Below are 62,216 nucleotides of genomic sequence, written 5' to 3' on the forward strand. Positions count from 1 at the left end.
CTTGTATTTAGTATTGTTCCCTTATCTCACTTTTTTGTAAATCGTTATATTTATAATGAATGATCCGCCTTGTCTAGTACTTTCACTATTTTGGGGACCAGTCTTACAGATTGTCATAGATATTATTATAGATGGGAATAAACAAGGTCATCTTCAAGAGGTGACTACTTTGTTAAACACTCAAGACTTGATAAACAAATTAAATCCTTTTCAAGAAATGGTGTAAAAATTTGGAATAAGTTACCTTGTGAAATTCGCCATCTATCCAAAAACAATTTTAAAATTAAAATCCACAATATCCTACTCCAAAGACTTTCAGAAGAAAATGACTATATTGATTTATCTGTCTTAATAACAAAATTATATTAGTACTTTGGCTTTTCATATTTACACTTTGTATTGGTTTGATTTTAGATGAAATTTTCTTATTTTAGTTGACTGTATACTCTGTACACTAGGTATTCGTATACCTTTTCGTTTGTAAAACACAATTGATTAACGTAGTTTTCTCTACTTGTTCTGTCTTGTATATACATCTAATCACTGCTCGTCTCGACTAGCTATTGCTACCTGCGAGCAGTGCAGATTGAAAAATGTATTATATAATGAAATTCTACAATAAACTTGAACTTGAACTTGAACTTTTCCCCTCAATGGACCTCTTTAGCTTGTATGTTTTGTTTTCCCATTTCAGACCATGTGATGTTTCTCTAGAGAACAGTATTTATTTTTTTCCAATGTCGTCTTATGAATGTGCTTATGTACTTAAGAAAAATAAAAGGCAAATTCCCTTGAGAACATCATGTTGTCTGTAATGGGAAAACAAGAGGTTCAAGCTAAAGATGACTATTTTCTCCCTAACTTTGCAATTCCAGTAAATTTTTGATGTCTTGTTTTTGTAGCCGCACTAAGTTGGCAGTGGTTGATGAAAACAATACCTGTCTTGTGTACAACATCAAGACAAATGAACTTTTGTTCCAGGTATACTGTCAATGCTCTTGAAATCAAGTCTTTATAATTTCTCATAATGCACTAGTTTGCATTGACTGTTTTTATGACAAGCTGAAATTGCATTTTTCAGGAGCCAAATGCCAACAGTGTGGCCTGGAACACACACTATGAGGTAATGTAATGGAGATAGTTTTTGCAGCAGTAGATATGTGATGGGTAGAAACAAATACACACCTGTGTACCCTCCTAAATTGTCCTCACACACTTTATAGTTGGTCTGTTAATGACATGCACAGTTAACACTTAATGAAGGGGTCACTAACTAGGACGCAAAATTAAATTTGCTCTCAACTGATGAAGGGCCAACACTCAAATCATCAGCTCGCAAATGTTTCTTACAGTCATTGGTTAATTTACCTAGTTTAACAACTTGTTTAGCAGTCCCTCGCACAAACTCGAAAACCTATGGAGATAGAGCATTTTCTGTGCCCGGGCCTGAAATATTGAACACTTGACCACTAGTTCTTAAAAACAGCAAACTCTGTAGATATTTTTAAATCCAATCTTAAGACTTTTTTGTTTAAAACATTTTATAGTGAATAGTGAATCTGAACTTATGTATATATTTATTTTACTAAATAATATCATTAGAATGCTGCTTGAGTGTATATAGTTTTATTTTATTTAAAAAGCATAGAGACCTTTTGTATTATCCGTTTTTAAGAATTAAATTATTAGTATTATTATTAGTATTAATGAAAGCAAATTTTAGAGTTTATTTACAGTCACCTTGGATTCACCCACTGGGGGCAGTTTCAGATAAACATAAAGTTTACCACTGATCATAGGTCATGAGACTATCTGTACAATGTAAATGTTGACTTCTTGGTAGACTTGTTGACCAAATTTTTGCCTTGCCTTTCTAATACTCAGTAATCAAGAGAAGTAGTTTCTGGGTATGTTTTTTTTGGTTCCTCTCAGGACATGTTGTGTTTTTCTGGTGGTGGAATGTTAAACATCAAAGCCAGTAACTTTCCAGTTCATCAACAGAAACTTCAGGTATGTTTTTGCTATAATTCTGGTGCATATTTAAGGTCAACACTGATTATTTAGGCAGTGACTAAAATTGACATCTGTTGATTTTGTGCCAACAAATAAATAACATAGGAGCATACTAACAGCTTTACTTTGGTCTTGCTCCTACTGTAGGAACGGCAAATAGGTAGCCTTTACATAATTGCATCTAACAGCTCTTTTTTCGGTAATCATTGTGAACAAGAGCTTCCCTGCACCAACTGTGTTCTGTCTTTTAACTGCCGGCCAACTGTCGACCAACACTTGGTTAACACTGTCATCCAACTGTCAACCAACACTTGGTTAACACTGTCACCCAACTGTCGACCAACACTTGGTTAACACTGTCATCCAACTGTCGACCAACACTTGGTTAACACTGTCATCCAACTGTCGACCAACACTTGGTTAACACTGTTATCCAACTGTCAACCAACACTTGGCTGACAGTCAAGAGACTGTTGGTGTGGGGAAACTCTTGTTCACAGTTACCTTTTTTCTATGATGCTGACCTTTACTGCTTAAGTATGTATTGTCCAATACTCATATCCATTGTTTTCCTTGGCATTTGATTACAAGTTTACTAGAAAATATTCATGTTATTAGTTTTTATTTTACTATGGACAATTTACAAAAAAATTGGACTGTCTAGCAAAAAAAATTCCATCTCCTGGCAATAATGGATTTAGAGGTGGCTGTAAGAATTAATCAGAATAATTTTTCTTTCCATCAGGGTTTTGTAGTTGGTTTTACAGGTTCTAAGATTTTCTGTCTTCATGTCTACACCATGTCTGCTGTGGAAGTGCCTCAGGTACAGCTTGGATTCCTTGGTTTTAAAAAGTGTGCCAAAACAAGGCAATACAGAAGTGTAAAAAACTAGTTAGTGCAGTATGGTACATGTACAACCATTTGTCCAACATGGATGCACAGCTGTTTAATGCCAAAGTGGGTACTATAATCCCTTCTGTGTTACCTCTTCAAATCCATCACTACCTACTCACCCAGGGGCCAGTTGCTCGAAGCCTGGTTAACGCTAACTGATGGTTAAGAGGTATCCAAACCTATAGGTTTCCATGGTATTTAATGCTTGATTAGCACTAACCATGCTTCAAGCAAGTCCCGGTCCAGGCTTCTAATGAAGTCCATGTCTCGGACTGATCAGACTTGGCACAATGCATGAAACATATCTGAAACATCTACATTTAACTGATGCAATTATTTCTCTTCTTCTCTTTAGTCTGCCCCTATGTATCAATATTTGGAGAAGAAGCTATACAAGTAAAGTGTACATTTTCCAAAATATAGATTAATGTAAACTGTATTTAGTAAACTATTTGTTAGTTGTTGTCCTTCAGTAGCATTTGGAGTAATGACTTGCAATCATTACTCCAAATGCTACTGAACGACAACAACTAGCGATTACCTAAAATTAGGCTTGGACCCAGCCGAATTTGTCCTTGTGAATAGCATCTCACATACCCACGGCCAGCTCCCGTTCTGGCCTTGTAGCTCAGTCGGTAGAGCAGCGGTGATCTAATCCGAAGGTCGTGGGTTCAAATCCCACCCTGGTCAGAGTTTTTCTCTCTGTCCTTGTGTGGGCCCAATTCCAATACTAGGGTTGATCCCTGATGGAATAATTGGGTACAAAAACTTCACAGTAGTGTTAGGCCTCATTTAAACTTGCAATCAGTAAACTATTCATTTAGTGTCAGGGGTTTATTTAATTAACACGCAATACAATTAACTTGTGTGGTATTTTTGTCTTTAGAGATGCTTATAAAGTGGCTTGCCTTGGAGTTACGGAGGGAGACTGGAGAGCACTGGCCATGGAGGCACTGGAGGTAATCTGAAAAAGTGATGAGAATGAAAGGCTTTTGCGATGATTTAGGACCCTCTAAAATCATGGTTGCCCAAATTAACCCTTTCAGCCCTGAGGGTTCCCCATTGACGAGTAAAATAATCTGGCGTTAGACAGAGTAAAATCTATAAGTGCCACTTCGCACTCTCAGGGCTGAAAGGGTTAAACGGGGACATAGTTTTTTTATGCTGTTAGCTTAACCCTTTCAGCCCTGAGGGGTTCCCCATTGACGAGTAAAATCGTCTAGCGTTAGACAGAGTAAAATCTATAAGTGCCACTTGGCACTCTCAGGGCTGAAAGGATTAATGATTACATCTGAAATTTCGCACTTTATAGTTTGCACTTGTCTGACATTTTTATGTTAAAAAGGGAACCGAGTATTGAGTTATTGCTTTTTATTCTTTTAAAGTACATTTTGACAAATTCCACAATTTTTTAAAATTGAAATTTCTTTGAATTTTTGCTTTGAAGATGTTTGAAACGTCATTTTCCATGAAAGGATTGGTGTAAGAATTGGGCCAAATTTTCACCATCTTCAAAATGGTGTACCTTTTTGCCAAATATCCTTGAAATTCACTGAAACTCACTGAAATTCTTAGTGCTAGGTCTTCAGTTGCAAGTAGCCACTTCACCTTCAATCATTTTGAACAACTGCATCACTAAATGCAGGTTGGGTGCCTGGGTTATGTCAGCCAGCCAGCCAGCCAGCCCCTCAATTGAGTGACACTCCCATTACTAGCAATCCCCACAACCCAGCCTTGAGTCCCCTATGCCTGGCATCGAGGTATCCATCACATTGATAACCAGTGGAAATGTGGAGGGGATTGGTGTGGGGGGGTGAATTGCCATGTGGTTAAGTGACTGAGTGAGCTTGCCCCTGTTGACAACTCTCGACCAGTCCAGACCACTATTGCTTGTTTTTGTTACTAAGTAACTTGTTGAACTGCATTAAACGATCAATCTCCGTTATAGCATTATTTGTTTAATAAGTTTTTTTCTCTCTTTTTCCCCTTGTTTTCAAAAGGGTTTGGATTTTGACACAGCTAAAAAGGTATTTTGTAATTTTGCCGGGCCAGATGGCAGCCCCACCCTAGAGAATTTTATTTTTGCCTCTTGCATGAACTTCTAACTGTAGTTTTTCAATGTCGATCTTGCATGTCCTCTAGACCACTTGTTTATTATAACTTGAGCTCTAACTTGTTGTTTGTTACTATTTTATAATTATTAAGGATCTTAACAGGTGGTAAAATGATGTGCCTCTGTTAATGATTCAAACATGCCTGACTACTAGAAAAGAAGATTCAAACTTGGGCCTTCTTAAAATTGGTTGAAAGCCATTATTATTGCTGAATGATGTTTAAACATAGACTAGAATGACAACATCAAAAACAACAAACGTTTTAATTTGCACTAAAATATTGTACAAAGAAAAGATAGACTGATTTGAAATGAAGCATATTGTGGCTTTACTGGGTAACCAGGGGTAGGAGAAGGCAGCCAGCCAGCTAAAAGAAGAGCCAGACAACAGAGGTTTCGACATAGCCTTGGACGAAGGATGAAGGCAATTCTGTAACCCTCCTCTAACCTAAAAATGGCTTGATTATGCTGCACATACAAGACTTAGATATTATCACTTGCTCTATAGGCCTTCATCAGAGTGCGTGATTTGAGGTATCTGGAGTTGATCCATAACATTGAGGTTAGTATATAAAATGTTGTTTGAAAAATAGTGTCAAACTTGTAGAAAGTAGGTGTTTAGAGTCTTTTGAATTCTTTATTTGCAGGAACGAAAAAAGCGAGGTGAAACTGACGAGCAAGCTTTCCTTGCAGATGTTTATGCTTATCAGGTCAGGGGTTTTCCATTTCGCTTATCAGTATTGAGTACGGCAATTTCTTTTATCTCTCAAAGACTATTTTACACTGTGATTAGCAGGCCATATTCTACAGTAGGGCCTGCTGTACAGTCCGCTAAATTTGAAATTTCGAGAAAACGTTCTCTAGCAAGTTTTTCATGTCGTTCCTGTTACCTAAACTTGTAAAACTGTTTGAATCTTGAAGCAACTATATCAAACAGCCGAGAAGATTTCGGTTTTCAGATTTTGACACGCCAATCTGTGTAGGTTGTGAACCTCCCGCTTGACTTCAACTAGTTTTATTTTCTACACAGCTAATCACCTCATAGATATAATAAACAACTTACCGTACTAACCTCATTTCCTTGGTCCTTACTGTAAAATTATGGAACTTAACTTTTCCTGTTGATTCATTCCACGCAGTTCTCGCATGGGCCATGAATCAACGGGAAAAAAACTCAATCCATAATTTTACAGTATGGTCTTCCAACTCAGTTAGTAAGAGTTATGTATTCGATCTATTCAAACAAATTTTGGAGAGCAAACTTTCAGTAAATGGGACGTACAATTCTGTCAATTAATCCCTTAGTTATTTAACTAAGGTATGAAAGTTTATTTTCCACTTTTAACAATTCTGAAACTGTTCATATATTGTACTTACCAACAGCCAATAGGAAGTGGCAAATGGGAGTTAAGTAATCTTGTTCACTACTAAGGACCAACAGTTAGGAGCATTGTTTTATGAGTGAGACAGAACAATGCTGCCTTTCCTCTTATGACAGAAAAGGAAAGGAAAGGAAAGGAACTTTATTTAAGTTCAACTTTATTTAAGGGACACTGTAAACTGAAATCAACAATGAAAGTAAATGGAGTCAAATGTTGGTTTTTGAGGAGAGGGGAGACCGGAGTACCCGGAGAAAACCTCTCGGTGCAGAGTAGAGAACCAACAAACTCAATCCACATATGACGCCGAGTCTGGGAATCGAACCCGGGCCACATTGGTGGGAGGCGAGTGCTCTCACCACTGCGCCATCCCTGCATCCTGACCCTCTCACCCACAGGTTCTCTCTTTGTTGTACAACTACTTGTCCCACACACTGTTCTAAAACAGTATACCCTAGTCTTGTTGTCTGGCCTGTGCTGTTAAAGTTACTGATAATGATTTGAGGTTATCCATGTAAGATCTCCTCAGATGAAGTTCTCAAGTGCTTAAGTGCAAAGTCCCAAATCTGTGTTGGTGGTTATAAAACACAGCCAATTTATGATTCAAGTTCATTCACTTTTTTGACTCTTCTGATCTGTTAGGGCAAATTTCATGATGCTGGTAAGCTGTACAAAAAGACTGGAAATGATGCAAAGGTATGAAAACAACTTGTGAAGTACTGAAGTTGAGAAGGACACATGAAACTTTCTCTTTTAAACTCTGTTTTTCGTGTCTACTTCTTCTCAGGCCATGGAGATGTTCACAGATCTCAGACAGTTTGAATATGCCAAGGTAATACCACCATTGTTTGACTTTTTAAGTTCAGTTGCTGTGCTTTTTCCTGCTGGTTTTGGAAGGATTTGAAGTAGAAGATGCTCTTCTCACACACATGCAACTGAGAAAATAAAGTAATTAGGTTTGGGGATGTGGAGCTTGACAGGTCATTTGGCTCTTCCTGGTTCAGTTTGTTTGTTGCTATCTAGATTGTCTGGCCTGTTTTTCAATTTAGCATCATCTATTTTTGGGAGTGGCTACAAGTTTCCATTTGCAAAGAAATTGTGGTCAGGTTTCAGTTTCTTTGCTCTAATTATGGAGACTGGAAATCAAATCAAGTCACTTGGGGTTATTGCGATTTAATTTATTATTATTATTATTATTATTATTATTGAGAGTGTCCTGCCGTACTGCAAAACCTCCATCAAATATTAAATTTTAATATTTCACGGAGTCCTAGCAGTACTGCAGGACGACTCTCAATAATGATAATAATAATTTCAATGGCAATAATTTCATTTACCCACCAGTCTCCTTTGACTTTCTAGATAGTGTACCTGCACACCAACAAATACATCCGTCTTTTTATGTTTTCCTATTTTGTCAATTTTGTTTTAGGATTTTATTGGTAGCAGTGACCCAAAGAATGTCAAACAACTGATTAAGAAGCAAGCAGAATGGTGTGAAACAACAAATGACTCCAAGGCAGCTGTGTAAGTACAACTAGGTGTGACTGTTTCCATGTGCAGACAACATTGTTCCCAGGGTCTTTCATCTAGCAATGCCTCAAAGGCCATTTGAATGAAATTCAGCGTGTGTTAAAAAGATCTTGTGATACTAGTGCCAAGTGACAGATCTGAATGCAAGTTTCATATTTCACTGTACCTTCTAGCTTTTTCGTTTTCTTCTCTCTCCTTCCTTTGGGACCCAGTAAGAGAATCTACCAAGACTCCCTTCTTAGCTCTGAGCAGCCTCGTCAACTCTCGAGGGTGTGTCTGAAGCAAAGCGGTGCTTTGTTTATAGTGGAAGTGCACTCAGCTATGAAGCTAGTTCACAGGCACCCCACTTTTAATAATTTGAAAGAAACATGGATAAGAACCCCAACTGGTGATATGCAACCAGTTGGCTATATTTTACAAAGCGTGGTAGAGTTGAATCCAGGACAACCGAAAACAAATCCAAACCAGAGGTTAGAACGGGATTTGAACCTGGGGAAACCACATGCAAACCCAACGCCCTAGCCACCGGACCACGCCGCCTCTCAGAGGCCGCGTTAAGACTCCCTGTTAAGTTAAGGCTTTTTTGTCTTTTTTCAGTGCAAAATCATGGCAAACTTCCAAACACCCAATTGCCCTTGTTCGTAGAATCATAAATAACATTATTTGAAAAAACGTTTTAGGGTTGCATGGATACTGTTTTAACTAAATTGCGTAGAGTGAAGTCCTCCTCGCTAGGGACCAGAAGTCCATGGCTGCCTTCCTGCCAAATCCCTTTCAGTTGCTCCCTCAGTGTTGTCTGATGACATTTGAGTGAAGTGAATTTGTTTTCTTTTTTTTTTTTTTTTTTCAGTGATATGTTCCTTGCTGCGGGCGAAAATCTCAAAGCGATTGAAATTATTGGGCAGAACGGCTGGGTAGAAAAGTGAGTTGATTGAGTTGTAATTAAGTTTATTTACTTGTAAGATCTGGTGCTTTAAACAGCTTTGTATGCAATTGAAAGCTTTGATGCCCTCTTTCTCTTGTCAGCCAAAAAAGGAGCGCACATTTGTTTCGAAATGTGTCAGTAGATCTTGCTTTGTGAAAAGATAAGCACTCTTCTTCTTAAAAAAGAAGAGCTGACTCATTGTGAAAATTAAGACATACCTTGTTTTAAACAGGCTATTGGAAGTTGGACGCAACCTCAACAAAGCAGAAGTTGAAGGACTGAAGCAATGCGCTTATTTCTTCAAACAACATGACCAGGTACGTGGGAACGATGCTTGCTTTGTCGTGAAATCCTATTGTGTGAGATATTACAACCGGCAGCTCTCCATCATGGGTCATCTCGATTTTTAACTATATACGTGTAGTTCTAGCCATATTGAATTATTTGTACTAGTATCGTTGACGTCACCTATTGTCATTAATGTGCCAGCAAGAGCCTCACTGGCTGTGAAAAAAAGGATCTTTTGTTCCTAAGGTTGGCATCTTTGAATAACAAAAACAATGTTTGTCAAAAGATATATTCCCTATTAAATTAGACAGTTTAACTCTGTCTTGCTATTCATACAGCATGGTTATGCCTCTGAGATGTACGTCAAGATTGGTGACATGAAAGCTCTTTTGGAACTGCACGTGGAATCCAAACATTGGGAGGAGGTAGGATGTTATTCCCCATCGTCATCGTCACCAGCATCATCAGCATAATCATCATCGTCCTCGTCCTCGTCATCATCATCATCATTACCATCATCGTCGTTGTCATCATCATCATCATCATCATCATTACCATCATCGTCATCGTCATCGTCATCGTCATCATCGTCATCATCATCATTACCATCATCGTCATCATCATCATCATTATCATCATTACCATCATCGTCATCGTCATCATCATTACCATCATCATCATTATCATCATCATCATCATCGTCGTCCTCGCCGTCGTCATCGTCATCATCATCATCCTTATTATCATCGTCGTCCTCGTCATTGTCATCGTCACATAATTGACTTCTAAGTTACGTTGATCACGGCACTGATATGCATTTCTTTCTTTTGTGTTCTTGATTTTTAGGCCTTTGAACTTGCTGAGAAACATCCCGAATTTAAGGTAAAAAATTTTGCGGGAAAGCTAAGTGATGACATCGTGTTTAAGGGTACATCAAGTAACATTTGTTTGCTGAATCGTCACTTCTGATTTTCCTTCAAAGGATGAAGTGTTTGTTCCCTATGCTAACTGGTTGGCGGAAAATGATCGATTTGATGAGGCCCAGGAAGGTGAGCTACGTTAGACACACTATTCTGAGGAATAATAATAATAAACCACTACTGACGATATTTTTTCCTGAATCTACTCCAAAACAATCTCTTTTTCACAGCTTTCCATAAAGCTGGGAAACGAGACCAAGCTGTCAAGGTGTTGGAACAACTGTGTCATAATGCTGTGGTAGAACACAGGTCAGTACCACTCATGTGATTGGCACGTTTTGTCTTGGCTTTTGTGGACACTGAGCTTTAAGCTTTAGAATCGTTTTTCTTCGTTGGACTACAGTTTTGGTCTTGAAAAAGGAAAAGCAAAAGCAAAAACTCATCCTTCACACACAACCTTTTTCAATGCCACTGGTTGGAAACGCGGCAAGCAGCACCTTGCACGCTGATACACTACACCATTAAACTTGAAGGAAATTTGTGTGAAATTGTTCCAAGGAAGATTTTGTATTGGTACTGAAATGAACTTCAGAATCGCTTACTACTTCCCGAGGTGCCCCCATTTTGAATAATTGTGACATGATATATGGGTCCTCAGAAAAGCACTGTAAAGTCTTATTCTTTTCTGAAGACTTTCCTGATGACATTTGTGTTTATGACTGTTTGTAGGTTTCATGATGCTGGATATTATTTTTGGAAGCTGTCAGTTCAGTGTCTGGATCTGGTCTCCACGGAAAATTCCAACGCTGAACCAGACTATGAAATGCTGGACAAATTCCATGAATATCAGGAGAAAGCAGAAATATACCATCTCTATCACTCCATTCAGAGATACACGGTGAGTAATGACCTTTGTTTTGTGGTGTCTACTTTTGATTTGTAGGTTGGTTCAGTACGCGTCCTTTTAAGTGCCTACTTGTTGGCATTTAGGGGTCGACTGGACGAGGAGAATGCTGGCTCAAAAGATGAGGAGGGCTCATTCATTTTGTCACTTGAAGGTCGAGGTCGAGGGCATTCAGTTGTCGTCCCTAGAATTTGCTGGCTTGGGAAAATGGCAACACTCTAAAAGAAAAACTACATAATGGGCAAGTTTATTGAGCAGGTCATGAAGTGGTAAATTGCAACAGAGATTCTGAAACTTGAACGAGCCATTTGTCCTTAAAAATCGCGCGCACTTGTAGACGCGACACTCTCAGTTGTGTACAAGAAACATGTTTTCTCTTTCATTCGCACTGCGTTTATCTCAGTAAAATCTTTGAGCCTATAGTCTATGGGAGAGCCCTCAAGTTATTTGTTGCGTGCTTCTTCAGCAATTTTTCATGCGAAAGATTGAAAGATGACCATGTTCTTTATTCTCGCAGGACGAACCGTTTACATCCCATCTGCCGGAGACGCTCTTTAACATCGCTCGCTACCTCCTACATATGTTGGTAAAGGACATTCCGCCTGGAGTATCACGAGTGTATCTTTTTCACTGGCTACTGCCAACTATGACAGTTAATAGTTTTCGACACAATACACAACACAACGGGAAAGAAAGTACTGGTTACGAGCTTTCCTTTGAATGGTCACATGTTTGAATTTCGTTCACAGACTCAAATTCAGAACCACCTTGCACAGCAGAAAGAAAGAAATGCTCGGTAGCTTTCATTTAAATGGGCACACTTAAAGATTCATCCGCAAACTCAAAAGATGGAACCACCTTGCGCAGCAAAATGAATTGAACTTTAAGAAAGTAACGTTCAGTCGTTTTCATTTGAACGCATGTTTTCCCTTGAAGTCTCCCCACCCCCCGGCACAGACTCAAAGGTCTCAACCACCTTGTTCGACATTAAAAAAGTGCATCATAGGAAGGTACTACTCATTAACTGTGTTATGAATCATCCCTTATTAAGATGTATTCGCAGTTTAACTTAACAGTTCCTAGTTCGACCTTATTTGCTCTTGCTAAGCAGAGCAAGAATCTTGGAGCCTATAAAATGGCGCGTACGGCTTACGACAAACTTCAGGTTTGTATTTGGTAAAAAGAGTATAGCATTTACTTCAGTAATGCAGTTTTAAAAGCTCGAGTTTTAAAACCGCACGCACATTGAATGCAGAAAGACAACTTACACTTGATTCTTTTGAGCGTAAGTTTTTATATAAAAAAAACTGGAGGTCACCTATTTACTCTTAAAATATGTGTCCATAAAATCTTTTGTCTTTGCTTTGTGAAACTAAGGTTGTTGGTCAATGTTTACTCATTACAGTTCTTTGTTAGCTTCATCTAAGTTGTCCCCATCAAATAGCTGACCCCAAGGCATGAGGTATTTTTGTTTAAATCAAGTATCGTCCATTGTGTACTGAGTTGAAAAGATGAACTTGTTTTCTTTTTCTTCTTTAATGCAGTCGTTAAAAATTCCTCAACGTTTCCAAGAATCGATTGACGTGGGAAGTGTTACCATTCGCTCAAAACCATTCCATGATAGCGAGGTAGGGTGGACAGGAACTCGGAAAATGATATTGATAAAATCTGCCTTATCTTCCAGTCATTGGTTCCCGGCTGACCTTTAATTAAGGCCCGATGGGGCCCTCATTGACGAGAGAAATCGTCTGGCGTTAGAGTAAAATCTATCATTCTCACTCTCAAGAGGGAATGGGTTAATGAGTGGGGTGGACCGAGATGTTATTCACCAACCAAGTAGACTGTACCGTCAAATCAGGAATAGACCCACTCCCCTTCTGACTCGGTCGTGAACAAAAGATGCTTGGATTTTATAGGCTTTCGAAGCCTATAAAATGGCAGGATTTGTTAGAAAAAGGAAAAAATGGCTGCAATGCGTTTCGAACAGGTGCAAAGATTCATTTTAGCGAAAAAAATATTTTGGGGTTATGGACACTTTAAGTACTAGGGAATGCATCTAGCTATGTTCAGTGTGGGTCTTTTGTCAAATTCAGGTTTCAGGTCTGGAAAGTGGTGGATTATTACTCGCAAGCTCGTAAAATTTCGCATGGTGCCATTGCCTCTCTTCTGTTGGGTCTTTGTACACAATAGCTTATTTTGCTAGTGTTAGTCCCCGTCCTTTGTTGGGGCAAAATTACAAACTCTTAATTCTAAATGAAGTGCCAAATTAGTAGTTAGCCCCTGTAAAGGACTGGAACTACGCAGGATTGACATTAAGTTTTCCGAGCATGCGCATTAGGCTTGAAGATCGCGATTTTTGCAATTGCGCATGCTCAAATCCAAAACACGTGATCGTTACACAAAGTCAAAGAAAGTGTTCTTGATTGTGCTGATGGAGATATGCGTAGTTGTGTCAGTGACAAGAGCTGGGGGGCGGGTGGAGGGAAGTACTTTAAGTGCGAGAGGGTCATTGAAAAGTCTTGGAGTTAAAAGTCGAGAAGAGAAACCTTGATTGGAGATCTTATGTTGGGTGGAAAGAGGGGTCCCTGTATTTTGTTACTCTGTTTAAGGTGATCTAGAGGAGTGGAGGGGTATGTCCATGCAAGATGGAAAATACGGCAACGGCAACTTGTTCCTTAGAAAATCCTACGTCATTCGTGGGCAAATCCAACCTGTATAGGAAGACATCGTTTCAAGTTGGGGGACTTCTCACGTGGACAATTTTGTTTTGTTTTAGGAATTGCTTCCTTTGTGCTACCGATGCTCCACTACAAACCCCCTTTTAAATAACAAAGGCAACCAGTGTATTAACTGCAGACAGCCCTTTGTATATTCGTTTTCGTCTTTCGGTAAGTGAAATATTCCACTAGTGCCCAGCGCGTCAATAACGGCCTGCAACTTGTACGGATTAAACGAAAGAAGAAAGTTGGAAAGTCTGGCTGATAGCATGCGCTCTCAGGGACTGGTCAAAAAGTATACAGGAAGAAGGGGGGGGGGGGGGGGGGAGTGGGCCGGAGCAATTGAAAATGTGGCAGATAAAAAACACATGACCCACAACTATTTGACCCACCCCTAAATGAAGGCTGAAACTTACATGACCCACCCCCTGATAAAATATCTTTTTTTGTTATACAATCAGTTATACCACATTTGTATATGAAGTTGTGGTGGTGTTGATTTACGGTGAGGTTTGTTTCTTAACCAGATACAAAAGCATTTACAACACAATACACAAATGAGTTTTTTGGCAATTTGTAAATTGATACACCATATGAGAAATGTATAATATAAAACAGTTCTTGGTGATAATCCAAGAATTATTTTAGTACTTTGTAATTGTAGTCTTGCAGAAGGAATAACACCGTAGTGAAAAGCACATTCATTTTTTACTAGATAATTTTTGTATTTGTTAACAAAAAGAGACAAAAGAGAGTTGGATTTTACGAACAAAAATAAAATTGAAACGTCGTTAAAGCTGCCATGCTTTAAATTTATTGTTAGCTATTTCAACAGAATCAAGCCCTCGATCATTAATTTATTTAACAATGTGCCTATTCCTGTGTAAAATAGGATGACCCACCCCTAATGGGTCGCTGACAATCGAACGAGCCACCCCTTGCTAAGGGCTCAAAAACTGATGACCCACCCTCTTTCTGCTCCGGTCCACCCCCCCCCCCCCCCCCATACTTTTTGACCAGTCCCTGACAAACATGGGAAGACGGCAAAACTGGATTAATGTTTTATGTGATTGTTTAGAAGCACAAGTCGTTCAAGACTCTATGAGTGATCCTATTGCTAAGCGCCAGTTTGTTGTAGCTGTGTCACTTGGACAGTAACTTCTAAACTGATTCAGGCATTTTGAATTGAAACACAGTTTATTTTCTTTTTCGGCAGAGGTGCTTCCGTTGGTTGAGTTTGTCTTAGAGGATGGCATCAGGTAGGACTCGTATTGATTTTCTTCAGAAACCCATAAGGGATGAAACGTGTAACGCACGTTCACAGCTTCCGAATATTCAGTGCGAACTGATTTGGAAACCCCTCGCTCTTGTTGTTCCAAATATGGTACTTATTAAATTGAATATTCAGAAGCTTGTTTCCCAGCACACAAGGGGCCGTTACACGTTTCAACCCTTATGGGTTTCTGATTTCTTATGGCGGGGCAAAGAAGAAGGGATTATAACGGAAACTGCTTTAAAAAAGATGCTGAGTAGCTAAAGCGGGAAACGAAATTGTAATTTTGCTGTGTAGCACTTATTGTAGATAGACTCAGTTATTATAGGGCACATTGAGTGTTTAATTATTTATCTTTCTTTCAAGTAAATATTCTTAAAACAACTTTTCATAATACATGCGGTAACTTGGACTGCAAGGCAACCCACTCCAGTGATAATAATGGGTGTTTCGTAATTTCTTCTTTTTTTTACGTTAGTGACGAAGAAGCTCTTAAACTTATCGAGAAAGACTCGACGAAGACCGGGGGCAGAAAGAAAAGTGGCTCAAACTGGCAGGAGAAAGATATGGGAAGTATCCTTTGCCCTAATTCAAGGTGTACAGCATTTGGACCAAATACATGCAAGGAGGCTCAGTAATGTGTTAAGCATCATGTTTCGTTTGTTAGAGAGCTTTACAACATAGATAGATTGCAAGCAGTTGCTTTATTCTCCTTATTCTCAGAATGCGCGACATCGCTTGAGGTGTGTAGCCGTAAGCCCTTAGAAGCGTGGGCATAATAGACCAATTTAGATATATTAAAATTCAGTCCTAAACAAAAGGCATCATCTCGAGGCTCTAGGAAATAAACTTATACAAATCCTTGTATTTATTCCCCAGAGCCTCGAGGTGATGCTTTTAGTTTGGGACTGAATTTTAATATATCGAAATTGGTCTATTTCTTGTTTTCATCCCACTTGAGATACCAACGGAAGAAAGAACGGCAGCAATCCTGGGGGTACATCTCACGCAGTTTCCAAACAGTGCTGTGTTTATAAAAGAAGTCTCTATCAATGGCTTTGCCCATTGATGTCTTTGCCTACCTGTCTGTCTTTGTCTGCTTGTGTTTGCGTCTGTGTCCTTCTCATTTTGGCCTTCTTTCTCTTTGTCTGTCTTCGCCAACATTGTCTATGTATTGTATGCCCCTGTTCATGTCTGTCTCTTTCTATACGTTGCTGTCTAAAACTGTCTGTGTGTCTGCCGTTGCCTGTATTACCTCTCTCTGTGTTTGTCGCTGTCCATGTCTGTGTACATTATTTATGTCAGTATCTCTCTGTAACCAGGACTCTGTTTATGTCAGCAGTTTCTGTGATGATGACTCCTTGTTTATGTTCATGTTTATATCTATGTGTCTGTCTTTGTCCCTGTGTTAGTCTGTCTGTTGCGTTCTCTTGCACGCTTCAGTCTTTCACGTTACGATACGATACGATACATACTTACTTGACCACTCTCCATAGGGGCTTTTCAGGACCAATGAAACGCAACCACGACAGAACAACAAGAACTGGCACCAACAACTGTTAAGAATCCCAACTGGCCGGAGGCAAGCCAGTTGGCTATTTACAAATGCAGCTGAGAAGTTCAACCAGGGACTACCAGGAACAAATTCAACCAGTGGTCAGAGCGGGTCTTGAACCCGGGGACTCCGGAAGTCAAGGCGAGCGCCCTAACCATTGGGTCACACTGCCTCTGCGTTATTCTTTCCGGCTGACTTTTGATAGATGAAAACGTTAGCGTTTTCTCTCTGGTTACCTGTTCTCTTGAATTCCCTCAACGAGCCTCTGTTGAGACGATACGGCGAGAATGGGTCTGTCTTGGCTCATTCAGGCCACTGTCACTGTTGAGAGGATTTTTTTTAATCATACACGTAGTACTTATCAAATATCTCCTTGACCGATGACCAGATTTCCAGACCCTGCAATTAACCGAGGAACCGCCCGAAGAGCAAGAAGATGATCCATTCACCGCAAAGCTGATGAGCTTTGAGGTTAGAAAAACATCTTAGAGCGAGTTTCAATCGAGTGTCGTAAAACCAAAACCAAAGTAATTACTTTGGCCAATCAAAAAGGACGGAGACAATCCAGTAAACCAATAAAAACTCGAAGTAATTACACGCAGCCGACACAAAGCGCGGGAAAATATGCACGCGCAAGCCACGATTCGTTTTGGTTTAACTTCTGATTGGTTGAAAAAATGGCGCGAGAACTTTGAACCAATCACTCAGTGAAGTAATGCAATACCAAAGCAATTCGCTAATTACTTTCGACACTCAATCGAAAACCGCTCTACCAAAGATATTCGATTAATAGATAGAGAAACTGAAGATTAATAAGTATGATTACAACAGGGTAAATTCCTCTTTCGCAAATTTTAATTGGCAAAGACGAACCTGTCAACATGCCAAGAGATGACGAAAGTTAATATATATGAAAGCCACATATATTTGTACTGCTGAGAGATGAATCAATTTAAGATGTCCATTAGAGCGGTTTTCAATTGAGTGTCGAAAGTAATTAGCTAATTACTTTGGTTTTGCATCTACTTCACTCAGTGATTGGTTCAAAGTTTTCGCGCCACTTTTTCAACCAATCAGAAGTGAAACCAAAACCAATTGTGGCTCGCGCGTGCACATTTTCCCGCCTTTTGTGTCGGCTACGTGTAATTACTTCGAGTTTTGATTGGTTTACTGGATTGTCTCCGTCCTTTTTGATTGGTTAAAGTAATTTCTATGGTTTTGGTTTTACGACACTCATTTCAAAACCGCTCTATCGCAGTTATTAATCAACGATACTTGAGCAGTAACGAAAGAAAAGCCTGAAGATTCAGGCTTGAACGGGATTCGATTCCAGAGTCCTGTGCGATACCGGTGCAGTGATCTGCCAGTTGAGCGATCAAGGCTTGAGTCCCGTCCCATCTTGAATTTTTCAGGCTTTCTTTCGATACTGCTGCTCAAGCAACGTTGATTAATAACTGCGATGATCAGTATGTTAACTTGATACCAAGTGCTGTTTGCTAAATCACACGCGGTGACTTTCAAGCCACACAAATTGGCGAATTTCCTACCCCCCTCCCCCTCCTCCTAAAAGAATAAGTGGACACACGATTGGCTTAGAGCGGTTTTGAAATGAGTGTCGTAAAACCAAAACCATAGTAATTACTTTAACCACTCAAAAAGGACGGAAACAATCCAGTAAACCAATCAAAACTCGAAGTAATTACACGTAGCCGACACAAAAGGCGGGAAAATGTGCACGCGAGCCACAATTGGTTTTGGTTTCACTTCTGATTGGTTGAAAAGTTGGCGCGTAAACTTTGAACCAATCACTGAGTGAAGTAGATGCAAAACCAAAGTAATTAGCTAATTACTTTCGACACTCAATTGAAAACCGCTCTAAAGATAAACTAGCGACTTGTATTGCTAAAATCTATTTCAAACAAATGTCAGAACTGAGAGGGACTCTGCTAATGCGTTACCTGCAGCCGGTTTGAAAAACTCTATTAAAAGCGTGGTTTTCACCAGCGAGGCAAGCACGAGCACAAGCATAACTAAGTAGCTTATGCAAGTGAAAACGAACAGAGCAAATTTCCTTGTGCTTATGCTGCGTTTCGAGCGGCGAACGCGAACGGAAGCATAAGCGCAAAGAGAAGGAAAGGGATGAATTTTGATCCTTGTGCTTAATCCCGAATCCATTTCCACGGTGAAATAAGCTCTCTTATGCTTCCGCTTGTGCTTGCGTCGCTAGTGAAAACCAAGGCTAAACGACACACACGGTAAAGTTGATTTACTAACAATGCACACTCAACCGTTGCCAACATCTTCCTTCGCGTTTATTTATTAACGATTTATTTTTTAAACAGGACAAACAGACTCATTGAGCCAAAAATGTGTCAGAAAAGGCACATCGAAATGCACCAATCTGGCGCTGTTCGGAGAGTTCGCAACCAATGACATCGTCGTGTGCCCGGCAGACGATCTATAACATTACGTCTCTCCCAACCAATCAGTAGATAACCTGAGTACTGACAATACATATGTCAATCTAATATTCTTGAACGTGACGGCGTTTTGCAAAATTGCACTTCTGCAGGCAATCGATCACGTTGCAAGATATTGACAATATATTTTTCCACGGCTACTTCTACTAACAGATGACGCCTTATGTCGTCCGATTAAACTCGCATCTAGGCTCGGGGTAACGTTTTTTGCCTCAAATTTTCACAATAATCCCATATGAATTTTTTCACAATTCTTTTTGAAGCCCATCAGATTTCCATTATGGTGCGTCACGTTTCTCAATATCCGCTTTTCACGGAAAAGTAAAGGGCAATTCGTCCTCATAAGATTGATTTTGTGCTGGCCGAAGCTTTAAGCTTTTGGATTTTCAAAGTTCCTTTGTTTTAATCATAAGAACAGAAGCAATTGAAAACTCCCTTCCTTTCAACTGTTCGCTTTCTACTTTTTCCCACGTCTTTTTAAACGTTCTTTTCAAAGCCTTATTTTAATAATTTGCATTTAAGCGCGTGTATGAGGCAAAGAATTGATTTACCCGCGATAATATCGTTTTTGTCGTCAAATAGCCATTTAAAAAGATTAGAACAAAAAAGGTTTTTGCGCTTAAAAACAATATCTGTCAAAAACACAGAAGACGAAGAGAAAACAGAAAGGATTAAAAACAGGAAAAGTCAAATGGATCTTCTCATTTGTTCTTTTTTCTTTCAATCACTTAAGAAAATGTAAATTATACGAATGTGCTAAATTTCTCTTAACGAAAGCGGAAGGTTTGTTTGTTTGTTTTGAGCCAACAACCGCGTTTTCAGCTGCTTCTTTTAACAACAGCAATTTTCTCAGCTGCCTTTAGGCCATCCTCTTTTTTTTTTTCGTTTAGCGTCTAATGCGTTTCCTGATATTAGGTCGGTGGGATTGTAAAAAAAAAACCAAAAATAACACCAGTTGTCTGGGAATCGGAGATCAGTACCCCAGCATCATTGCTGTGGAGCCAGGAAAACAAAAAGACGTGAACCCAAAATCAATCTGGCGGAAAAGGTGGTTAATGTTGTTGTAAAATTAAGACAACGTGGGAAAAAGGATCAACCACCGAAACTCCTATGCTATGCGACATTAAAAATGGTTTAACTACGTCGTTACTTTTTTTTTTGAAATGCCAAACATTTCTATCGGTCGGACAACGCTAAACCGAGAAACAAAACGGTATTTCATTACCGCTCCTTTTGTTTGGAGCGTTTCATTGAAAGAGTTTCATAATAAGTTGGTTTGTCACACTGGAACCACCTAGACAATGAAAACTAGTTATATGCTACCCTGTTATGAAGGATTATTAATGCAGCTTAAAAGTTTACAATTTTAAGACCCAGCGTTTCCACACGGCTGTTCCATTCCCTCCACATGCAGAGGGAGATGAACTAAAGAGCATGTGCATACAAATCTGATGCCTTAAAAATCAGTGGGCTGTCATAAAATATTGAAATTCAATAAGCTTTTCTCATTGTTAATGCGTGCGGGATTCTCTTGGATAAGTTCAGGCAGATATTGGGGCGGCATTGACATCAGGGTTGTCCAAATAAACGCGTTGATGTGGTGATGTTCTTATCAATCTGTGCGGACTTTACTCGCCCTTGAACTAATCACGCGAAAATAAAGCTGTCACCTTCCCATTTCAACAAACTTTCAATCCAATCGATCTTAAATGTCAGTCATATTATTAAATAGCTTTTTGCTTTTGTATTTCTCAGCAAGGTGGATCCGAATTTGTACCAGTTCGCGTTGGTCGATCAACCCTGCAGGCCATGAATAGCCGCGAGGTACTTGTCAAGAAGTGGCCAGTCCCTTTGAAATATCAATACTACCGGTCGTTACTGCCAGATGTGTCAATTACACTGTGTCCATCGTGTAACCGGGTGAGTAACGTCTCAAAGAAGAGAAACAAGTTAGAGCAATCAAACTTTTATGACAAGGAACAACTTCATGTGAACGCGATGCTTAATCTCTCATATATATCGCCTTATTTCATGAAACCGAATGAGCTCGAAGTGCGTTACACTGGCCAGTTATTTTAACGTGGTACACAAGTGCTGTGAGACAGCTTATTTTGGAACCAGAACTTAATTAACCACATCTGGCGACTCAGAGTCTTCCAACAATGACATCACTAAATTGAAGAAAAGAGCTTGCAAGCGACTGGGAACATTTAACTTTTGCCAGCGCATGAAAATTGAAGCTGGGTACCAAGGTCGAGAAACAATGGGCAAAAGCACCGACGCTGATGCGCGCGAAAAAAAAATGTAAAGAAGTTGAGCGCAGAAATATATGCGCAGTGCAGCACTCGAGAATCACCTTAGGTTCGTTTTATTTATTTATTTATTTTATTTATTTTGTTTCAGTTGTTTCACACAGACGACTACGAGCTTCTGGTTTTGCAGAAAAACTGCTGCCCTTTCTGCCGCAAACCGGCGAACCATCTTTGATCCCTCTCTGACGGTGCAGATTTCGCGTGATGTCATCCGCAAGTGATTTTCTTTTGATGTCATAAACATGTGATGATAATGACTGGTGGCACTGGCAGCAAGACTGTGTATAACGTCATGTTACTCCAGCCCGGCACTGCCCCCAGGGACAAGAGTCTAAAAATGACGCAGTCCCGCTGGGCTTTGTTTGCGCACTTTTCTGATGATACAAAACGCTTTTTTACGTGTAAAAAACGCCATTAATTAATTCGGTAGGCTTTGATTGAACGCTATCGAACTTGTCCCTTTATCAACACCCACCCTTGTTTGTTTGTTGTGTTATCTTTTATTTAATGCATTTGTCCTACTTCATGCGTGTACTCCAACTTAACTACTCACCCCCAGAATGACCGGATTTAGCGCCATGAACGCGTCTTGTTTGTGGATACAATTTGACTGAACCAATAGTTTCAATTTTTCCCTTTCGGTTGCAAGCCAGTACTTTGGACGTATGTTCGTGATATCTTGTTGTTTTCCAGGGCTCAGTTTTCAAAAGCAGATTAACACTAATCCGCGATTAAAATGCCAACCACGTTTAAATTGGAGGGGGGGGGGGGGGGGTGAGGGGCTCTTGCCATAATGTGATTCATGTAACTTAATATTAGGCGAACTCGAAATGCCAAATAACTTGAATTTTTTTTTTTTAAAAAGGCGATAACATCGTAATTTTATGCTGAAGGAAATCAACCTTCTGACTCAAAGTTGGAGGCTAAAAATCGTGTGGAAATTCCTTTTGATCAGCTCTAGTTTCCAGAAATCGAGGATTACGTAATCGGGTTTTGAACAACTAGTCCCAGATGTCGTTCGTTGTTATTACAGTTTGACCTTTGGAATTGTCTATAAACGAGACTTTGACAGATTCTTAAAGAAAATGGACCTTTTTTTATCTTAATGATATGTTACAGTTCTCAGTGTCTGCAGTTCAGAAGTTACCATTTCATGCGCATCATCAAATGTTCACTCTCTCTTGCGTAAAATGTAAGAATAGGTCATAGTTTTGAAGTTTGTAAATAGTTTTTGGTAATATTGCTATTCCTGTGTAAATATTACAAAGATTAATTTAAATAATGCCGAGTGCAAAACTGACTTAAAGCCTCTGAGTAAAGTTTGAAAAATTTCACTGCAAAGGCGAACGAAAGAGTCGAAGAGGTAGGTTCGGGGTGGCTGGGAAAAAAACCGGACAAGGTGTCAGAACTATTGGCTTAAAATTGCTCCTTCTAATACAGTTCTTTCCTATCTGAAACAAGGGTATAATCACAACAGAAAGTCATGCGTTGGTTAACTTTAAGGTCAGTTACAGAAATGTGGTTTTTTGACAAGGGATTGAAAATTTGGCTCGTACAGTCCAAAATACTCATCTGTTGCACAATTAGAAAATAGCGATGTATTCACGTGGGTGTTGGGTGATGATCTTTGTTCGATGTTTCGTTTTTTACAACCCTCTATTGGCCCATTGTCATCATTATCTTAGGGTGCGTTCGATTGACCGTATTCTGGAATAGGAATACATGGAATAGAAGTTAGAAATCTTTCGTTTTTACGGAGATTCACAATGAAATTGTCAAACACCTGCTAAGATGCTTATCCTTGTGGCTTCAAAACGCCAAACATGCCGTTTCAAATCATCACTCCACGTATTCTTATTCCGGAAAAGGGTCAATCGTGCGCACCCTTATTCATTTCATATATAATTATGATGTTTGTGTTTCGTTCACCATGTGTTTCCGGAAACTCTCCATGGGCCTAGAGAATTCTCACTGAAACGTAACGGGTGCCGTGCGCTTTGGACCCAGGGCGATCATCCTACTTTGAAATGACCAGGAGTCCTCTCGAATGTCACAGCGAGAAGAAAATCAATAATTATTTTGTAAAGAAATGCGTGATTGTTTGATTTTGGGACATTAATCTGTACCAGCAAGTATGGACTGACATGGATACAGGTATACAGATAAGACATGCACCAGTCAATGGAAACACCTCTCTCTGGTCCCTTGAGAGGGGGAAAAATTGACAGAGCTTCAACTGAAGGCAAAAACCATCAATTTCCCCATCCCTCTAGGTAGAAATTGGAATCAAATTCCCCTACCTCAACAAAAATGTTTAAAGTCATTCTGAGCTATGATGCTGAAGTAATTGTAATAGAAATGTACTTTGCGTGTGCTGATCTTTAAGCCAGAAAATTACGCGTGAAACTATTGAACATAAACTGCGTTGCCTAAATTGATGTCTTCAAGTGGCGCAGAGCCACTCTCCGCTCGGTGCTGTTATGATCCTCACGCACAGGAAGTGAAACCATTCTTGGGCAGTCTTTGTTTTCACAGGCAACTGATTTGGGCCCGCCGCAATGCCCGCGGAGGAAACAGCGTTCAAGAACAATTCCAGGGAGGAGAGGTGGCAGTGTAGCTGGTTCATTTGAACCCTAGCAAGTAATCATTCACCCAAAAGTGACGTCAACATAGTACAAAGAAGGAGGTCTGCTTCTTCCCTTCCATCCCCTCCCCAATATCTTATGTAATCGGGAACACACTCGGAGTCCACTACGCAAATAACAACCAAGACTCCTAAGAGCATTAACATGGGATGCTTTTTTCGACAGTTTGTCTTCCCACCGCGCACCGGTGGCTCAGTTGGTTGAACACCGGGCTGTCACGCGGGAGGTCGTGAGTTCAACTCCGGACCAACACTCAGGGTCTTTAAATAACTGAGGAGAAAGTGCTGCCTTTGTAATTACATCTGCAAATGGTTAGACGTACTCTCCAGTCTTCTCGGATAAGGACGATAAGCCGGAGGTCCCGTCTCACAACCCTTCAATGTTCATAATCCTGTGAGACGTAAAAGAACCCGCACACTTGTCGTAAAGAGTAGGGCATGTAGTTCCCGGTGTTGTGGTCTGGTCTTTCTGGTCTGGATAGGGTAGGGTGGAGCACCTCGCATAGGACCTCGAGTCCTGTTCGTGCTCCTTCCCTCTGGGCAGGTTTGCCCAGTCCCAGTAGAAGAGACAAACCAGATGTCTCGTAAAACAAAACAAAACAAGTGAGTGAGCGAAGACGACTTTATCTCAGGAGGGTAAAAATTTATAATAACAGTAATAAACCTGAGTGACAAAACTCGTCGTTCTTAGAGTAGCTTAATAAAGTACGCAGCTATAAAAATTACTTAACACGAAGCTAAAACTACAATATCGAAACAAAAACTTTGATGGTACCGCAGGTTTTTGGTGTACGCAATAGTTGTCCTTTTTGCATATAAATTGCATAACCTTTTGGTCGCTCTTAACCTTGTCACGGTACCAAACTGGAGTTTTGTTTAGCCGATGTATTCCGCAAGTTTCACAATCATTGCTCAGCGTCGAAAGAGCACCAAAAGGCAGTTTTCTTTGCATAAAGGAAAACTCCGTCTTGTCCTATCAACAACTCTTGGCACATTAATTGCCCCCCCCCCCCCCCCCGGGCCATTTACATTGCCAAGGAAACCTTGTCAAGGAAAACGACCTAGTGTAAATGAGGCTTAAAAAGCTGCCTACGTTTTTTGTGGCGTTTGAATTAAATTAGTGGAGGTTGCGAAAAGAGTAATTTGAAGTTATTAAGAATGATACTTTTGACTGCGTGATTATGACGATGGAAAGTGAGGGTGAATGGAATTCTGTCATTCTTATCCTTTTGTGACGTTTGTAGTGCTGACTGTCGATCAAATAGTTGGGCACGATGATGGCCCACTTTGACCACAGAGACAGGATAGCCACGGTTCATCTAAGCCAGTCGCTCGTCATTTTAATCTCCCTAACCACTCCACAAAACACATGGCTATCTGCGGCCTTTCCCTACATCTAGGTACGACGGAAAGCCGTAAGAATCTGGAACAAAAAGTCATCTTCCAAATCGGCACCCTTAATCTCCACGGTATTAACGAACGCTCTTCATTTAACTAATGTTAAATTTTTCACGTTGCCATGTTACCACCAATAGCGTAGCTCCTACTCTACTATAAAAACTACACGTAGCCCACAATTCCTTGATTCGCTCTGACGAAGGGCTAACACTCGAAACGTCAGCTTTTAGAATCTCTGTACGGTGGCCAATTTACATTACCAACTCTGTTGATAAAACCAGATTATTGCAGAAGTAGCATGGATTTCGTCTGCAACGACAAAATGCCTTCTATATAGAAAGAATAAAAATTAAATTACGTTAGCAAAACCTAGCAATATGTTCGGTTTTTGTTGGTAGGCATTTTATCGTTGCAGACGAAATCCTTGCGATATTTGCAGCTTTTACCGACGGCCCTTCTTTTCTCTTTGTTACTCTTGGAATTTTTTCTTGTTAATCATTTTTTTTATTTGTGCATGCAATATTTTGCGAGATTTTTGCAACCGGCAATTTGTCCTTGAAGACGAAATCCTTACGATTTCCGTGATATCTTTTTGTTACCAAATTTTTGCGAAGGCTTTCAATCCTTGTCCTGCATGGACATATCTAAATTTGGGTTCATAGACCACTGAAGAAAAAAAGGACCCCAAAACACGTGCACGCGCATTGGAGTCTCGCTGCTACAGGCCCTCGTTAGAACGGCGGGTCTAAAACACAGGTCACATTCCACTCGTTGCAGGTCATTGTATTACCTTTTGGAAAGTAACCAAAACCCTCAATTTGGCTAAACTAGGGTTAGCCAAATTGAGGGCTTTGGGTTACTTTCAAAAAGGTAAAACAACTTGTGACCTGCAACGAGTGACCTGTGGAATGTGACCGGTGTTTTAGACTCACCGACATTAGAATCACGAGGAGATCTATTTTGGGTGGCTGCGATCCTCTTGAAACACCTCAGAGCGAAATCACCATGGACTCCTTACCTATGACTAAAATAGACTTGTGCGCTGGGTTCTAATTAAGATGCTTAAACTTGCTGTCAATCAGCTTCTTTTATTGTAACAAAGGACGCTGATTGACAGCATGTTAAGACGCTGATAGCATTTGCAAGAAATGAAGATGCATAAAGTTGAATGGAACAAAAGACACCAATGATTACAACGCTTCTGCTTTTGCCCGCATCACAAGCGTCTCCAAGATTTCCTGCATCTGTATGTATCTGCCTTACCGTTGGTTTTAAGTTTTTCCCTTGAATCGACTGTGAGAGCTCCACAATTAGATCATACATCTTAATGAATTTTGCGCTGTATAATTAAGTAATAAAATTATTTAAAAATATCGAGGATTCGTTACCATGATCAATCATAATAAAATTGAATAAGCGTTCTCTCGTAAAAATTATTTAAAACATGACCTTTCGACAGCCAGTCTACTGTCTTCAACGGATAAACATAAATGATGAGTTTTTAATAATTTTCACCAGAGAACGCCTATTCAATTTACCAATAAAATTATTATTAAAATTAGAAGACTTCAAATTGCTGTTTTGAAAAATTCTGGCCGGCTTGGGACTTCTAACCACTTCGTAGTTATTTAAAAATTATTTTTAGCGAGCTGGACATTAATACACGCTCTATTTTTAATTGAAAGGAACCGGTTTTTATGAAGCTTAAAGAGCGGCCTAAAAGGTACCGGTAACTGTGCCCATGGAAACATGATTAAGCGCGAAATATATTTACTTCATTAATAGAATAAGGCATCACACGATTCTTTCTTATGCATGTTATTCACAGTGAACAGTTCCCTTGAGAGATGGCACTTTGCTTAAATTTATAATTGCTTCAAATTGGACCTTGAAACACGCCCGGAGTCCATTGGAGACAAGATTCGTGAACACATGTTAATCCGCTGCTCAGTAAAAAACGGTAAGTGGGATAAAATTTAAACTGATGACGGTATTTGCAATTTAATGAATACTTGCAACACCAACATGTTGGAACACACTTGGTCTGGATACAATGTATAAATGACATTTGAAACCCGGCCAGTTGACAAAGAAGATCTCACTGGCAGGTACTACATGTAAAATTTCGTCGCTTGATTTTTTAGATCGTCACCTTGACTTGTATTCATTCAGCTTCTATAAAAAAACACGAAGTTTACGCGTCGTTCGGAAACGTAGTCTCTTTTTGGGCTCGACAAAATGCAGGAAACGACTTTGATCGGCATGTATCTCTCTCTGTTATTTGATCACGCATTATATTTCCGGGCTTTTCCCAGTAATATTTCAATGACTGATCACGTGATCAATCAGACACGTGTGCTAAGCAATTACTGAAATAAAATTTATCAACAGACAGCTGGGGAGCGTTCAGCCAATGTCAAGCGACTGAAAGGATAAGAGATTCTTCCTCCCAAGTCGGCGCGAGAAGTAAAGCTTGCTTGGTTTCTATCCCATAGAAGATAGAAGTGTTTTGGGAATAAGCGACGATGGAAAGGATCCAAAACGGTGGCCCGAGAGTAAACGGTTTTACGGCTAAGGAGAAGCTCAAAGGAATTGATCAACTGGCGTGGAAGAGAATTTCCTACAAAGCATTGTTCGCCCTGGTCTTCATAACACCGGCTGTTTTTCAGTATTCATTAGGCTTTCCGTTCTGGTGTTATCCTTTAGCCGTCGCCGTATTTTTGATTCCTATTTTCGGAGCTTTCATGATAACGTTCAACAAAATTTGCGCCATTGAAGGGGGCATAAAATCGACATGCATCGAAAGGTTTATCGATTTCCACGACCCTGGGTTAGCGGCAAAGTATGTCAACCGTAAAATTCCCATGGTAGTTCTGTATGAAGCCTATGCAGATGGAAAGCTAGACTTTAAAGGCGATCTCCTCGAAACTCTAGAAAATCGTCACCAGTTCAGTACGTTTGAATTGACGTTTGATCACGTCAGGTTCTTCCTTTGCAACTTTTTGCCAGAACTGATCTTTCACTCGAAAATCCAAGACGCGGAGCAGGTTTGCGATCATTATGATCGAGGGAATGATTTCTACAATGGATTTCTTGGCTCTACCATGATTTACACATCTGGAATTTGTCGAAAGGATTCAGATACGCTCGAAGAAATGCAACTGAATAAGTTAAAAGTGGTGAGCGAGAAATGTCAGATGAAAAAGGGCGAGAAACATTTGGACATTGGCTGTGGGTGGGGTACCTTAGTCAATTATGCAGTAGAAAATCACGGAACATTCTCTACTGGCGTTTCATTGGCCAAGCGTCAAATTGAATGGGCTAAAGATGTGGCCACGCAAAAAAGTCAGAGTTCCCTTAGCCAATTTCTGTGCATGGACTACCGTGATATTCCATCCACCAAATATGACAAGATTACCTGCCTGGAAATGGCAGAACATGTTGGTATCAGAAAGTTCCAGTCCTTCCTTGCACAGGTTCATGAGATGCTAGAAGATGATGGTATCTTCTTTCTCCAGATTGCTGGTCTACGCCGAACTTGGCAATGGGAAGATTTCATCTGGGGGCTGTTTATGGCAAAGTATATCTTTCCAGGAGCTGATGCCAGTTGTCCTTTGGGATGGATAGTGACAGAGCTTGAGCGAGCGGGCTTTGAGGTCCATTCTTCAGAAACCATTGGTGTGCACTATTCCTTGACAATCAACCGCTGGTATGATAACTGGATGGAGCCAGCAAACCAAGAAGCCATGACTGAGAAGTATGGAAGGATTGTGAGAATTTGGAACATCTTCCTGGCATGGTCCACTATAATTGCACGCCAGGGTAATTCCACCTGCACTCAGCTGGTATGCCATAAAAATCTCAATGTTTATGACCGCTTGAAATTATTCAATGTGAAATCAAAATGAAAATTATTTATGCTATATACTAGGGATGTATTAAGGGACGTTCAAGGTAAAATAACAAATATATTCCAGTGAATATTTCAAATTAGGCAACAAACTGATCCCAGAAACTCTTTCTTTTTTGAAATATGCTTATTGTCAAGTACTACCACCTGCAGTTGGAGAATATTTTACTTTTCATTTAAGTATACAAACTTAATATAATGGATAAGCAGAAACATAATAGCAACTACCAGCTATTTTAATGCTACAGATCGAATTTCTTCAAGTTTGTGTATTGAAAAGTGAAAAAATATATTTTTACCAATAATTGAATTGCCAGGTCACACTATATATATTTTGCTTGCAAAAGAAAATATCAATTTGATGTAGAATATTGTCGTTATTTTGGCATCTACAGGGTGAAAACGGATTTTCCTCAGTATTATTTTCTTGATTGGCATGTGTTTGTTTCAAAAGCTAAGATTTTGTGTGGGGAGGAAATGGCTTATATAAGTTGCATGTATAATTCTACACAGAATAATCTCCTCTTAGTCTAGTCCAGCAGTCCTGTCAATTTGGTTATTTTTGAATTCAAGAAGATTCCCATAGGTTTTTTTGTCGTTTAATAATATTGTCTTATTTGTGTTCATTTCTGTCTTCATATCTTTTGTGCTTCACCCATGGGTCAAATCATCTTCTCTATTTGGGACAGTTTTTGTTTTGGGCAATATTTACATGCAAACTTTGTTCGATCTAAATGTGTTTATACTTATATACTTGTGAAATCTTTAGTTAATTATTCATGTTATAGCAAATCAAGTTAATTTAATTTATCTTGAAACTTTTAAATGTGGTATCAGTGGAGATATGGAGGGAAAAATCAGTTGTGAAATGCCTTTGTTTCCATGCTTTATTTTGCTGGTTGAATTTCTTTTTGGTTCAGTAGCTTTGGTTACTATTCTAAACAGCTGTCTTACATGACTTAATCCTAGCACAGATTTGAATAGTGTTGCCTGCAAATTCATTAGCTTTTTGAGAGAATTTTGAATAATTGATCACTTCATTTGTCATGCCATATAAGCCTCAAAAAGCTGAAATTTATCTCCTTTTTTCAGGTAAACAGTTATTTTTTTCTTCAAAATTGCTTCAGTTTGGATTTTTGTTGTTGCAGAGAAATAAGACAGCTTTCATTTTTTGCTTAAATTATAGAACATTCAGTGTCCAAAAGCCACTCCTTGGTATGCAAATTTGAACAAGACATTAGTTGAATATAAATAATTATTGGATCAGTTTGTGGCAAGTTGGCTTTCAAACAGCTATTTAAAAATTTGATTTTAAAGAGGTTTTCTTGAAAGAGTGGTGAACTAACTTGAGTTAGAGGAAATCTGTGTAAGAATTAAGCCCAGAAATGTGAACAATCACAAGGGAGATTTCCATATTCATACTCATCGAGCAAATAATTGATTTGTGCCCAAAGACTGGAATAACAAGAGTTTCAAAGATTCATTCAAAAAAGAGGTCTGAGAGTTGTATATGAGATTGTTGCTCTCTACAGAATCATTCTTCAAGCTAGCATGCAACATTTTTTCAGATAAGTAAGACTCAGGTAAATAAATGATTTATTAAATTACATTAGACAATGGGTTTCAAAAATGCAAGCAAAGTTCTGCCTGTCAATATTGGACATCACTGGATGAGCAGTTATTAGCATTTAATTTAAAGAAGTCCATTCTTCTAGAAAGATGTGAAATAACTTTGATTGCTTCTTACAGATTCTCAATTTTTTTCAATGTTGTCCTTTACTGGATTGATACATTAAGAAATTTATATTATCTCCTTCATAAAATCTTAGAGCTGTGCTACTGGTATTATGTTATTTATTTCAATGAAGTATTCTTCTTAATGTGACTTAATTTGGCCCAGGGCTATAGCCGGTATGCATGGATGATTTATTTACAGTAAATAGTATTCCTTTGTGTTTACTAAATATAAACAAACTTGAAGACTTTGGATAATGTTATTGAGATTGTGATGTAATGTGTACTGCAAGTAAATATTATTTAACAGTGGGTTTGAATATATATTGTTTTAACTTTTTTCATTTCAATTAAGGGATGAGGGTAAATTTTGAGTAATTTTGATGTATTAAAACCACATAAGTTTATTTATTAAGTCTTTACATGTAACTTTGGAGTGGAATATAATGATTCATACAGTACTGTAGATCAAACTGTGTCATCTCTATACCTACCGGACAGGCAGGACTGGATCAACTTGGATTGCTCACCTCGGATCAACCTAAAAAACAATGGTAAGGCATCAAGAAATCACCCTTGCCCTAATCTTTAAGCTAACCTTGGTGAAATCGGCGCAATCGTCGAATAGTTTTGGCTTACCAAACCATTTTTTGCTCAGTCCAAGGTGAGTGATCCAAGTTCATGCGAGTTGATCCAGTCTGACTTTTGTATGTGCCCCCCACAAGATACTTGAACTTATTATCGAGAAATGCACCAAGTTTTGAGAAACATCATGAAGTGGACCATGAAGTTGAAGCTCCAGCAACCAATTTATGGGATTGTAGGTGGCACTGCATGGTTTTCTTGCCTGTTTGTGTGTCACTTAAATTTGGGGAGACATTTTAGTGATGCTCAAAATTTGCTAGTATTTCTGGACACCTTTTCATGGTTTGAAAAATTGGTGGGCATCTAGTAGGGTACATTTCTGAACATACCATAAGTGAGGGTTACCAAGATCATACTTGATGGACTGCAACAGACCCCAGTTGTTCAAACGATGGATATGCGCGCTATCCACCGGATAAATGACTATCCAGTGGATAAGTTATAGCGAAACTGATAGCGATATCCAGTGGATGGTGGTTTATCAGGTGGATAGCGTTTTCTACCTTTTGAACAACTGGGCCCAGGTCCATACATTGTATCAAACTTATTACCAGGGTCTTCCATTAAAGACCTTGGGAATGAGGTTGATATTGTATTTAACTACTTCAGTCTCGTGAAATATGTTATGGGAAGTAACCTTTGGACATATAGTTATTGTAGAAGTGAATTAAGTGAAATTTATTTATTTATTGATTCAATTTCTAGTCCAGATTTCTTTCCAGAGTGGACATTGCTCATGATAGGTTAAATTGTGTCTTTAAAAAGGTTGTGAAGAACAATAATGATAAAGTTCCTTCTTTGTCTCACAATGTGGTCATTTACATTATTTAGATTGCAACAATTAATTTTAACTGTATATATACTGCAAGTCTTCATCGGGCTATGAGGGTCAAATTGTTCTGGTTGTGTGTTGCCTATAATGCAGAAGTCCTTCTTAGGGATTGGCCTTTGCTGTGTAGGTGATGGGTAACCAGTGTCAATGTCATTATCTGGTGAAGTCTTGCAGGATGCAGTTGGAATGTCAAGACCTACGTTATGAGTGACCTCATACATTTATCGTGACAGAAACAAAGATGCTTGGCTGAATTTAAGAGACCTGTATTTCTGATGTGTGCAAGATAATACTGTTGACTGTGTGACTTTTATTTAGCACTGACTTTGCGCATGGACAGTAGTTTTTGAGCTCCAATAAATAAGCATGTGTTGCAAGATTGCTGTGAGATAAAACTGAATGGGTTTTTTGTGTCTGTTTATAATCCTTTAAACTCCACTGGTGTCTCAATTGTCTTGTAGGAATTTATACTGTGCATTAATACAGTTCTTCAAACTACTGTAAGTTAATTTTTACTGGTAAGAATGCAAAGGCCTTGTAACAGTATTTCTCTTCTCTCAATTGTTTGAAATTTTTGGACATGATTATCCATGGATCAAAAAAGTAATAAAAATGCATGAATATCAGTATGGAATCAGTGAATACATAAATATCAGTATGAAATGGGACATAAGTAAATATGTACTCTTTCACCTTTTAAGAGTTCCTTCCCCTTTGATGAGTGAAATTGTTCAGTGCTAGACACTGAGTAAAATCTATAAGTTGTACTCTTAGAGGAGGAGAGGTTAAAGAGCATGCAGTTTTTGAGTGGACAGCTATGTTGTTAACAATTATAATAATTAGTATAATTACATAACTGATTATTGAAAATTCTCTGCATTGATTGGTTGCACTTGAGGTGACTATTACACAATAATCACCTAAGCATTTTTTTTAAATGGCCGCGAGCCATTTTGTCGAGGTGATAGGCAAAGAAATTAATATTATTGTTTTAACCCATTGACTCCCAGGGGTTCCCCATTGACAAGTAAAATCGTCTTGCGTTATACAGAGCAAAAAAACTGAGTATGGTCAGTTCAGGCCGGCTTGGGAGTTAAAGGGTTAAAGAAGAAAAATTATGCATATTTTTTTCAAATAATCAGCTATATAATTATGTGAGAACAAAATTATTCACCTCAGGCTCGGTGAATATCTGTGAATAAAACCTCCACTTCGTTTCGGTTTTTATTTAACAATTAGACCCGTAGCCCTTGCGGGCTTTGGGTCAATGCCCATGAGACGAAGCTGAATGGGCTATTGACCCGTGGCCGTTGAGGGTGAAGGGTCATTATTGTTTTAGTATCGCCCAACTATTTGGACAGAAAAGACAAAGCAAGTTGAAGAAATCTTTATTTGGGAATAAAACAAAAGAAAGCGTCACCCTTTTCGCTACTTGAGGACTATTGCTAATTGTCCTCTAGTAGTGTAGCCAATTAAAATGCGGGATTTGCATTAGTCCACCAGTTGGGTGATACTAATCAGAGATATTCACCTTGCCTTCGGCAAATAATAATTGTTAATTATTATTAGATCTCTGCAGTGTCATAGTACACTGAAGTAGTTTAAAATTCACATAGTACATGATATGTGTGGCTCATTACAATTTCTGGCAAATCTCATGAGGTAATATATTACAGACTCGTTTTGTCAAACCATACAATGTAGTAAATTGCATTGAACTAAATTACTAGGTAGTTCCAAGTTGGAGGATTAAGATTCACACCTTTGAAGCTTTTAGGTTAACTAGAGAATAATTGAAAACTGTGAACAATTTCTGTGCAGCACTGTCATCAATGAAATCCCTGATGCAACATGAACTTTTATGTAACCCTTATTTGTTGTCAATTAAATGCTTCAATAAATTTAAGCTGCTGAAAAAAGTGTTGTCACAATTTAGAAGATATATGTGTTTTGAGGGTGTGTTGGGAAGGGGGGCGGGGGAGGGGTCAGGAGTTGATCTAACCTGAATTAGCTCTACTCAGTGTAAATACCACGGAAAAATGATAGGCCTGTTGCTTTCGCTAACCTACAACCTCCGTAACACAGGTCATATCTTCAACCCATTGAGCTAAAAGAATTCCTGGGAAGCCTCATTTGTTTATCTAGGTTATAAATGGATAATGTGTCCTACTGAACTTCGGGCTCTACAATGTCTTGCACCGCAAATTTTCAAATGCAACTTCGGATGTTTCAAGGTGTAATGCACCAGGGGGAAAGATAATAGACTAGTTTCTTTGCTACGGGGGAAAGGACAACCTGATGATTTTTTAGTTGCCCTTGAACCTTGAAACATCGATAGGTACATACTTCAGAGCATATTCTTTGACTTTTCAACTAATTTTGCACAAGAATGCATGATGAAATTCAGTAGGACTTTGGGTACCCTAGTTGGGATTGTGACCTTCATCCAACCCACAGCATTTTGTCCCCCATCCTTTGGAAACAATGTGAGAGTTTTTTAATGTCCCACAGTGGCTCTAAATAAGTGTTGTGAGATGGGGCCCACTATAGAGCGAGTTTCAATAGTGTCCTAAAACCAAAACCAAAGTAATTACTTTAGCCAATCAAAAAGGAGGAAAGACAATCCAGTAAACCTATCAAAACGCGAAGTAATTACACGTAGCGCGGGAAAATGTGCGCGCGCGAGCCACGATTGGTTTGGGTTTCACTTGTGATGGTTGAAAAAAATGGTGCGAGAACTTTGAACCAATCGCTGAGTGAAGTAATCATAAACCAAAGCAATGCGCTAATTATTTTTGACACTCAGTTGAAAACCACTCTAACAACCTTTTTTATCATCCTTATCTGAGAAGAGCAGAAATTCATATGCAGATGGCGTTACAAAGAGCGTTTGGCTCAGGTTGAGGAGAAATGGCCTTCCTTGTGGGAGGTTGTGGGTTCCACTTGGGCTGGAAACAACAATCAAAGTTCTCAAACACCAGAGGAAAAAGAACAATGCGCACTTATGTGTCTTAATTTTGGCATACGCTGTGTCTGAAATTGGAATGCAGAATGATGCCTATTAATATCAGGATCTCTTGGGTCAAACAGTGAAGGCGCACGTGTATGTGTTAATTTCGGCATCTTCTGTGTCCAAACACTAAATGCGCACTTGTCGGTATTGATTTTAACATCTCATGTGTCTAAACCGTGAATGCGCAATTGTGTGAATAAATTTCGGCATCTTCTGTGTCCAAACACTAAATGCGCACTTGTCGGTATTGATTTTAACATCTCATGTGTCTAAACCGTGAATGCGCAATTGTGTGAATAAATTTCGGCATCTTCTGTGTCCAAACACTAAATGCGCACTTGTCAATATTGATTTTAACATCTCATGTGTCTAAACCGTGAATGCGCAATTGTGTGAATAAATTTCGGCATCTTCTGCGTCCAAACACTAAATGCGCGCTTGTCAATATTGACTTAAACATCTCATGTGTCTAAACCGTGAATGCGCAATTGTGTGAGTAAATTTCGGCATCTTCTGTGTCCAAACACTAAATGCGCACTTGTCAATATTGACTTTAACATCTCATGTGTCTAAACCGTGAATGCACACTTGTGTGAATTAATTTCGGCATCTTCTGCGTCCAAACATTAAATGCGAACTTGTCAGTATTGACTTTAACTTCTCATGTGCCTAAACAGTGAATGCGCACTTGTGTTTATATATTTCGGCATCTTCTGTGTCCAAACATTGAATGCGCGCTTGTCAATATTAATTTTAACATCTTATGTGTCTACACTGTGACTGCGCACTTGTGTGTATTAATCTCAACATCTTCTGTGTCCAAACACTGAATGCGCGCTTGCGTGTATTGATCTCATTTGTCATATTTTTGGTCTTCATCAAATCTGCAATTCGCGTTATTTATCTTAATATTTTGACTTTACTGTCCCCCTCCCTCTCGTTTTGGTACTTTCGTGTGACTTCACATAACCCCCCCCCCCCCTTCCTTTCATTAAAATAATAAAAGCAGCCCGAATATTTTTGAGATTATATATAAATTTTCTATTTAAAATTATGGAGTACCTTTAATGCAAGACTGCCCGAAAATACCACTTTTTCAACGCCATTCTAATTCTGCCTTTTTTTATACTTTACGCCAAATTGATTGACTTGCAAATGATATGCTAATTTGTTTTGCCCACGTTGCTGAAGGAAAACCGAAAGAATATTCAACATGGCGCTTTAGAAACAGTCATTTTCCAAGTCTTTCCTCTCGAGTGTTGTTTCCGTTGACTCTTTGAAAACGTCCTTGCTGTTCAAAGCTGTTGGCAAAAAGAAGTACGGACCGAAAGCTCCTTCAAGTTGCAGAAAACGCAGATAATGAGTCAACGAAATTGGGCAAGTTGTTACGGAACCTTCTCGTGCTACCACAGGTAGCTCAAGCTTTGCATACCAGGTATTTTGTCTTCAAATTTAAAAATGTTTAGATGTACGATAATGTTCAGCTGTATGGTAATAGACTCAACCGCGCGTTTGTGCTAAGACTTTCTTTCCTGTTGAAGTCCCACTTTGGTCGCCATTTTAAAAATTCATTAGAGTCATTATCGCTCTTTTTATGATTTTAACCTCAATGGTCCCCAAACTCAAAGATAGAATCACTTTGTACAGAATCATAAGAGCACCATAGAAAATTAATTACCAATAACTTTCAAATTAATCATTGCACTTTTGGGGGTCATTCACAGTCTCAAAAGTTTAAATTCTCCTTGTCCATTACAAAATAACACCATAGAAGAATTCTGCTTGGCAACGTTTACTTCAACAGTATTTACACAAAGAAATACTATTTTAACTGAACACGTTTGGACAAGCTATGTTTTCAATATTTGCAGAAAGATCGTTTGGGGGAGTAACTGAAGGGGATATAAGAAGGACCTCGTCATCTCAAATCGGCATAAATATCATTTAGCCTCTATTAGCAGTATTCGAACTATGTTTAGGAGTCGACAAGCCGTGATCATAGTTTGCTTTACAAAGCCGAGATCAGCCAATCCGAGTCAAGCCAAATCGAGTAGACTCGGTGTTACTATTGTACACCTTTACTTGAATTTATGCAAATGGTGTTGGACGGGAGGATTCTTGTTTAATTAAGGATCTAAATCTCAGTTATGATAAGGAAGGCTATCTATGGAGCAAGGGTGGCAGAGTCGGTTAGTGCGCGGCCTTGGTGCAACAGGTTCAGAGTTCGATCCCCGGATCTCACATCCTTGTTTCGACTTCTTTCCTTTCAGTGTAGCCTAAGTAGCTTTAAATACCCCTAACACGGAGCTCTGATCAAAAGAGGGGGGTAAAATGAGCGCACCGTCGGCTTCGTGGGAGAGTACTCTCCAGAGAGTAAAGGAACCTCCGACGTTTAATAAGGTGTACCTTTACCTCCTGACTAATAAAAGACATTATCATTTTTTTAGGCTTAAACACGAATGGAGTCAAGATATAGGAGCCACAAGAAGACAGCCCTTCCCTCCAAAAGAACAAGGAATGGGTCATCCAAGAATCTTGAAAATGGTAAGGGTTTTTGAATGTGTGAAAGGTTGTGCAGCCTTGTCGGAACCAAGCATTGTAGACGGATAACTGTAATCGATTCACATTACGGATCCCAATGGCGAATGAAAAAGTAAAATCTCCCACTTCCGGTCTATCATTTCAAGTTTCCATACAGTGAGCAGTTGTTTAAGGACGGTGCCTACTAATTCAAAGGTATTTTTGCGCGGTTGTATGGATATGCGGGAAAATCAGATCTCAACAAGTGTCATTAAAGTCCAAAAAGAAAATTGGGGGTAACCAACCATGCATTTTTCAAAGATAATTAATCAACAATATTAATAAAAAGCTTTAAAATACAAAGCATTGTATGGCGTTCCTTTTCAAATTAAAGCTTAATTATCTCTGAAAAATGCATGGCTACCCCCAATTTTCTTTTTGGATACCAAGAGCACTTGCTAAGTTCTGCTCTCTCCGCAAAATTTAAACCGCGGAAAAATATCCCTGCATTAGTAAGCACTACAAATAGGAAATCCGAAGATCTGGAGATGTGCAGTACGTATGCGCAATAACAATGGTAGCCACCGTCCTTAAAGCATAGAAGGGTCTGACCCGATCACTAATCAAATGAGATTTGATCCAAGACTAATAAATTTTCTCCTTTCTTCAGGTACTAATGTCACAAGTCAGGGACGAGTTTCAAGAATAAAGGGGGCCTGGATGTAAAACGGAAGCAAGAGCAAGATGAAATTAGTGAAACAAGGAAAGAAGAGGTTCATCTGATGCAAAGGAAGAGGGACGCAGAGGTAGTGGAATTAGATCACCTAAAAATTACAGTATTCACCTGTGTAAATTAAGGCCTCACTCTTGTTTACAAAAAGCAGCGACGTTTTGCGTTAGGATTGCAGTTAATGATCGATAATGAGCAGGCATAAGCCTCCCGCCATTCAAGGGCGGTTTCGTTGTGCGCTAGAGCCCCTTTTTCTCCTTTCGATGATATCCTAATTAATGCTATGGGGACCCTCTTCGTTTCACTTAGGAGTAGCAAACTTATTTGATCGTCACTTGGAAGTTTTGAGATTCAAGCGCAAATACGGTGTCCTCAGACATCGCTTTTGGTTGGGGGAAGAGATAAAAAAGAGTGAAGACTTGTCATCAATAACTGGAATCAAAATTGATTCATTTAAAAGGGCTAAACAAGGCAGGCCACAAATTGTTTAGCTTAAAGTCATTTTATAACGTTCTCGTTTCTATTAAGAATAGTTTTATAAAGGTCGAACCAAGCTTTAGCCGCGCCTAGGTTAGTCTCTGGTCTTGGGGATTCACCTCAAAGTTATTTTTCATTACTTTAGTAAAAAAAAAAAAACGGCACGAGGTCTATGCTGAGCATGCGCATTAGGACGCGCCTCGGATTTGGGTGAGGCCACTAACACTACAGGTTAATACGGTAACCTATTTGTCTCTGAACGAATCAATCGACTAGTTTTTGGGATACAGTGCAACCCGAGATATATCTAACCTCTAGGTAAAATCATTAGGCCGAATGAAATGCTTGAATACTTTAGGGATATTTAATGAGAGTGAAAACTCGCCGCTATAAAAGCCACGCTACTACACAAAATCCGCCCTTTTGTGTAGTAGTAAGTATTTTGAAGGGAAAGCTTATATTTTTTGCAGTTTATGTTGCAATCGAATAACTTTTTCAGAGCTTCAACTAATCAAGCAAGCAAATCGAAACACCAATTCTAGTTCAGCTTTCGTTTTTTTGGAAAAGCTCCCTACCAGTGAAGACCTGAGATGTAGTTATAAGATCATCTTTCTGAGCAAAATACAAAATAAGCTTATGCTTTAGGGATCTCCACTCCAGCAACAAATACACCTTAAATTGCACACAATAATTACCTATTTTTGCAGAGAGTTGTTTTCAGCATCTTTAAGCGAACATAACGATTGATTGATTTTTTTTCTGTGTTAGAAAGATTAGGTCTTAAGTATTTACATTAACTCAGGCTGAACGTCAAAAACGTTAGTGCTCGATTGAAAGTTTAGGAACAGACAGACATAACGACAGACAGATGACGAGGAAAGCACAGATCAAAACTCATCAACTCAGTCAATGACCACAGTGCTAAGTGCTAGCAATCAGGTCAACATTCAGAGCATCTATATGATCCACTGACAACGCACATCACACTTTACTTCACTTTGCTTTCAGGCTTATTACTTCCAGTCAACTTGTCCTCGATTCGTCATTCTCAAAACTAGGCTCATGACTGGACGATTTTACTCGTTATGTCATGATATGATAAATGACCTGAAACCATTTAAAATTTTCAGTGCAAGGGAAATTAGGCATGTAATTTTGATATCACTCAGCCTGAAAGTTAAAATTAGACCACACGCCGGATTCTGTGACCGATTATCTTATTAACAAAGTCCAGGAAAGTTTTTTTTAAAACTTTGATCGTCTTTCTGAAAAGCTTCTCAAAGTTGCTTATTCCGTCAAAAATTTTATGTCTCTCTTTTCAACATTGTGAAACAGTTTATCCTGATAAATTCAACCCATCCTTTTGTTAGCCTTGGCCACTTTGAAGTAAACTTGTCAGATTGCATAATATCATTTTTACATTGAATCGCTTTAAATAGAGAGCACGTCATTGTGGATTCCTCCTGGTTGTTCGTAAGTTGTAGCCTTCAATAAACAATAAGCAAGCAGTGCCAAGGTCGTCTTGAATGTAGCACCATAGGCTATAGATAACCTTAAAACAGTCAAAGACGCGTCCAAGAACAGATGATGATAACGATGATGAGGGTGATCATGATAATGACGACGATGAGAACGATGATGATGATGATGATAACGACGATGATGACAACGTCGATGGTGCCAACGTCGATGACGATGACCACGGCGATGACGACGACGATGACGATGACGACGACGATGACGATGACGATGACGATGATGAGAACGATGACAATGACGATAATGGAGATGATGACGTTGATGATGACAGCGATGAAGATGGCAATGACGATGACGACGACGACGACGACGTCGTCGACGATGACGAAGATGACGATGATGGAGATGATGACGTTGATAATGACAACGATGACGTTGATGATGACAACGATGACAATGACGATGTCGATGACGACGACGACGACGTCGTCGACGATGACGAAGATGACGATGATGACGTTGATGCTGACAACGATGACGATGACGATGACGACAACGATCGCGACGACGACGACGACGACGACGACGATGATGATGAACTAATAATATCATAATCCTCTTAATGAAATTAAGACTCGTGGCATGTCGTTCTAATAGGATCCACGACTGAACCATGAATGACGTTTGATAACGCTCGAGAACACGATGAAGGGGCTCCACTGATCCACTTGATGCTCGTCGTTTAATAGATAGTTCATAAAACAAGCTTAAGTGACTAATTGTGATTCCGATATCACAAAATGTTTTCCCAAACAGACCTCAGGAAGAGAACAACGCTTTTTGAAAAAAAAATTAAATAAGTGGCATCTGCCTCGGGATATTTGTCAAGAAATGCCATGACCAATTTCGTAGAACACTTGAAACACCTGAGTGCTGCACAGAAGGCTTTTCAAGAAATCATTTTGTCACAAAAAAGTGGGCCGTCTGATATTAAGCTGGAAACGGTTTAACACTTTTTGTCAAATCTTGGACAAGCCTATCGAAGATAAAAAAATTAGGTGAATAGTTTGAGAGGTCAACATTTGCGTCTTTTTTACGAATGGGATCAATATACAGTTGAAGATTTCCTTGTGGAGATTAATTAGTCATAAACAAGAAACGGCATAAATAAAAGGAGGCTGTAATGGACAAAGTCAAGCAGAGGGCGTACCTTTCTAATCCAAAGATAGGAGGCTGTTTAGGCCAACATCTCTAGACCAGATCGGAGATACCTGCCAAATCTCTCCATTTTTCCTCGAAAAGTTTGGTTTTAACATGCACAAAAGTGCCTCAAAGTTTTCATATTAACTAAAAGACCATTAAGAAGGAAACAGTATGAGTAGATTTTGGTTAATTTTTTATACTGTTTTGTATCAAGAAAACAATCATCTTTCTGTGAACAGAGGAATTTTTTCAAGAGATTGGACTCAAAATATTTTTGCCTTGCATTTCTGCTTTGAGTTTTTTTTCCCATCGGAATAGCTATAATTTCTAAAAATTCAGTTACTTTCGAGATAATTTCCTAGTGATTAAAGTCTCGTTCTGAATTTGCAAGGTTTTTTTTCTCTTTTCCATAACTTTCAGTGTGTTGTGACAGCGCGACAGCGCGACAAAAGCATTATTCTTTTTAAAGAAATTTGACCATTTGATAAAACAAGACTCTTACACAAGTCACTCGATCAGTAACAACTATACGGACCGAAGTGTTAAGAAATGAAAAGTGGCATTGGTTCTAGCGGAATAGCAATTTGCTGTCGATCTATAGCTCACAGGCACCCCACTCTAATAGTCTGAAAGAAATTTTCCAACTCAACAGAACACGATTAAGCACTTCTTACTGGCAGGAATCACTTTGTTAGTCGATAGTTTAGTGGACAAAACTATTTGCTTGAACATCGCTATATTAAGAACAACAACATACTAGACTTCATTGCCTTCATTAAAATCTTAGCAGGCCTAAACTTAGGAACAACTGCAACACAGACTTCATAAGACGCGACACACAGTGCAACACTTAACCTAACGATACCAATTTTAACTTTAACTTTATTCAGTTTAAAAACCGTGTTTACTTCAGTGCTGCCCGCAAATAGCTGTCACTGCAGCGACTATCCCTTAAACGGACTCCGAAAGCTATCGCACACCTCAGTTTACAACACTCCATCACTCCAACACTCCAACACTCCAACACTCCAACACTCCAACACTCCAACACTCCAACACTCCAACACTCCAACACTGTCTTGGCGGATTGTACTCCTAAAAGTGGCATATTATGCCAGAATTCCCAAATTCCGAAATTCCGCTCCTGATTTCCGAAATTATGCTCACAAAATGACGTAAATTCTGTACATATAGGCGCACAATAACGACACCGACGACACCAAATGATGGAGTCGTATGGCAGTTGTGCTAGCTTCCACAATACCCACGTGAAGCCGGATGGGAAACCAGAGTACCAGACTCCTCCAAAAGGTTAACTGCGCACGCGGAATTCGCCAAAAGAGTCCTAGTAACTAAGCATGTCAGAACAAAACCTCTACTACTATTAGCGTAGCTAAAACACGCATTGCAAGAACATACTACCGCGCACCGGTGGCTCAGTTCGTTGAGCATCGGGCGGGAGGTTGCGGATTCGAACCCCGGCCGGATCAACTTTTGGGATCTTAATTAACTAAGGAGAAAGTGCTGCCTTTGTAATTTCATCTGCAAATGGTTAGACTTTCAAATCTTCTCGGATAAGGACTATAAACCGTAGGCCCCCGTCTCACAAAATTAATGTCTTCTATGTGCATAAGTTCCCTGTGGGACGTTAAAGAACCCAAACACTATTCGAGAAGAGTAGGGGATTAAGTCCCCGGTGTTGTGGCTTTCATGTTCTCTCCAGAAGAAGTGGCCGGCTTGGCGGTGATTTCTCTAAAAAGGCTTGTTGTTTATTAGGCCACATAAGCAGAAACATCCACGAGTCAAAAAGTGACTTTGACGATTGCTGGAACATGTATATGTAGATGTAGATGAATTTAATTTATTTCTGTAGAAAATACACCATATTTACTAAATGAATTATGAATTTATGCTCCAAAAGTGCTAAAATTTGCTAGTTATGTCGTGGTAGTGTTCGTTTAAAAAATTATGCTAGCACAATCCACCAAGGCCTAACTCCAACACTTCGAAATCCCGACATCCCGACATCCCGACATCCCGACATCCCGACATCCCGACGTCCCGACATCCCGACATCGATTTCTTGTCTGTGGTCACGATCACGATCACGATCACGATCACGATCCCTATTATTATCATGATCACTATTATATGACGCCAGTTGGTTATGAACGTCACGGACACCGAGTAAACAACATCACATGCTCAGAAGAGAAGAGAAAAGAAAAGAACTCCTAAGAAAAGAATATCACAGGTCGATTGAAACTTGAGGACAGACATACATAACGATCTACAATTGACCGAGGAAAGGGAGATCAAAATCCAGAGCAACTTTATGATTTGTTGACAACACTCGTCACTTGTCACTTCAGTGAAGCGTATGACTCCCCCTTGGGTTGTGATCATTCTCAGAACTATATACAGACAACTGCACTATCTTACACCATTACGCTATCATATGCCAAACGGCCCCAAACCAATTTCAACAACTCGATGCATTAATTTTGCGTAATTTGACTTGATTAATAGAATCGTAAATTTTATTAGTCTTCAGCCAGTTTTCTTGCAGCAGGCTCGAGTACGTTGGCTATATCTGGGTTGCACTGTTACTATCAGCAAGGTTCCTTAATGTTAACGATACAATGAAAGCTGGTTTTTACTAGCGACGTAAGCATTAACACAAACGACGTGCGCAAAAGTTAATCATTAGTACGTTTTGTTTGGAATTTCGACACCAAATAACAACTTTGTGCGTGTTTCTTGTGCTTATGATGATGTTTCCAGTAAAAACCAACCTTAACTTTTCACGGTTGTTGCATGCATCACTCCGCAGTAGAGCGTGATGCGTTCTTTAGTCATTCTAAGGATCTCTAAGCAAATTATTGATGCACGGCACTTATCTGGACAATTTCAGCAATTCGCCCTTGTCACACGGCGGCCATATTGTCCCGGGAGACCAAAAAAGCTTTGTTTTACTACGCCAAGCCTCGCAGTGGAAACCATGGGGGTGAGGCTTAGCGTGGTAAAGCAAAGCTTTTTTGGTCTCCCGGGACAATATGGCCGCCGTGTGACAAGGGCGAATTATCTCCTGTTGTCATCTGAAAAATAGGCTATTTCCGAGTTCATGAATGCCTCCTCTTCAAAACGAGTCTAAGTGCGAAGTTTTTCTTATGAAAATTAGTTTTCATTCATATTTAAAGTAGAAAAAATTACCATCACAAAAACTTTGCATTTAGACTCGCTTTGAAGAGGAGGCAAACATGAACTCGATGGCCAATTCAGGCGGCTTCATCGGATTCGAACCCATGCCCTTTCCGATGTTCAATATCCCTTTTCACGGTTGGTTTTTCTCATCTGCATTACAATGTAATCTAGCATGAATGTGAGGCTATTTTGAAGTTTTAACCCGAAATTGCCTCGCATCCACGTTAGATTACATTGCAATGCAAATGAGAAAAACTAACCGTGGAAAGGGCTATTGGCCACTATTAAAAATACCATAATACTCTTTGTTTGTCTTCCAAGATTTTACATAAGCACTGCTTTTTTTTTTCGGTTCGGACCAATGTAAGTCTCATGACAAACAGGAAACAATGTTTATGCAAACTTTTGGAGGGCAAACAAAGAATATTATGGTATTTTTCAAAGTGGCTAATTTGTAAGTTCAGTTTAGCTATCAGAGGCGCGTTAGAGTTCGATGCTTCCAAATCCAGTTATGCCTCTTACTAGAAATTTCCTTCTTTATGCAACAACCGTGAACAAGTTGTGTCGTTAATATTTCTGAATGACCAGCAAATTAACCAGAATTGTTGGAAATACTGGCCTATTTCTTCAGCAGTTGTGGTTAAATTATTTCTTTGCCACTTGTGTTGATTTAAGTTTCCCATGCAGTGCTGTTTTTGGAATCTTGAAACAAAAAGGGGTGATGGAATTTACTTAAACATACCAAAATTGAACTGCACGGGAACTTAAACCGACTTAAGTGATAAGGAGTAATTTAATCATAAATGCTGTTGATATTTTAAGACGAAGCCAGCATTTCCCACAATGTAATGTTAGTTTGTTGTTGAAAACACCAGCCTTGCTGAATACACTCGTATCAAATGTAGGAATTTATTGAAGAAATTAACAGTAATGGACAATTCATTGTAATGTCTCTTAACACGATCTTAACGAAACCCTTGTTGACCTTGGCAATTTTCCCGCCAAAAAACTTAGAAAAAATACGGCGTCCCAAATACGCATGCGCCGATTTTTTTAAAAAAAATTAATACATGTTTGTAAACTTTAAAGTGAAGAAAAAATAAAATGCTCATAGCTTTGAGACTTGTCATTTAAGAGAACAAGAATAAAGACACAATAAAAATGCTGTTAAAACTTTATTTTCTCTTGCATGTTTTATACATACTTGATTTTTTTTTTTAAAAAAATTGGCGCATGCGTATTTTAAGCGCCCGTATTTTTTCTAAGTTTTTTGGCGGGAAAATTCAATTCAATTTGCACAGCGTTTCCCCTGACAATAAAATCGCCAAATGAAATTCAGAGACTACCTTTTGACAATATTTAACAGAGCAAAAAAATGTAAGTTCTAACAAATATTTTTAAAACACCTTCCTTTGAGGAAATTCTTGAAAACAAGCGCTTTAGCAAGAAAAATTAAAAACTACCGCATAGATATAAAGAACGAAGAACGTTTCTAGTGTACAAGAAATCTTAAAGTTCACCTAAACTCAAATATTTATCTCCCCACCAAAAGAAAACGTGTTTTACCATTCTTATCTGCCTGGCAAAACGCGCAAAGTTATCAAAACAGCAGTAATTTGGACCCATGACCGTGATGTGAAAAGCATGGGTCTATTCTGGATTTTACGTCACAAACTGCTCAGGAATGCAAAGTAGTTTGTGACGTAAAATCGAAAATAGACCCATGCTTCTCACATCACCGTCGTGGGTCCAAGTTTACGTGGCTTGCATGGCACAGAAAAAGCGAGATTTATATAATGAACGAAAAATATTTGAGTTTAGCTACACCTTTTAATTTCCAGTACTGAGAAAGGTATTTCCCTTATAGTGGATTTAAAACCCCAATGTCTGTTTCCAGTCTTTAGATACGCCAACTAACAGAGAAAAACGAGCCTGGCTTTTCAAACTTTTTATTAAAAACTTTAAATCTTCAATCCACCAAGTTAAACAGACAGACTCAAACAAACCAATCCGAACTGAAATGATAAGGTTTGTAAATAAATGGAAAAAACGAATATTTAGGAAACTGCTTATTCCAAAATGGCCGTCATTTTAGTATTCTTTTGTTTGCTTGCAAACTAGCCCTTGTTGCCTCGTTCTGAAGCTGAAAATTCAAAAGAATATTTCACCTTGAACGAGGCAACAAAGCTAATTTGCATGCAAAGAAAAGGTGGCCTTTTTGGAATAAGATGTATAGCACCTATTATTTTTGCATTACTTGTGCTTGAAAGATTTGTGATGAAACTCAATATTTTTAATTCCTAATAACCTTCAGTGCTTAAATATTGCAAAACGAAGCAAATTGTTTTTATATTTGGTAAAAAATTAAACTAGGACAGAGAATTGTTTCAACAAAAAACCGAGATTAATCCGCTTCCCTACCTTAAAACTACACTTAAGTCAAAGTTGTTAACGTTTTAATTTTTAGGAAAAACTGACAAGGTAAACGAGACCTCTTTTTTACCTATTTACTATCGAAGTGCATCTTTCCTAGTTTTTTGGGTTTTAAAGACTCAAATTTTAATGCACAGTTAGAGTTAGCAAAATCAACAGTCATCACGGGCGCCCCAAGCTCAGTGTGAGCATGGCCGACAAAAATATAAGGATTTGTATGAGAATCCCGATAAAAAGCTTAAGAAGATAATTATATGAAAAAAATCTCAATTAAAGAGCCTAACCTTATTGCCATCGTGGATAGCTTCCTTCCTGTGTGGTTCTTTTCCAGATCCGACGCGATTTGAGCCATTTCACAATTTCGTGGTTGTCAACGGAAATTGTAAAATGGCTCAAATCGCGTCGGATCTGGAAGGAAGCTATCCACGATTGCAATAAGGTTAGGCTCTTTAATTGAGATTTTTGTCATATAATTATCTTCTTAAGCTTTTTATCGGGATTCTCATACAAATCCTTATATTTTTGTCGTCCATGCTCACACTGAGCTTGGGGCGCCTGTGCAGTCATTTGACTCACGAACCGTCTCTGAGAGACACGAGATTTCTTCGTATATGACATCACAATCTGATTTGCAATGATGGTCACAGCACGAATAGATTCACGTCTCGCGCGAGCACGGCCGCGTGACAAATGGCTTTCGATTTTGATAACTTCAGTTTTAAGCAAGCGGACATGAAAAATGATCTTCAGGAAAATAAAAAAAGTTTTATCATAACAATACGAAAAATAACGTGGGTTTATTGCACTTAAAATACTGCTTGGTTTGTTTTTGCTGTCTGTTTAACTTTCCCCTTTTGATCAACAGAAAAAATAACCAATGGTTAGAAATGAAATTTACCAAAAAAGGCCAAAAGATTCGTCATTTAAGTCAAGTTGACTTCATTTTTAAATACTCTAGTAAAGGTCGTTGGGAATTTACTGAAGTGTTCGCAGTTAATGCCAACTGAAGAAGGTCATTTGACAATCTTGTCTCGGAGATGAGTTTGCGTGCACTCTCACATTTGCCCAGACTTCACCATAATCGTCGTCGTTGTCCTCGTCATCATTGTGATGATATCATTGCCATCGTCGTTATCATTGGTGCCATCATTGGTGCCATCATTGGTATCATCATCTCTAGGCCTGCCCCTATTGCAATGGTCACTTTTTGAATTTTGGAGTACACTGTGTTATTCCGATCACTATTGAACAGTTTTCCGCTTTTCGAGTAACAGAGCTTTTTCTTCGTATTCTGGGTTATTTCAGAGCAACATCATCTCTAAAACAGCTTTCAGCAAACCGAGATTCTATTATAATCGTGAAATTGAATAATTGGACACAAAATGTTACACGGTTGAAATGAGAATGAGCCGACTTAGCGTTGCGTTTGATGTAAAGCATTATAAACAACGGAAGGCCAATGCTTTGTTAAAAAATAGGCATACTGATGAAATGTTTAGCAACGTTTTATTACTACTTCCAAATATCAGGTACTTTTCAAAAAAAAATCGAGCACTATTTCATCACTTTTTGTCATTTTTGAAACACTATTTTGTGTTTTTTTTTTTTCAACACAATCGGGACAGACCTCATCATCGTCGCGGGAGTCCATCTATGTTCCGCTGCTGGAATGCAGAGTGTCATCGATATATGTTGTCATGGTCTCAGCATCGTCTCCTGTGGCTGTGTAAATCGATACATGCCAATGACAGTCTCATTGGCCTTTGGAACCATAGGGCATAGGGACCGCTTTCGGGTGGCTTCTGGTTACTTCCTGCAAACCCCTTTTTTGCACTGCAATCGATGGTCTATCGACTAGCAAAGCGATTCTCAGCCATAGTTTCCCAGTAACACTGGCCTCGAGGTCTCTCTTGCTGGTGTCTTTGAAGTGGGATGAAGAGCAAGTGATGAAGGATGATAGGTGATAGGTGACAGGTGACAGCTGACGGATAGCCCACTTTCGATGTATTAAAATTCAGTCCTAAACAAAGACATCATCTCGAGGCTCTGGGGAATAAACTCATACAAATCCTTATATTCATGCCCAGAGCCTCGAGATGATGCCTTTTGTTTAGGACTGAATTTTAATATATCGAAAATGGTCTATTCGTTGGCTACCAGAGGCCAGTGAACCTCACAGGATGCCTTTTGGCAGCCTTCCGTCCTCCATATATCGGGCATTTAAACAGCCAGGAAAGGACTGAGCTCAACAACATGCTGGAGTCATCATTGCGTTCCAGAAAGCCGTCCACGATGGCATTAATAGCGAACACTTGTTTCAGTAATTTAACAACGACCGTTACTCTAAGTGTTTAAAACAAAGTCGAATCTTGTTTATAATTTTACGCCATAATCAAGATAAAAATTGCACTTATTTGAGATGGTTTGGCTCGACAGACATTGGAGTTTTCTAAAATTAATTTCAATGAAAAATTAAGTTAACAAACCAGGACATTTAAGGAGGCATTGACAATATATCGAAGTAGGCTAAAAATAAACTGAAAAATGCGATTAGGCACTTAGGCGCACTACAAAATTCACAGACCTCCCTCTACTTTATGCAGCACCTGAAGCAATCCTGCGCGCTGGTGTCTTCGTGTTTGTATCTATTATTGTGCTCCTGTGTCGTGGTGTTTGTGTTTTGGTGTGTCTTATCAACTCGTGTCTATTTCTACTCTTGAGTGCGTGTGTTCAAGTGTCTACTTCTATTCTTGTGCGCCTGTTTCTTGGTGTTTGTATCTACTCTTGGGCACGCTGGTCTTACTGTTTGTGTCTATTCTTGCCTGAGCCTAAACTTAGTGTTTGTATCTATTCTTGGGCACGCTGGTCTTAGTGTTTGTGTCTATTCTTGCCTGAGCCTAAACTTAGTGTTTGTATCTATTCTTGGGCACGCTGGTCTTAGTGTTTGTGTCTATTCTTGCCTGCACCTGAAATTAGTATTTATATCTACTCTTGTGCGCATGCATCCAAGTGCCTATTCCTATTATTGTGCGCCTGTGTCTCAGTGTTTGTGTCTTTTCTTGTCCGCTCCTGTCTTAGTGATTGTATCTACTCTTGTGCGCGTGTGTCCAAGTGTATTTCTATTCTTGTACGCCTGTGTCGTGGTGTTTGTGCCTATTCTTGCCTGTGCCTGCCTCTTAGTGTTTGTATTTACTCATATGTGCCTATATCTTAGTGAATAATCTGTTTTGCCTGCGTCTTAGTGCATACGTGAATGCTTTAATTTGCGCCTTTTCCTGTGTTTTAGTTACATTTATGCGCTCGAATCTAAATGTCACTTTTCGATGCTGTGGCACTTTCCTATTCCTTTAAATTGTCATAACCTTCTTAAATTTCCCATATTTACTTAAAATGTAAACCATACGATTTAATGACACCATTGAGCGATCTTCCAAGGCATATTTGTCTTCACAAAATTTTAGCATAAATCGCGTTTACTTTGAACTGGAGCAAAATTGCGCATTCTTTGCGATCAAATTTCTCTTTTTAAACATGTTTGAACTAACTATTCCCCGGAGCGCAAATTCTAAAATCAGGAATTGCGATCGCTCAAAGTTGTAATGGTGGCTTAAAAGAAAACTGTGTTAAGATATTTTTAATTTCTCTTATTTTAAGATTGAAAAAGGAGCCTTCGGGTTGCCTTCGGGTTGCCTTCGCCTTCTGTCGGCCTCCTCTCTTATCTTGCCTATTTTAACATGCATTTCGAAAAAACAAAAAAATGTATTATCTCCTCGTGATGAACTTGTTGTCTTTCGAATTTTTCCTTTTCTGCACCGTTTTTCGTGTTTCATCTCTTCATACTCCGTTAGTCTTCTGTATTTTTCTCACCTCAGCTGACAAATAGTGACACAATCCAATGTGACAAGCTGATTCCACTTGTAAATTAAAAGCAATTCTATCACAAAGTAGCCGAGTTTATTCAAGTCGTTAAGCCACCATTAAAATATATCGCTATGATTTAAAAAATGCGCCTCTTAACTTTGTTGACTTCGCTCCTGGTTCCTCATTGGGGTCTTCTCTCTTGCGTGTGCTATCCACTGTAGTGACTTCCTGAAATCGACAATTAGAAATAGGCAATTAATCAGATGAAATGAGTTAATATAAGACGAAATGAATGAAATACTTTAAAAGAAATGAACTTCGTTATCTTTACCTTAAAACAACGATGTGGTTAATTGCAATTTTTCTTTGCGTCTTATTCTTCTTGAGAATGAAAATTTCCTGTAAATGAAATAAACAGAACAAGTGATTAGTGTGAAAGTGTCTAAATATGCGCGGATGAATTTCTGATAGTTTAAGCCGAATCTTCAATCCTTGAGTCATACTCCGAAGAAAATATTGGGAGACATGAAATCATGTATACAGAGGAAAAGGTTACAAGTAGAAATCTGTACTTGCATAAACTATGAGATCAATATTGAGATCATAACGGTACATCAGTTTAGCTTAGTCAAAATCCGATGATTTGTCCGATATATTAGAGTTAATTGTAATTTTACACTTTATAAACCTAAACTTGCATATGCTATGAAAAATTTTGAACCAAAATTAAATTTCTCTAACAGTTTGGTGAGGCTTTTCAAAAGCAGTCTCTCTGAATACCTATGAATTCTAAATTGTTCGAGCAAAGTTAAAAGCACGTGTAAACTTTCCTAACGTTTCTTTGCTTTGGTTGCCGTTAGGCAATAATCGAAGGAAAAAGATTTTCAATGCCGCTAATTCTTACCTTAAAGTTAAACATTGAAAAGTACTTGTTCCTCACCTTGGCAAAGAAAGCACGGCCATTTTTCATAGTTAAAATTACGCAGCTTAACTCCAACACATCTTGACGCGGCAACGAAAAAAAAAATCTGGCAAATCTTGGAATTTGTCATGAATAATTGATTAGCCGTTAAGAACCAATCATCGAAAATTGCGTCATATATTGGAATGAGATCTTTTTGAACATATTGCGCATCCAAGCAGACCCAAGGGAACACAATCGAATTATAAATAAAACTAGGCGCTCTTTCTTACCGTTTTCAGTATTAAAATGTTTTAACTATTTGCGCATATTTTCAACAGTCAAAGTACATAAAGTATATCCTATAAGCAATTTGACAGCATTTTTTAACAGAAAAAAAAAGGTAAAAAAAGCATCGGTTGGAATCGATTGGAATTCGATACCCGGTAAGTTTGAATTGGGCGGGCTTGCACTAACCACTGAGCTAGTCCAACCGATGCTGAGAGATAGTGAAATTTTATCAATACAACTAGTTTCTCTAAATGACGTCAATACAGGCTGTATACGCTCTTTCTTTCGCCTTTTTTACTATTAAAATTTTTTCCCCGTTTCCGCACATTTTCCACAGTCAAAGTACATAAAATATATCCTATAAGCAATTTGACAGCATTTTTTTTCAGAAAAAAGAGGTAAAAAAAAGCATCGGTTGGAATCCGATACCCGATAAGTTTGGATTGGGCGGGCTTGCTCTAACCACTGAGCTAGTCCAACCGATGCTGAGAGATAGAGAAATTTTATCAATACAACTAGTTTCTGTAAAAGACGCCAATACAGGTTGTATGCGCTCTTTCTTTCCCCTTTTTTACAAGTAAATTATTTTCCCATTTGCGCACATTTTCCACAGTCAAATACATAAAGTATATCATATAAGCAATTTGACAGCATTTTCTAACAAAAAAAAAGGTAAGAAAAGCAACGGTTAGAATCGATTGGAATTCGATACCCGGTAAGTTTGAATTGGGCGGGCTTGCTCTAACCACTGAGCTAGTCCAACCGATGCTGAGAGATAGAGAAATTTTTTCAATACAACTAGTTTCTCTAAATGACGTCAATACAGGTTGTTTGCGCTCTTTCTTTCCCCTGTTTTACTATTAAAATGTTTTCTAAGTTTGCGCACATTTTCCACATTCAAAATACATAAAGTATATCCTATAAGCAATTTTACAGAATTTTTAACAGAAAGAAAAAAGGCAAAAAAAAGCACCGGTTGGAATCGATTGGAATTCGATACCCGGTAAGTTTGAATTGGGCGGGCTTGCTCTAACCACTGAGCTAGTCCAACCGATGCTGAGAGATAGAGAATTTTTTTCAATGCAACTAGTTTCTCTAAATGACGTCAATACAGGTTTTATGCGCTCTTTCTTTTCCCTGTTTTAATATAAAATGTTTTCTCCGTTTGCAAAGATTTTCTACACTCAAAGTACATAAAGTATATCCTATAAGCAATTTGACAGCATTTTTTAACACAAACAAAAAGGTAAAAAAAGGGGCGGTTGGAATCGATTGGAATTCGATACCCGGTAACTTTGAATTGGGCGGGCTTGCTCTAACCACTGAGCTAGTCCAATGGATGCTGAAAGATAGAGAAAATTTTTCAATATAACTATTTTCTCTAACCAATACAGGTTGTATGCGCTCTGTCTTTACCCTGTTATACTACTGAAAAGTTTTCCCCGTTTGCGCACATTTTTCACAGTCAAAGTACATAAAATATATCCTATAAGCAATTTGACAGCATTTTTTAACAGAAAAAAAAGGTAAAAAAAGCATCGGTTGGAATCGATTGGAATTCGATACGCGGTAAGTTTAAATTGGGCGAGCTTGCTCTAACCACTGAGCTAGTCCAACCGATGCTGAGCGATAGAGAAATTTTTTCAATACAACTATTTTCAATAAATGACGTCAATACAGGCTGTATGCGCTCTTTCTTTCCTTTTTTTAGTATTAAAATGTTTTCTCCGTTTGCGCACATTTTCCACAGTCAAATACATAAAGTATATCATATAAGCAATTTGACAGCATTTTCAAACAAAAAAAAAAAGGTAAGAAAAGCAACGGTTAGAATCGATTGGAATTCGATACCCGGTAAGTTTGAATTGGGCGGGCTTGCTCTAACCACTGAGCTAGTCCAACCGATGCTGAGAGACAGAGAAATTTTTTCAATACAACTAGTTTCTCTAAATGACCTCAATACAGGTTGTATGCGCTCTTTCTTTCCCCTGTTTTACTATTAAAATGTTTTCTCCGTTTGCGCACATTTTCCACATTCAAAATACATAAAGTATATCCTATAAGCAATTTGACAGAATTTTTAACAGAAAAAAAAAGGCAAAAAAAAAAAGCATCGGTTGGAATCGATTGGAATTCGATACCCGGTAAGTTTGAATTGGGCGGGCTTGCTCTAACCACTGAGCTAGTCCAACCGATGCTGAGAGATATAGAAATTTTTACAATACAACTAGTTTTTCTAAATGACGTCAATACAGGTTGTATGCGCTCTTTCTTTCCCCTGTTTTACTACTAAAATGTTTTCCCTGTTTGCGCACATTTTTCACAGTCAAAGTACATAAAATATATCCTATAAGCAATTTGACAACATTTTTTAACAGAAAAAAAAGGCAAAAAAAAGCATGGGTTGGAATCGATTGGAATTCGATACCCGGTAAGTTTGAATTGGGCGGGCTTGCTCTAACCACTGAGCTTGTCCAACCGATGCTGAGAGATAGAGAATTTTTTTCAATACAACTAGTTTCTCTGAATGACGTCAATACAGGTTGTATACGCTCTTTCTTTCCCTGTTTTACTATTAAAATGTTTTCCCCGTTTGCGCACATTTTCCACAGTCAAAGTACATAAAATATATCCTATAAGCAATTTAAGAGCATTTTTTAACAGGAAAAAAAGGTAAAAAAAAGCATCGGTTGGAATCGATTGGAATTCGATACCCGGTAAGTTTGAATTGAGCGGGCTTGCTCTTAGCACTGAGCTAGTCTAACCGATGCTGCGAGATAGAGAAATTTTTTTTAATACAACTAGTTTCTCTAAATGACGTCAATACAGGTTGTATGCGCTCTTTCTTTTCCCTGTTGTACTATTAAAATGTTTTCTCCGTTTGCGCACATTTTCCACAGTCAAAGTACATAAAGATATCCTATAAGCAATTTGACAGCATTTTTTAACCAAAAAAAAGGTAAAAAAAAGCATCGGTTGGAATCGATTGGAATTCGATACCCGGTAAGTTTGAATTGGGCGGGCTTGCTCTAACCACTGAGCTAGTCCAACCGATGCTGAGAGATAGAGAAATGTTTTCAATACAACTAGTTTCTCTAAATGACGTCAATACAGGTTGTTTGAGCTCTTTTTTCCTTTTTTTACTACTAAAATGTTTTCCCCGTTTGCGCACATTTTTCACAGTCAAAGTACATAAAATATATCCTATAAGCAATTTGACAGCATTTTTTAACAGAAAAAAAAGGCAAAAAAAAGCATCGGTTGGAATCGATTGGAATTCGATACCCGGTAAGTTTGAATTGGGCGGGCTTGCTCTAACCACTGAGCTAGTCCAACCGATGCTGAGAGATAGAGTTTTTCAATAGAACTTGTTTCTCTAAATGACGTCAATACAGGTTGTACGCGCTCTTTCTTTTCCTGTTTTTACTAATAAAATGTTTTCTCCGTTTGCGCACATTTTCCACAGTCAAATTACATAAAATATATCCTATAAGAAATTTGACAGCATTTGTTAACAGAAAAAAAAGGTAAAAAAAAGCATGGGTTGGAATCGATTGGAATTTGATACCCGGTAAGTTTGAATTGGGCGGGCTTGCTCTAACCACTGAGCTAGTCCAACCGATGCTGAGAGATAGAGAAATTTTTTCAATACAACTAGTTTCTCTAAGTGACGTCAATACAGGTTGTATGCGCTCTTTCTTTTCCCTGTTTTACTACTAAAATGTTTTCTCCGTTTCGCACATTTTCCACAGTCAAATTACATAAAATATATCCTATCAGCAATTTTTGAGCATTTTTTAACTGGAAAAAATGGTAAAAAAAAGCATCGGTTGGAATCGATTGGAATTCGATACCCGGTAAGTTTGAATTGGGCGGGCTTGCTCTAACCACTGAGCTAGTCCAACCGATGCTGAGAGATAGAGAAATTTTTTCAATTCAACTAGTTTCTATAAATGAAGTCAATACAGGTTGTATGCGCTCTTTCTTTCCTTTTTTTAGTATTAAAATGTTTTCCCCGTTTGCGCGCAATTTCCACAGTCAAAGTACATAAAGTATATCCTATAAACAATTTGACAGCATTTTCTAACAAAAAAGAAAGGTAAAAAAGCATGGGTTGGAATCGATTGGAATTCGATACCCGGTAACTTTGAATTGGGCGGGCTTGCTCTAACCACTGAGCTAGTCCAACGGATGCTGAAAGATAGAGAAAATTTTTCAAAATAACTATTTTCTCTAACCAATACAGGTTGTATGCGCTCTGTCTTTACCCTGTTATACTACTGAAAAATTTTCCCCGTTTGTGCACATTTTTCACAGTCAAAGTACATAAAATATATCCTATAAGCAATTTGACAGCATTTTTTAACAGAAAAAAAAGGTAAAAAAAGCATCGGTTGGAATCGATTGGAATTCGATACCCGGTAAATTTAAATTGGGCGAGCTTGCTCTAACCACTGAGCTACTCCAACCGATGCTGAGCGATAGAGAAATTTTTTCAATACAACTATTTTCTCTAAACGACGTCAATACAGGCTGTATGCGCTCTTTCTTTCCTTTTTTGAGTATTAAAATGTTTTCTACGCTTGCGCACATTTTCCACAGTCAAATACATAAAGTATATCATATAAGCAATTTGACAGCATTTTCTAACAAAAAAAAAAGGTAAGAAAAGCAACGGTTGGAATCGATTAATATTCGATACCCGGTAAGTTTGAATTGGGCGGGCTTGCTCTAACCACTGAGCTAGTCCAACCGATGCTGAGAGATAGAGAATTTTTTTCAATTTAACTAGTTTCTCTAAATGACGTCAATACAGGTTGAATGCGCTCTTTCTCTCCCCTGTTTTACTACTAAAATGTTTTCCCCGTTTGCGCACATTTTCCACAGTCAAAGTACATAAAATATATCCTATAAGCAATTTAAGAGCATTTTTTAACAGGAAAAAAAGGTAAAAAAAAGCATCGGTTGGAATCGATTGGAATTCGATACCCGGTAAGTTTGAATTGGGCGGGCTTGCTCTAACCACTGAGCTAGTCCAACCGATGCTGAGAGATAGAGAAATTTTTTTTAATACAACTAGTTTCTCTAAATGACGTCAATACAGGCTGTATGCGCTCTTTCTTTTCCCTGTTATACTATTAAAATGTTTTCTCCGTTTGCGCACGTTTTCCACAGTCAAAGTACATAAAATATATCCTATAAGCAAGTTGACAGCATTTTTTAACATAAAAAAAAAGGTAAAAAAAAAGCATCGGTTGGAATCGATTGGAATTCGATACCCGGTAAGTTCGAATTGGGCGGGCTTGCTCTAACCACTGAGCTAGTCCAACCGATGCTGAGAGATAGAGAAATTTTTGCAATACAAGTAGTTTTTCTAAATGACGTCAATACAGGTTGTATGCGCTCTTTTTTCCTTTTTTTAGTATTAAAATGTTTTCCCCGTTTGCGCACATTTTCCATACTCAAAGTACATAAAATATATCCTATAAGCAATTTGACAGCATTTTTAACAAAAAAAAAAAGGCAAAAAAAAGCATCGGTTGGAATCGATTGGAACTCGATACCCGGTAAGTTTGAATTGGGCTGGCTTGCTCTAACCACTGAGCTAGTCCAACCGATGCTGAGAGATAGAGAAATGTTTTCAATACAACTAGTCTCTCTAAATGACGTCAATACAGGTTGTTTGCGCTCTTTCTTTCCCCTGTTTTACTACTAAAATGTTTTCCCCGTTTGCGCACATTTTCCACACTCAAAGTACATAAAATGTATCCTCTAAGCAATTTGACAGCATTTTTTAATATAAAAATAAAGGCAAAAAAATCCCATCGGTTGGAATCGATTGGAATTCGATACCCGGTAAGTTTGAATTGGGCGGGCTTGCTCTAACCACTGAGCTAGTCCAACCGATGCTGAGAGATAGAGAAATTTTTTCAATACAACTAGTTTCTCTAAATGACGTCAATACAGGTTGTACGCGCTCTTTCTTTTCCTGTTTTTACTAATAAAATGTTTTCTCCGTTTGCGCACATTTTCCACAGTCAAATTACATAAAATATATCCTATAAGCAATTTGACAGCATTTTTTAACATATATAAACGGCAAAAAAAAAGCATGGGTTGGAATCGATTGGAATTCGATACCCGGTAAGTTTGAATTGGGCGGGCTTGCTCTAACCACTGAGCTAGTCCAACCGATGCTGAGAGATAGAGAAATTTTTTCAATACAACTAGTTTCTCTAAATGAGGTCAATACAGGTTGAATGCGCTCTTTCTCTCCCCTGTTTTACTAATAAAGTGTTTTCTCCGTTTCGCACATTTTCCACAGTCAAATTACATAAAATATATCCTATAAGCAATTTGACAGCATTTTTTAACAGAAAAAAAAGGTAAAAAAAGCATCGGTTGGAATCGATTGGAATTCGATACCCGGTAAGTTTGAATTGGGCGGGCTTGCTCTAACCACTGAGCTAGTCCAACCGATGCTGAGAGATAGAGAAATGTTTTCAATTCAACTAGTTTCTATAAATGAAGTCAATACAGGTTGTATGCGCTCTTTCTTTCCTTTTTTTAGTATTAAAATGTTTTCCCCGTTTGCGCGCAATTTCCACAGTCAAAGTACATAAAGTATATCCTATAAACAATTTGACAGCATTTTCTAACAAAAAAGAAAGGTAAAAAAAGCATGGGTTGGAATCGATTGGAATTCGATACCCGGTAACTTTGAATTGGGCGGGCTTGCTCTAACCACTGAGCTAGTCCAACGGATGCTGAAAGATAGAGAAAATTTTTCAAAATAACTATTTTCTCTAACCAATACAGGTTGTATGCGCTCTGTCTTTACCCTGTTATACTACTGAAAAATTTTCCCCGTTTGTGCACATTTTTCACAGTCAAAGTACATAAAATATATCCTATAAGCAATTTGACAGCATTTTTTAACAGAAAAAAAAGGTAAAAAAAGCATCGGTTGGAATCGATTGGAATTCGATACCCGGTAAGTTTAAATTGGGCGAGCTTGCTCTAACCACTGAGCTACTCCAACCGATGCTGAGCGATAGAGAAATTTTTTCAATACAACTATTTTCTCTAAACGACGTCAATACAGGCTGTATGCGCTCTTTCTTTCCTTTTTTGAGTATTAAATGTTTTCTACGCTTGCGCACATTTTCCACAGTCAAATACATAAAGTATATCATATAAGCAATTTGACAGCATTTTCTAACAAAAAAAAAAAGGTAAGAAAAGCAACGGTTGGAATCGATTGAAATTCGATACCCGGTAAGTTTGAATTGGGCGGGCTTGCTCTAACCACTGAGCTAGTCCAACCGATGCTGAGAGATAGAGAATTTTTTTCAATTTAACTAGTTTCTCTAAATGACGTCAATACAGGTTGTATGCGCTCTTTCTTTCCCCTGTTTTACTATTAAATATTTTCCCCGTTTGCGCACATTTTCCACAGTCAAAGTACATAAAATATATCCTATAAGCAATTTGACAGCATTTTTTAACACAAAAAAAAAAGGTAAAAAAAAGCATCGGTTGGAATCGATTGGAATTCGATACCCGGTAAGTTTGAATTGGGCGGGCTTGCTCTAACCACTGAGCTAGTCTAACCGATGCTGCGAGATAGAGAAATTTTTTTAATACAACTAGTTTCTTTAAATGACGTCAATACAGGTTGTATGCGCTCTTTCTTTTCCCTGTTATACTATTAAAATGTTTTCTCCGTTTGCGCACGTTTTCCACAGTCAAAGTACATAAAATATATCCTATAAGCAAGTTGACAGCATTTTTTAACATAAAAAAAAAGGTAAAAAAAAAGCATCGGTTGGAATCGATTGGAATTCGATACCCGGTAAGTTCGAATTGGGCGGGCTTGCTCTAACCACTGAGCTAGTCCAACCGATGCTGAGAGATAGAGAAATTTTTGCAATACAAGTAGTTTTTCTAAATGACGTCAATACAGGTTGTATGCGCTCTTTTTTTCCTTTTTTTAGTATTAAAATGTTTTCCCCGTTTGCGCACATTTTCCATACTCAAAGTACATAAAAAATACCCTATAAGCAATATGACAACATTTTTTAACAGAAAAAAAAGGTAAAAAAAGCAACGGTTGGAATCGATTGGAATTCGATACCCGGTAAGTTTGAATTGGGCGGGCTTGCTCTAACCACTGAGCTAGGCCAACCGATGCTGAGAGGTAGAGGAATGTTTTCAATACAACTAGTTTCTCTAAATGACGTCAATACAGGTTGAATGCGCTCTTTCTTTCCCCTGTTTTACTACTAAAATGTTTTCCCCGTTTGCGCACATTTTTCACAGTCAAAGTACATAAAATATATCCTATAAGCAATTTGACAGCATTTTTTAACAGAAAAAAAAGGCAAAAAAAAGCATCGGTTGGAATCGATTGGAATTCGATACCCGGTAAGTTTGAATTGGGCGGGCTTGCTCTAACCACTGAGCTAGTCCAACCGATGCTGAGAGATAGAGAAATTTTTTCAATACAACTAGTTTCTCTAAATGACGTCAATACAGGTTGTATAAGCTCTTTCTTTTCCTGTTTTTACTAATAAAATGTTTTCTCCCTTTGCGCACATTTTCCACAGTCAAGGTACATAAAATATATCCTATAAGCAATTTGACAGCATTTTTTAACCAAAAAAAAGGTAAAAAAAAGAATCGCTTGGAATCGATTTGAATTCGACACCAGGTAAGTTTTAATTGGGCGGGCTTGCTCTAACCACTGAGCTAGTCCAACCGATGCTGAGAGATAGAGAAATTTTTGCAATACAACTAGTTTTTCTAAATGACGTCAATACAGGTTGTATGCGCTCTTTCTTTCCTTTTTTTAGTATTAAAATGTTTTCTCCGTTTGCGCACATTTTCCATAGTCAAAGTACATAAAATATATCCTATAAGCAATTTGACAGCATTTTTTAACAGAAAAAAAAGGTAAAAAAAGCATCGGTTGGAATCCGATACCCGGTAAGTTTGAATTGGGCGGGCTTGCTCTAACCACTGAGCTAGTCCAACTGATGCTGAGAGATAGAGAAATTTTTTTAATACAACTAGTTTCTTTAAATGATGTCAATACAGGTTGTATGCGCTCTTTCTTTCCCCTGTTTTACTAATAAAATGTTTTCTCCGTTTGCGCACATTTTCCACAGTCAAAGTACATAATGTATATCCTATAAGCAATTTGACAGCATTTTTTAACATAAAAAAAAGGTAAAAAAAGGCATGGGTTGAAATCGATTGGAATTCGATACCCGGTAAGTCTGAATTGGGCGGACATGCTCTAACCACTGAGCTAGTCCAACCGATGCTGAAAGATAGAGAAATTTTTTCGATATAACTAGTTTCTCTAAATGACGTCAATACAGGTTGTATGCGCTCTTTCTTTCCCCTGTTTTACTAATAAAATGTTTTCTCCGTTTACGCACATTTTCCACAGTCAAATTACATAAAATATATCCTATAAGCAATTTGACAGCATTTTTTAACAGAAAAAAAAGGTAAAAAATGCATCGATTGGAATCGATTGGAATTCGATACCCGGTAAGTTTGAATTGGGCGGGCTTGCTCTAACCACTGAGCTAGTCCAACCGATGCTGAGAGATAGTGAAATTTTT

General features: G+C 38.5%; 3 protein-coding genes across 5 annotated transcripts in view; all 3 read left to right on the forward strand.

Annotated features, from left to right (window-relative positions):
* The window catches only part of LOC138056842 (intraflagellar transport protein 122 homolog), a 43,757-nt gene extending 21,118 nt beyond the window's left edge, over nucleotides 1-22,639 (forward strand). The window contains exons 20-47 of one of the 2 annotated variants that reach the window (XM_068902755.1): nucleotides 903-981; nucleotides 1,082-1,123; nucleotides 1,933-2,010; nucleotides 2,759-2,836; nucleotides 3,263-3,303; nucleotides 3,794-3,866; nucleotides 4,908-4,934; nucleotides 5,529-5,582; nucleotides 5,668-5,730; nucleotides 7,042-7,095; nucleotides 7,187-7,231; nucleotides 7,832-7,926; nucleotides 8,783-8,854; nucleotides 9,090-9,174; nucleotides 9,484-9,570; nucleotides 9,992-10,027; nucleotides 10,128-10,194; nucleotides 10,296-10,374; nucleotides 10,795-10,963; nucleotides 11,487-11,587; nucleotides 12,053-12,134; nucleotides 12,514-12,597; nucleotides 13,746-13,857; nucleotides 14,903-14,945; nucleotides 15,438-15,532; nucleotides 16,903-16,985; nucleotides 20,750-20,914; nucleotides 21,398-22,639. In XM_068902755.1, coding sequence (XP_068758856.1) covers nucleotides 903-981; nucleotides 1,082-1,123; nucleotides 1,933-2,010; nucleotides 2,759-2,836; nucleotides 3,263-3,303; nucleotides 3,794-3,866; nucleotides 4,908-4,934; nucleotides 5,529-5,582; nucleotides 5,668-5,730; nucleotides 7,042-7,095; nucleotides 7,187-7,231; nucleotides 7,832-7,926; nucleotides 8,783-8,854; nucleotides 9,090-9,174; nucleotides 9,484-9,570; nucleotides 9,992-10,027; nucleotides 10,128-10,194; nucleotides 10,296-10,374; nucleotides 10,795-10,963; nucleotides 11,487-11,587; nucleotides 12,053-12,134; nucleotides 12,514-12,597; nucleotides 13,746-13,857; nucleotides 14,903-14,945; nucleotides 15,438-15,532; nucleotides 16,903-16,985; nucleotides 20,750-20,914; nucleotides 21,398-21,481 — 2,173 coding nt within the window. In that variant the 3' untranslated portion in view covers nucleotides 21,482-22,639. The remainder of the gene's footprint in view (nucleotides 1-902; nucleotides 982-1,081; nucleotides 1,124-1,932; nucleotides 2,011-2,758; nucleotides 2,837-3,262; nucleotides 3,304-3,793; nucleotides 3,867-4,907; nucleotides 4,935-5,528; nucleotides 5,583-5,667; nucleotides 5,731-7,041; nucleotides 7,096-7,186; nucleotides 7,232-7,831; nucleotides 7,927-8,782; nucleotides 8,855-9,089; nucleotides 9,175-9,483; nucleotides 9,571-9,991; nucleotides 10,028-10,127; nucleotides 10,195-10,295; nucleotides 10,375-10,794; nucleotides 10,964-11,486; nucleotides 11,588-12,052; nucleotides 12,135-12,513; nucleotides 12,598-13,745; nucleotides 13,858-14,902; nucleotides 14,946-15,437; nucleotides 15,533-16,902; nucleotides 16,986-20,749; nucleotides 20,915-21,397) is intronic. The other variant, XM_068902756.1, reaches the window with a different exon arrangement.
* Nucleotides 22,640-26,420: 3,781 nt separating this feature from the next.
* On the forward strand, nucleotides 26,421-32,864 carry LOC138056825 (uncharacterized). 2 transcript variants are annotated; one of them, XM_068902727.1, is made up of 3 exons: nucleotides 26,421-26,594; nucleotides 27,177-27,308; nucleotides 27,740-32,864. In XM_068902727.1, exon 3 carries the CDS (start codon nucleotides 27,874-27,876, stop codon nucleotides 29,254-29,256), a length of 1,383 nt encoding a protein of 460 aa, XP_068758828.1. In that variant the 5' UTR covers nucleotides 26,421-26,594; nucleotides 27,177-27,308; nucleotides 27,740-27,873; the 3' UTR covers nucleotides 29,257-32,864. The 2 variants fall into 2 exon arrangements, with proteins under 2 accessions (XP_068758828.1, XP_068758829.1); XM_068902728.1 differs by lacking the exons at nucleotides 26,421-26,594; nucleotides 27,177-27,308 and adding an exon at nucleotides 27,438-27,456.
* A 7,407-nt stretch (nucleotides 32,865-40,271) lies between these two features.
* LOC138055840 (transcription initiation factor TFIID subunit 11-like) lies at nucleotides 40,272-41,302 on the forward strand. Its single transcript, XM_068901710.1, has 2 exons — nucleotides 40,272-40,358; nucleotides 40,772-41,302. Exons 1-2 carry the CDS (start codon nucleotides 40,272-40,274, stop codon nucleotides 41,300-41,302), a joined length of 618 nt encoding a protein of 205 aa, XP_068757811.1.
* Nucleotides 41,303-62,216: the final 20,914 nt, after the last annotated feature.

This window comes from Montipora capricornis, chromosome 7, assembly GCF_036669925.1.
Source record: "Montipora capricornis isolate CH-2021 chromosome 7, ASM3666992v2, whole genome shotgun sequence".
Classification (NCBI taxonomy): domain Eukaryota; kingdom Metazoa; phylum Cnidaria; class Anthozoa; order Scleractinia; family Acroporidae; genus Montipora; species Montipora capricornis.

Coding starts and splice junctions, on each gene's coding strand:
- LOC138055840 (XM_068901710.1), top strand. CDS start 40,272: ATGACTGGACGATTTTACTCGTTATGTCATGATATGATAAATGACCTG. Junction 40,359..40,771: donor GTGCAAGGGAAATTAGGCAT/GTAATTTTGATA, acceptor ACCTTAAAACAG/TCAAAGACGCGTCCAAGAAC.
- LOC138056825 (XM_068902727.1), top strand. CDS start 27,874: ATGGAAAGGATCCAAAACGGTGGCCCGAGAGTAAACGGTTTTACGGCT.